Raw genomic sequence first — 72,089 nt, 5'->3', positions numbered from 1 at the left:
TTTTTTTTGGACCGCCACCCAGGCTCAAAGGGATCATAAGATCTTTCATGCTAGAAACTTCCGTGTGCAGCCACAAGCCATTATGGGCTCTGGCATAGTTGACTAAGTTGTGCGAACTCTTACGGGGTGGACTAGCAGATGTAGGGGTTGTAGGTGGTACGGTATACCCCACATGTAAGGTGCTAGCGCTTCTGAAAGACTGTGTCTCGGTCATCCGTCTTCCCAAACACCATGTAGTGTGAGAAAACAAACGGAGGCGATCGAGTCTTGTGGGGAAAAGTGCGCAAACCTCTGCAGAGTGTACAAACTAATCATGATTAGCCGTGTCCCCGGTTATGGACAACTTGAGTATCTAGTACTTGAATATCATTGTGAATCTCAACATGTTACTTCTAATTAATGTTGTTGGGTTTAAATTATTTTTAATTGGGATTGAGAATGCTGTCAACCATTCTCAATGTTTCACAACCACCATGATAGTTAAATAAATTTATTCCTTTGCAGTAGGGAAAAATTGGCTTTACGCAAAACTGTAACCATAGAGCTTTCCACCAGCCATATGTGCATATAGTATAGCTGTTTCATTCCATTATTCTCTATGTGTTACATTGCCAGCATATTCCATGTGCTGACCCGTTTTCGGGCTGCAACGTTAATGTTGCAGACTTTTCAGACGACGATTGAGGTGCGTTTAGGTCGTGGCCCTATACTCAGTGATGCCGCTGGAGTTGATGGACCCATTTATTCTTCCAAGTCTTCCGCTGTTATTTTTATTATATGGCCTTAAGCCATATTCAGTGTAATAAGTTCTTTTTGAGCCATCAATGTAATAAGTGTGTGATTGCAACTCTGCTATAAAACCTCGATGTACTGTGTGGTGTCAGCATTACTGATCCAGGGATGACACCGTAGCACAGTAGACGTGATCCATTTGGGTCAGGTCGCTACATCACCTTCACAGATGATTTAAGCAGATATGGGTATATCTACTTAATGAAACATAAATCTGAAACATTTGAAAAGTTCAAAGAATTTTAGAGTGAAGTTGAAAATCATCGTAACAAGAAAATAAAATTTCTACGATCTGATCGTGGAGGAGAATATTTGAGTTACGAGTTTGGTCTACATTTGAAACAAAGCGGAATAGTTTCGCAACTCACGCCACACGGAACACCACAGCGTAATTGTGTGTCCGAACGTCGTAATCGTACCTTACTAGATATGGTGCGATCTATGATGTCTCTTACTGATTTACCGCTATCGTTTTGGGGTTATGCTTTAGAGACGGCCGCATTCACGTTAAATAGGGCACCATCGAAATCCGTTGAGACGACGCCTTATGAACTGTGGTTTGGCAAGAAACCAAAGTTGCCGTTTCTTAAAGTTTGGGGCTGCGATGCTTATGTGAAAAAGCTTCAACCTGATAAGCTCAAACCCAAATCGGAGAAATGTGTCTTCATAGGATACCCAAAGGAGACTGTTGGGTACACCTTCTATCACAGATCCGAAGGCAAGACATTCGTTGCCAAGAATGGATCCTTTCTAGAGAAGGAGTTTCTCTCGAAAGAAGTGAGTCGGAGGAAAGTAGAACTTGATGAGGTAACTGTACCTGCTCCCTTATTGGAAAGTAGTTCATCACAGAAACCGGTTTCTGTGACACCTGCACCAATTAGTGAGGAAGTTAATGATGATGATCATGGAACTTCAGATCAAGTTATTACTGAACCTCGTAGATCAACGAGAGTAAGATCCGCACCAGAGTGGTACGGTAATCCTGTTCTGGAAGTCATGCTACTAGATCATGATGAACCTATGAACTATGAAGAAGCGATGGTGAGCCCAGATTCCGCAAAATGGCTAAAAGCCATGAAATCTGAGATGGGATCCATGTATGAGAACAAAGTGTGGACTTTGGTTGACTTGCGCATTGATCGGCAAGCAATTGAGAATAAATGGATCTTCAAGAAGAAGACCGACGCTAACGGTAATGTTACTGTCTACAAAGCTCGACTTGTTGCAAAAGGTTTTCGACAAGTTCAAGGGATTGACTACGATGAGACCTTCTCACCCGTAGCGATGCTTAAGTCTGTCCGAATCATGTTAGCGATTGCCGCATTTCATGATTATGAAATTTGGCAGATGGATGTCAAAACTGCATTCCTGAATGGATTTCTGGAAGAAGAGTTGTATATGATGCAACCGGAAGGTTTTGTCGATCCAAAGGGAGCTAACAAAGTGTGCAAGCTCCAGCGATCCATTTATGGACTGGTGTAAGCCTCTCGGAGTTGGAATAAACGCTTTGATAGTGTGATCAAAGCATTTAGTTTTGTACAGACTTTTGGAGAAGCCTGTATTTACAAGAAAGTGAGTGGGAGCTCTGTAGCATTTCTGATATGATATGTGGATTACTAATTGGAAATGATATAGAATTTCTGGATAGCATAAAGGGATACTTGAATAAAAGTTTTTCTATGAAAGACCTCGGTGAAGCTGCTTACATATTGGGCATCAAGATCTATAGAGATAGATCAAGACGCTTAATTGGACTTTCACAAAGCACATACCTTGACAAAGTTTTGAAAAGGTTCAAAATGGATCAAGCAAAGAAAGGGTTCTTGCCTGTGTTACAAGGTGTGAAGTTGAGTAAGACTCAATGCCCGACCACTGTAGAAGATAGAGAGAAGATGAAAGATGTTCCCTATGCTTCAGCCATAGGCTCTATCATGTATGCAATGCTGTGTACCAGACCTGATGTGTGCCTTGCTATAAGTCTAGAAGGGAGGTACCAAAGTAATCCAGGAGTGGATCACTGGACAGCGGTCAAGAACATCCTGAAATACCTGAAAAGGACTAAGGATATGTTTCTCGTTTATGGAGGTGACAAAGAGCTCATCGTAAATGGTTACGTTGATGCAAGCTTTGACACTGATCCAGACGATTCTAAATCGCAAACCGGATACGTGTTTATATTAAACGGTGGAGCTGTCAGTTGGTGCAGTTCTAAACAAAGCGTCGTGGCGGGATCTACGTGTGAAGCGGAGTACATAGCTGCTTCGGAAGCAGCAAATGAAGGAGTCTGGATGAAGGAGTTCATATCCGATCTAGGTGTCATACCTAGTGCATCGGGTCCAATGAAAATCTTTTGTGACAATACTGGTGCAATTGCCTTGGCAAAGGAATCCAGATTTCACAAGAGAACCAAGCACATCAAGAGACGCTTCAATTCCATCCGGGATTTAGTCCAGGTGGTAGACATAGAAATTTGCAAGATACATACGGATCTGAATGTTGCAGACCCGTTGACTAATCCTCTTCCACGAGAAAAACATGATAAGCACCAAGGCTCCATGGGTGTTAGAATCATTACTGTGTAATCTAGATTATTGACTCTAGTGCAAGTGGGAGACTGAAGGAAATATGCCCTAGAAGCAATAATAAAGTTATTATTTATTTCCTTATTTCATGATAAATATTTATTATTCATGCTAGAATTGTATTAACCGGAAACATAATACATGTGTGAATACATAGACAAACAGAGTGTCACTAGTATGCCTCTACTTGACTAGCTCATTGATCAAAGATGGTTAAGTTTCCTAACCATATACATGAGTTGTCATTTGATTAACGGGATCACATCATTAGGAGAATGATGTGATTGACTTGACCCATTCCGTTAGCTTAGCACTTGATCGTTTAGTTTATTGCTATTGCTTTCTTCATGACTTATACATGTTCCTATGACTATGAGATTATGCAACTCCTGTTTACCGGAGGAACACTTTGTGTGCCACCAAACATCACAACGTAACTGGGTGATTATAAAAGTGCTCTATAGGTGTCTCCAAAGGTACTTGTTGGGCTGGCGTATTTCGAGATTAGGATTTGTCACTCCGATTGTCGAAGAGGTATCTCTAGGCCCACTCGGTAATGCACATCACTATAAGCCTTGCAAGCATTGCAACTAATGAGTTAGTTGCGGGATGATGTATTACGGAACGAGTAAAAAGACTTGCCGGTAACGAGATTGAACTAGGTATTGAGATACCGATGATCGAATCTCGGGCAAGCAACATACCGATGACAAAGGGTACAACGTATGTTGTTATGCGGTCTGACCGATAAAGATCTTCGTAGAATATGTAGGAGCCAATATGGGCATCCAGGTCCCGCTATTGGTTATTGACCAGAGAGGTGTCTCGGTCATGTCTACATAGTTCTCGAACTCGTAGGGTCCGCGCGCTTAACGTTCGTTGACGATATAGTACTATATGAGTTATGTATGTTGATGACCGAATGTTGTTCGGAGTCCGGGATGAGATCACGGACATGACGAGGAACTCTGGAATGGTCCGAAGATAAAGTTTGATATATGGGATAGTAGTGTTTGATCTCCGGAAGGGTTCCGGAATTCACCGCAAGGGGTTCCGGATGTTTCCCGAAATGTTTGGGCACGAGAACACTTTATCTGGGCCAAAGGGGAAAGCCCACGAGGCTTTTGGAAAGTGCAAAAGGAAGTTTTGCGGAGACCAGAGGCTAGACGCCAGGAACCCTGGCGTCTAGGGGGTAGACGCCGGGAACCCTAGTGTCTAGCCCTGGAGTCCGAGAAGGACTCTTGTCTTCCGGGTGAAACCGACTTTGAGGAGGCTTTTACTCCAAGTTTCGACCCCAGGGCTCAACATATAAATAGAGGGGTAGGGCTAGCACCAAAGACACATCAAGAAACACCAAGTCGTGTGCCGGCAACCCCGTCCCCTCTAGTTTATCCTCCGTCATAGTTTTCGTAGTGCTTAGGCGAAGCCCTGCGGAGATTGTTCTTCACCAACACCGTCACCACGCCGTCGTGCTGCCGGAACTCATCTACTACTTCGCCCCTCTTGCTGGATCAAGAAGGCGAGGACGTCACCGAGCCAAATGTGTGCAGAACTCGGAGGTGCCGTGCTTGCAGTACTTGGATCGGTCGGACGCGAAGACGTACGACTACATCAACCGCGTTGATATAATGCTTCCACGAACGGTCTACGAGGGTACGTAGACAACACTCTCCCCTCTTGTTGCTATGCATCACCATGATCTTGCGTGTGCGTAGGATTTTTTTTGAAATTACTACGTTCCCCAACAGCCACCTGAGAACGAGAGGAGGATTTGCTGAAGGACCACCCGCACCTATTTTCTAGCCAACCCGAATCTCGAGGGCGAGATTCATCTTAAGGGGGGTAGGTTTGTAACATCCCAAATTTTCAATTTAGAATGTTATACACTAGATCATCATTGCATATCATATTTATTTCATTTTTGGTTGATCCTAGAAATTTCACACAACTCAAGGACCCTCGGAGAGAGTTGGGGATTTCATTATTTTCATATTTGAGTTTTTCTCAAATTTTGGAAATAGGATCATTTGATTTTATTTATTTTATCTTCAATTATTTCTATTACAAAATTATGAGAGAGGGAATAAAATGACTTTCCCAAAATAAAGAAATATTGGGAATTTAATAAAAAAATCAAATAAGATTTAATTTTGGTCTTATTTGCTATTTTATTTGAATTTAGGAAAAATACACGTTTTTCAAAATTGCATTTAGGCCCCAAATAAATGTTCATCCTGTGCGGCTTGATTTTAGAAGCCGGGGAAATTTTATTTCGGGATTTTTGGAACCCGTTTAGTATTCCTTTTGTTTTTTTCCGAGCGTAATTATTAAAAAAAATCCGAACCGACCTTGGGCCGTAACCGGCCAGGACTCCTCCTGGCCGGGCCTTCTTATAAGCGCCCCGAGGCCCCGGCCAAGCCCAAGCCGCACGCTCCACCCGAGACCCTAACCCTAGCCGGCCGCCGCCGCCGCCGCACCGCCCGCGACGCCGCCGCCCGCCGCCGCCGACATCGCCGCCCGCCGGATCCGCCGCCGCCGAAGGTTGTCTCGCCGCCGCCGGTTTTTCTCGAAAAACTGTTCGGTTTTCCGACGGTTTTGTTCGTTTTTTTAGTTTTGGTTTTTTTAAATAGATCGGTTTTTACGATTTATTTAATTAGCGAGCGTTCATCAGTTCGTTCCTTTTAACGAACGTTCGTCGTTTTTCTTCTTCTCGGATTAAATCCGTGATTTTTCTGATTGTGATTCCTAATCCGATTTTCGTTTTAGTCTAACTTTTCGCTCATTTATCGGAATCAGGCGATTCAAGCGCTTGGAGTTTCGTCTTGAAACCCTCTTTCCGTTTAACCAACTCAAACAAGTTTTTGCCACTATAAAAATTTGCCTTAGATCCAGAATAATAAACGAAGCCCTTTTTTTTGCCGTTTGTCTTTCGTTGCTTCGTTCGATTTGATTTTTTTTGCCAACCGGAGTTCTTAAGTTGAACTTTCTGGTTAGTTCTCTTATTTGAGTTTTACCTATGCATTAGTTGAGTACTTATTGTATGCTTGTTTGCTTGCGATAGAGTACCCGGAGTGCGCCGCTTGCTACTTCGATTTGCTAGGTTTCCCGGATCATCAGCAAGGCAAGTAACACTTTGATCATGCTTTTCCCTTTTCCCAGTTTTATTGCATTAGATCAATCCTCACACATTGCATGATTAGGATCTAATTAAATTGTGGGTTTGGGAAGTAGTTGAGGTAGTACCTATTACCTGTTATTATCAAACCTTTGGGAGTTACTTCTACGTTTGCTTATTATGCCATGCTATGCTAGTAGACGTGGATTGGGTGAGTGTATCTATGACAGATGTGAGATTGTTAATTAATGGTTTATTTAAGGTGGCAACTTAAACACACATCTAGGTGGATTGAGGCACCTGGGTATTCCAGCGATTGCCTGTTTTTCTTTGGACCGCCACCCAGGCTCAAAGGGATCATGAGATTATTCATGCTAGAAACTTCCGTGTGTAGCCACAAGCTATTATGGGCTCTAGCATAGTTGATTAAGTTGTGTGAACTCTTACAGTGGTAGACTAGCAGATGTAGGGGAAAGTAGGTGTAACGGTCTACCCGATCGTAAGGTGCTAGCGCTTCTGAAAGACTGTGTCTCGGTCATGTGTCTTCTCAAACACCATGTAGTGCGAGAAACCAAACGGAGGCGATCGAGTCTTGTGGAGAAAAGTGTGCAAACCTCTGCAGAGTGTATAAACTAATCATGATTAGCCGTGTCCCCGGTTATGGACATCTTGAGTATCTAGTACCCGGATTATCATGTGAATCTCAACATGTTACTCTAAAATTTAAATTTTGTTGGGTTTTGTTTAATGATGATGCTTAATTGGGATTGAGAATGCTCTCAACCATTCTCAATGTTTAACAACTATCATGATAGTTAAATAAAATTTATTCCTTTGCGGTAGGGAAAAATTGGCTTTACGCAAAACTATAACCATAGAGCTTTCCACCAGCCAAATATGCATATAGAATAGCCTGTTTCATTCCATTACTCTCTATGTGTTATTTTGCCAGCATATTCCATGTGCTAACCCGTTTCGGGCTGCAACGTTAATGTTGCAGACTTTTCAGACGATGATTAAGGAGTTTTTAGGTCGTGGTTCTATACTCAGTGATGCCGTTGGAGTTGATGGACTCACTTATCTTCCAAGCCTTCCGCTGTTATCGTTATTAGATGGCCTTAAGCCATATTTATTGTAATAAGTTCTCTTTTGAGACACTCGATGTAATAGGTGTGTGATTGCTACTCTATTATAAATCCTTCAAGTACTGTGTGGTGTCAGCATTACTGATCCAGGGATGACACCTAAGCAGAGAGATTGGACCGTTTGAGGTCTGGTCGCTACAGGTTCACCATACGTGCATGCTACGGGAATCACAAACTTCAACACAAGCATTTCTCAAATTCACAATTACTCAACTAGCACAACTCTAATATCACCATCTCCATGTCTCAAAACAATTATCATGCTTCAAGCTTCTCATAGTATTCAACACACTCATAAGAAATTTTTTATTTATTTAATCTTGGATGCCTCAAATAATTAAAGAAAATTACCACGCTATTTTGTAGGACTCTCAAAATAATCTAAGTGAAGCATGAGAGAACAGTGGTTTCTATAAAACAAATCCACCGACTTGGTCTAAAAGATATAAGTGAAGCACTAGAGCAAAAACTATATAACTCAAAAGATATAGGTGAAGCACATAGAGTATTCTAATAATTTCCGAATCATGTGTGTATCTCTCAAAAAGATGTGTGCAGCAAGGATGATTGTGGAAAACTAACAAATAAAGACTCAAATAATACAAGACGCTCCAAACAAAACACATATCATGTGGTAAATAAAAATATAGCTCCAAGTAAAATTACCGATAGAAGTAGACGAAAGAGGGGATGCCTTCCGGGGCATCCCCAAGCTTTGGATTTTAGGTGTCCTTAGATTATCTTGGGGGTGCCATGGGCATCGCCAAGCTTAGGCTCTTGCCACTCCTTGTTCCATAATCCATCAAATCTTTACCCAAAACTTGAAAACTTCACAACACAAAACTTAAAGTAGAAAATCTCGTGAGCTCCGTTAGTGAAATAAAACAAAACACCACTTCAAGGTACTATAATAAACTCATTCTTTATTTATATTGGTGGTAAACCTACTGTATTCCAATTTCTCTATGGTTTATAAACTATTCTACTAGCGATAGATTCATCAAAATAAGCAAACAACACACGAAAAACAGAATCTGTCAAAAACAGAACAGTCCGTAGTAATCTGTAGCTAACGCAAGATCTGGAACCCCAAAAATTCAAAAATAAATTTCTGGACGTGAGGAATTTATCTATTAATCATCTTCAAAATTAATTAACTAAATATCACTTTCCAAATAAAAATGGCAGCAGTTCTCGTGAGCGCTAAAGTTTCTGTTTTTTACAGCAAGATTAACAAGACTTTCCCCAAGTCTTCCCAACGGTTCTACTTGGCACAAACACTAATTAAACACAAAAAACACAACCAAAACAGAGGCTAGATAAATTATTTATTACTAAACAGGATCAAAAAGTAAGGAATAAAAATAAAATTGTGTTGCCTCCCAACAAGCGCTATCGTTTAATGCCCCTAGCTAGGCATAAAAAGCAAGGATAGATCTAGGTGTTACCATCTTTGGTAGGCAATCCATAAGTGGCTCTCATAATATATTCATAAGGTAATTTAATTTTCTTTCTAGGGAATTGTTCCATGTCTTTCCTTAATGGAAATTGGAATATAATATTCCCTTCCTTCATATCAATAATTGCACCAATCGTTCTAAGGAAAGGTCTACCAAGAATAATAGGACATGAAGGATTGCAATCTATGTCAAGAACAATAAAATCTATGGGACATAATTCCTATTTGTAACAATAAGAACATCATTAATTCTTCCCATAGGTTTCTTAATAGTGGAATCCGCAAGGTGCAAGATTAAAGAGCAATCATCAAAATCACGGAAACCTAACAAATCACATAAAGTCTTTGGAATCGTGGAAACACTAGCACCCAAATCACACAAAGCATAGCATTCATGATCTTTAATTTTAATTTTAATAGTAGATTCCCATTCATCGTAAAGTTTTCTAGGGATAGAAACTTCCAACTCAAGTTTTTCTTCATAAGATTGCATCAAAGCATCAATGATATGTTTAGTAAAAGCTTTATTTTGACTATAAGCATGAGGAGAATTTAGCACGAATTGGAACAAGGAAATACAATCTATCAAAGAGCAATTGTCATAATTAAATTCCTTGAAATCCAAAATAGTGGGTTCATCAATATTTAAAGTTTTTACTTCTTCAATCCCACTTTTAACAATTTTAGCATCAAGATCTAAAGACTCCGAATTTTTGGAACGCCGTCTAGGTAAAGGTGGATCATATTCAATCCCATTATTATCAAGATTCATATTGCAAAATAAAGATTTAATAGGGGACACATCAATAACTTTTAGATCTTCATCTTTATCTTCCAGAAAATTTTCCGGCTTAGCGGCCATCTTATTAACTAAGGTGGCTTGCTTATCCGAAAACTTCAGCTATTAACTTCTCAAGATAAGCAATCTGAGATTTCAAACCATCAAATTCTTTAGACATATCATTGAGCTCTTTATTCATATAACTCATAAAACTTTTTTGTTCTTTAAGCTCATTTCTAAAGAAACTATTATGCTCAAATTGTAAAACCATAAAACTCCTGATGTTGCTTTCGATCTCTTCAAACCTTTTAAGGTGAGGATCACCAAATCTAGGTAAAGCCATCGTGACAAGCAAGCAATCCAACACACAAGCAAACAAGAAACGGGCGAAAAGAGGCAAATGGAAAAGGAGAGGGAGGATAGAGAGAGAGGGCGAATAAAACAGCAAGGGTGAAGTGGGGGAGAGGAAAACGAGAGGCAAATGGCAAATAATGTAATGCGGGAGATAAGGGTTGTGATGGGTACTTGGCATGTTGACTTTTTTTCATGAATACGCTGAGCAGCGTATCATTTCATTGATAGGTGGAAGAAGAATACAGAGTGCAGCTCACTCGGGCGTACACAACTTGGCGTCCTAGAGAGTGCAAAGCGAGCAGTGGAGGAGGATGCTCAGCCTCGGTAGAAAGATCAAGTTACAGGGACGATCCTATCTAGACCTCTATCGCCGGCCTTAGCCCAACGGCGAGCCTCATCCTTGATCCGCTGCACAAGCTCGTCAGTGGAAGGACGGGCACTATCAAAGATGTCTACATTCCTGTGTTTCCAAATCTCCCAAGCTGTGAGGGCGGTGATGGAGTTTAGTCCACGTCTGAGGCCACCTGGGGAGGAGGCCGCGGCCTGCAACCACCAGTCAAAGAAGTGGGTCGAGCCAAGCACGGGGGGTGTAACAAGTCGACACCAAGAGAGAATCTCATGCCAAGTGATCCGCGAGAAGATGCACCCCACAAGGAGATGGTCGATAGTTTCTAGCTCCTGTGAACATAGTATGCACACCGGATCATGTGCAAGGCCGTGACGCGCACGACGCTCTGCAGTCCAGCACCAGTCGAGGGATGCGAGCCAAAGGAAGAACTTGTAGGAAAGGGAAGCCCACCCCTTCCAGATCAGACGCCAAGCGGGCGGGGACGTGGAGTCGAGGAAGAGCGCCTTGTAGCAGGATTTGGCAGAGTAGATGCCATTCACTGACCATTTTCCAGCTGATGGTGTCTGGGGTGCTAGAGAGGTGGATTCCATGCAAGCGGCGCCATAGATCGATGTATTGGACCACCTCGACAGGTCCCAGGCTGCCATGGATGTCACGAATCCAAGCCTGTTGGGAAAGGCCTTCGGAGACCAGCGTGCGCCGGCGCCTGCGCCGCGGCACGAGAGCAAGCAGCTCGGGGGCGAACTTGGAGATGGCTTGCCCATCAAGCCAATGGTCGCACCAGAAGCGGCAGGTTTTTCCATCGCCAAGGGTCCAGGAGGTCGATGCACGGAAGAATTGCCTGGTCTCCGCGTCGCACGACACCTCCAGGTGGTGCCAGGGGCGGTCGGGGTCCGTGGCCTGAAGCCAAAGCCATCTAGCGCGAAGGGAGATGCCGGTGAGGTGTAGATCACGCACACCCAGCCCACCGTACTCGAGAGGGCGGCAAATGCGCCTCTAGTTGACGAGGCAGCAGCTGGAATTGGCGTCCTTCCGCCCATGCCATAGGAAGTCGCGAATGATCCCATGGACCCTCTTGAGGATCGACGAGTTGATGGCCATGGCAAGAAGGATATGAACAGGCATAGCCGAGAGGACATGCTGCACGAGTGCGAGCCGCTCAGCGCGCGAGAGGAGCGCGGCTTTCTAGGTAGCCAGCTTCTTGGTGAGCTTGTCCAGTAAGGGGAGGAGGGCTAAGGTGGGTGTCTTGCGGAGTGAGAGAGGGAGCCCAAGGTAGACGATGGGGAAGGCGGTGACCACGCAAGCCAGGGTAGAGCCCACAGCCTCGGCCACGGTGTCATCGCACCGTATGGGAGTGGCGGAGCACTTGAGGAAGTTGGTGCGGAGGCCCGAAGCTTCTCCAAACACATGGAGCAGTTCGCGGATGGCTGTCAACTCCTGGGTTGTAGGATGGCAGAAAATGACCACATCGTCGGCAAACATTGAGATGCTGGATGCCGCATGGCGGGGCGTGAGCCGCTGGAGCAGGCCGGAGTGCACAACGTGCTGCAACAGAGAGTTGAGGGTGTTGATGACGATCACGAAGAGGAGCGGGGAGGCCGGGTCGCCTTGCCGAAGATCGTGCGCATGGTCAACCGAAGGGCCTGGTTTCTAGTTGATGAGAATGCGCGAGGAGGCAGTGGAGACAAGGATGCAGATCCATTCACACCACCTCCTCCCGAACCCAAGATGCCGAAGGACCTAGAGGAGGAAGGGCCATGAGACAGTGTCGAAAGCCTTCGCGATATGTTGACTTTTGTGTAGACCTCCCCGGCAACAACGCCAGAAATCCTTCTTGCTATCTCTTGAGCACTTGCGTTGGTTATCCCTTGAAGAGGAAAGGGTGATGCAGCAGAGTAGCATAAGTATTTCCCTCAGTTTTTGAGAACCAAGGTATCAATCCAGTAGGAGGCCACGCACGAGTCCCTCATACCTACACAAACAAATTAATCCTCGCAACCAACGCGATAAGGGGTTGTCAATCCCTACATGGTCACTTACAAGAGTGAGATTTGATAGATATGATAAGATAATATTTTTGGTATTTTTATGATAAAGATGCAAAGTAAAATAAAAGGCAAAGGAAATAACTAAGTATTGGAAGATTAATATGATGGAAGATAGACCCGGGGGCCATAGGTTTCACTAGTGGCTTCTCTCGAGAGCATAAGTATTCACGGCGGGTAAACAAATTACTGTTGAGCAATTGACAGAATTGAGCATAGTTATGAGAATATCTAGGTATGATCATGTACATAGGCATCACGTCCGAGACAAGTAGACCGACTCCTGCCTGCATCTACTACTATTAGTCCACACATCGACTGCTGTCCAGCATGCATCTAGAGTATTAAGTTCAAGAGAACAGAGTAACGCTTTAAGCAAGATGACATGATGTAGAGGGGTAAACTCATGCAATATGAAATAAACCCCAGTGAATTGTAATACGACTCACTATAGGGCGAATTCGAGCTCGGTACCCGGGGATCCTCTAGAGTCGACCTGCAGGCATGCAAGCTTGAACCCAAAGCTAAGCACTTCTCCCATTGCAAGAAAGATCAATCTAGTAGGCCAAACCAAACTGATAATTCGAAGAGACTTGCAAAGATAACCAATCATACATAAAAGAATTCAGAGAAGATTCAAATATTGTTCATAGATAAACTTGATCATAAACCCACAATTCATCGGTCTCAACAAACACACCGCAAAAGAAGATTACATCGAATAGATCTCCACAAGAGAGGGGGAGAACTTTGTATTGAGATCCAAACAGAGAGAAGAAGCCATCTAGCTAATAACTATGGACCCGTAGGTCTGACGTAAACTACTCACACTTCATCGGAAGGGCTATGGTGTTGATGTAGAAGCCCTCCATGATCGATGCCCCCTCCGGCGGAGCTCCGGAACAGGCCCCAAGATGGGATCTCGTGGATACATAAAGTTACGGCGGTGAAATTAGGGTTTTGGCTCCGTATCTGGTAGTTTGGGGGTACGTAGGTATATATAGGAGGAAGGAGTACGTCGGTGGAGCAACAGGGGCCCCACGAGGGTGGAGGGCGCGCCCAGGGGGTAGTCGCGCCCCCTACCTCGTGGCCTCCTGGTTGATGTCTTGACATAAGGTCCAAGTCCTCTGGATCATGTTCGTTCCGAAAATCACGTTCCCGGAGGTTTCATTCTATTTGGACTCCGTTTGATATTCTTTTTCTGCGAAACCCTAAAATAGGCAAAAAAACAGCAATTCTGGGCCGGGCCTCCGGTTAATAGGTTAGTCCCAAAAATAATATAAAAGTGTATAATAAAGCCCAATAATGTCCAAAACAGAATATAATATAGCATGGAACAATCAAAAATTATAGATACGTTGGAGACGTATCACCAAGCAGGCATGGAGGCTAACTGAGAACCTACAAGCTTATGTGCACAAGTGCTCAAGGCAAAGTACTACCCCAATGGGTTCCTGGTCGACACCGTCTTCACCGGTAATGCATCCTCAACAAGGCAAGCAGTGGAGTATGGGCTGGAGCTATTAAAAAAAGGTATTATTTGGCGTATTGGAATGGCTCCCAGGTCCGCATATGGCGAGATCCTTGGCTCCCTCGCGATCAGTCTCGACGACCGATCACCCCGAAGCATCATTGTCGTCTAAAGTGGGTCTCTCAACTGCTCAACCTTGATGGTACATGGAATATAAATCTTCTCCGACAGCATTTCTATCAGCCAGACATTGATTGCATCCTTCAGATGAAGGCTTCAAGCAGATTAGACTCCAACTTCCTTGCTTGCCCTGGACAAACGCAACTGCTTTTCGGTACGCAGCGCCTACTACCTTGGTCTGCAGGAACATATGGCAAAGCAGGATAACGGCGCCTTGAGCGGCCAGCCGGACGGACGACGTTCAGTGTGGAACCTGATATGGAAAAACGGGGCACCGGCCAAAGTACGTATCTTTGCATGGCAAGCTGCCCAAGAGGCCTTAGTTACACAAGCTACCAAGACATACATACACCTTGAACTCGATTCAACATGCTTGCTGTGTGGCTAGGCAAAGGAGAACGTGCACCATGCTCTTGTCATATGTCCTCATGCAGCGACGCTTTGGGAGGCTATGCAAGAGCATTGGGCACTACTGACCCCAGCCGACCTGCGTGACACTGAGCCAGATTGGTTATTACGTCTGCTTGATAAACTGCCGGATGTACAGAAGCTTGCTTCCTTGATGATCATGTGGAGGATTTGGTATGCAAGAAATGAGATCATGCATCATAAACCCCCAGTCCCGATCAAGGCCTCGCGTCGGTTCCTATCGAGTTATATCAGTTCCCTACTTGCAATACAGCAGCACCCGAGGTGGACTTGACAAAGGGCAAGCAGGTGATCGATTACTCGGGAAGCACGTCAAAGACCACACATGAAATACTAGCCACGCCTCAATGGAAGCCCCCTGATGTGAACTATGCTAAACCGAATGTTCACGGTGCTTTTCTGAAGGAGGATGGTACAACCGGGGCTGGGATGATTTTACGTGATCATGAAGGTACAATCATCTTTGCCGCGAAGCGGGTACTCTTCAATTGCGGGGGGCCTCTAGAAGCGGAGATGGCAGCTATGGACGAGGGGCTTCGGCTTGCTCTCTACTGGTCCAGCTTGCCGTTGGTTGTTGAAACGGATTACGCTGAATTGTTGAAGATGATGCAATCTAAAGATATAGAGCGATCGAGGTATGCGAACCAGATTAATGAGTCTAGATATGGAGCGAACACGATTCAAAAGGACAAAATCCAAAGAAAATGGATGTCCGATTGGTGTCTGGTTGGAGTTGGCAGGTGTGGTGTGGCAAAGAGGTATTCGGACACGGAGGGACGAGGCACTCCTGTTTGTGAAGTGAAGATTCATACCTCCCTTTCTGGTGCAGCGCAAGATTCCTTCCCATGAAAGGAAAAGGTTCCGTCTGGAAAGCACTGTTGTTAGCAGAGAAGCAGAAAATAGCAATTACACGCGAGAAAGAAAACGTGCGGAAACAAACAAGGAAGGAGAAAGCTCGAGGCTTCCTCTGCCCCCGAGCGAATCCCACCCATCCTCTCTTCCTCCCCCCACGTCTTCCTCCGCTCCACCCCTTTCCTCCTCCCAGCTCCCGTCCGTCCACCGAATCCGAGCCGCTTGTTCCCTCCAAACGGTGGGGCGCGGCTCCGATCCGCCCGATCCGGGTCGCTCTCGAGGCTCCGGCGCGCGCGGCGGCGGCCGGTGGCGGCGATGGATTCAGAGGACGACACGCGCGACTCCGCCGACGAGGACTTCTACAGCGGCGGCGAGGCGGGCCTCGCCCTCAGCGACGACGGGGACGCGGACTACGACTTCGCCGACCGCGACTCCGATGACTCGGATGACCTAATCTCCCACAGGCAGCAGGTGATCATCGATTGGCGTCCGGTCGGTCCCAGTATAGAAATTGCTTGTTCGAGATAATCGGAATGGGAGATGCAGCAGCGCCGGAGCGGCCATGTATCGGTGCTTCTGTCTGCCCCTTAACGATATAGGATGGATGATGTGGACAGAAATGCTCTCGCGTATACTACTATATATAAATAGTGGATAGAAATGTGACTGGTTGGATGATCTAGATATTGCTTTCGGTTGCCTGTGTGATTGCCTGACGTGGACGAAGAGCTCGATCAGAGTCCTTCCCATGGATGAAACGTGCTTATATAAACCTGAGGGTGGTTCTATTTATGTCCCACGGTAGGAAAAGACAAGCCGAGCATTCCCGATAATTACTTCTGGCTATCGGATAGGTGCTAGCTGTGACTGGTGTCCTGGCATGCGAAATTCACTTTGTGTTGTAGCTTGTAATTCACAGTGTGCCACATTGCTTTATGATTCCAGTTTTGGTTGCTGGTAATAAGTGGTAATGGAATGTAGCATGATAGGGAGAGCGGTGTTTAGGGTAGGACTGTTGGAAAGCATGCAAAGGAAAACTTCTAAGTATGTATTAGGCATGTACTGACATGCTACCCTGATGCAAGGATATACCAGTCTAATTGGTATGTTTCTGAATCTGATTTTGGGTGGTTTCCTACAGCTTGCTGGTTTCATTGGAGCTGGCAGTTTTTTAATGTATGATTTGATAGCTCTAGCCAAAAGATGGTGATTAATTCGCAGATCATACTAATTAGGTGAATACATGAGTCTTACTTAGTGTTTACTTACTCACAGTCCATGGAAATTTCTATGTGGGATGCAAGTACTCTTCTAGCTTCAAACTGTGAAATAGGGTACCTTGCATGGTCTTGGCACAGGTCATTAAATTTATTTCGTTCTGATTCACTATTTGTAGTGATATTCTGTCTAAATATCAAGAGATGAAACGATTAGGGAAAGAAAAGCTTTTGAAGCTTATGGTACACAACTCTAGCGTGTTGATTCGGGGTTAGATTTTTGTTCCTCCCTTATGTAGAACTTAAATTGATATGATTGAACACATCTTCCATTCGTTAGTGCACACTTCCCATTCATACCGATTTTCAGTTTTAATCAGATGCAAACAGAAAAATGTTCCTTGATACGATGTTGTGATATATTTTTTGGTGTACTTTCTTCGTGAAACAGAATTGACATTTGGTATACCATCATTTTGTCATGATATGTTTTCTAGATATTATTCACACTTTCGTCTGATGTACTTGCATTCTGAAGCGTTGTGATGTGAGTGCATCAAGTGCTGTCCAATCTGCAATAGCCGATCGTGTAAAGTGTTGCAGTGTTGCTTAACATAGAGCACTAAAGGACTGGTATTTTCTTTGCTTACGCAATCAAGTAACCCGACAAGTTACTGTTCTGGTTATGGAATATTGTTTGGAAGTGCATAGTTAACTTACATAGGTGTTCATCTTGCATGATGATGTTAAATTATAGCAAGTCCAAGATCTATTGATTTGGACATGGAGCATTAAATCCTTTATAAAAAATGAACCAATTTAGCTTCTAGAAAATTTCTATGATAAATGAAATGTCCAGCTTTTAATACCCTCGTTTCCATTTTCCTCTACCATCGCCCCCCACCCTCCGATATCCACTCTTCTCCTCTTGTTTTCCTTACAAACTCCAGTTTAACAGCAGATTTTCGCACTTCCCTCTTTGATCTATTATGGATGACCTTGAGCTGCGTTCAGTTCAGATGGTCGGTCAAGAAGAGGGTTATATGCAAATGGTCAATGATGGGAAATATATATAGTTAGCAAAGAAGTGAAAAGTCACGGAGCTAGATTTGAGGCCGTTTGATTTGTAGCCAAATTTGACTACACTTTTGGATGGCCCACCTCACTGAGTGTGCCACTGTGCACACAATGCTTAAATTTGGTATAATCGTTGCTGCAATCCAGGTAGCTTTTGAATGTAGAAGCTTATATTATTGTAGAATTGTAATGATATCGGTATTGTGCCACACAAATAGAGTTATAACAAACCCAATTTTTTTTAACAATATTGCTTTTTTTGTTTTTTTGAGACCTTTGACACATAAAGTCCGGGCCTCCAGGGTATATTTTGATCGACAATGTATTGAGGTTTAGGTTATTAGCATGTAAACGCATGTCATCAGTCGCAAGTCAATCCAAGCTTCTCTCTCTGCACATGCTTCCATGTGTTCCTCGAGGCTGAATAATATACTTGAAATCATAAGGTTGTACTCCCTCTGTTCACTTTTATAAGGCGTTGAAGATATTTCAGACAGTGTGCAAAGCAGGTCAATTTCAGTTGTCTGAAATGACTTATAAAAGTGAACGGAGGGAGTAGCAAATTCTTCCTGGACGTGAAAAATACAACCAACAGAATTCTTATTTCGCTTTTCTTTTGCCTAGCTTTTTTTTCTGGTTATGTACTCCATGAGTTGGTGATTTTTGGTGTATGTACCTGTTAAATAGTCAGATTTTACCACGAAAGGATTTTTTATTTACTAACTACATGCTGTTTTGACCAAGATTAACTTTCTTTCTCTCCATTTAATCTAGCGATGAACTGGCCGTACTAAGCTTATGTGGTTCTTAGGCGTTCATTTCACCTTATATCTATGTTTATCTTACTACTATTTTCTTGTTTATATTCCAGCAAAACTACAGTGTACTGAGTGAAACTGACATAAAGCAACATCAAGCAGATGACATGAATCGGGTTTCAACTGTTCTTTCAATTTCGAAATCAGAAGCTTGCGCCCTTCTTCGCAGTTATAACTGGTAATAGGCATCATTACTTCTGGCATGGTAGTTGCATGCTTAAATAGTTATTTTTGTCCAAGCTTAAGCACAAAATAGGTGCAGGCGAATGAGATACTGCTATATTAGGATCATACTCCCTCCGTCCCAAAATAAGTGTCTCAACTTTGTACTAGCTCCAGTACAAATTTGTACTAAGATCAAGACACTTATTTTGGGACGGAGGGAGTACTTCTTTGGCCCTTCCTTCTCGATGGCAGCGCTGCTTGTACCTTCTTTTTTGTGACAGCTTCTGTAGGCGGTGATATTTAATTTATGTTGCTCGCAATATTTCTTTTCTGTAAAGGCATTATAAAGTTTCTTCTTGCAGGAGCGTTAGTAAGGTGCATGACGAGTGGTTTGTTGATGAAGCACGAGTTCGTACTGCCGTTGGTTTACCGGAGAAGCAAAACGAAATGCCAAATGAAAGAGAAGTAAGGCTCACTATTTTTTTATTTTTGCTCTGTTGCCCAAGCTTATTCCCCCCTTTGGACAATATAGTTTTCTTCTAGTTGACGTTTATATTATTGGATTGCCTGTATATTTTGTAACCCGTGGAGTTAGTATGACCTGCCTGGTAACCTGTATTTTGCTGGAGAAAATGTTGAACAGTAGGCTTGTTATTTTGAATGCTTGTGGCAAAGGGATGGACTTGCACCCTTTTATGTTCTAGACTAGACATGCTAATGAAAACATTCCCGTACATGTAGGTCATGTGCATATAAACTCCACTTCTTACATTACTTATCTATCTTTTAACAGCTTACGTGTGGGATTTGCTTCGAAAGTTGTCCACGTGAGTCAATGGGTGCTGCTTCATGTGGGCATCCTTTCTGTGGTGTATGTTGGAGAGGTTCGTTCTCTTGTTATCCCCTTGCTTTGGATGGTCATACTTTACACTGCCCTTGCCTAGATAATTGTGCCATGAATACGCTTGGTGATGGACCAAGTGTGCCTAACTATCTATTAAGTTACCCTTGATTTTTCTTCTGACTGAACACATAGATGTTTACCGTAGCTGCATGTGAGCATATCTTCCTCAATCAGTGTGTTCCTGAATATGTTTTTCTGAAAGAAGCATTGGTGGAAATTTATAGTCATGCGTGAACACAAACAAATGTATTATGCTTTTTCCTATAGCGTGAACACAAACAAATGTATTATGCTTTTTCCTGATAGGTTGCAAGCCTGCAGTGTTATTGTTGCACAACATTGACCATGCCCCTCCAAATTGATAACATTTTTTTTGTGGTTCTCATTTCTTATATGCAATAATATCACTTGTTGGGCATAAATGCTGTATTTGAATGCTCTAGGATCTAGCCATTTGGAGTTCTATATTGGATAGTATATTATTACCTGTTTGAACCATTTTGAAATTGAGTAGATAAAAAGTCCATAGATTTCCAATTTAACATTCTATATTTTTCTTTGGTCACTTAACTAGAAATCTAGAATAACTCATAACAAAACCAAATGTCATGTCCAAAGACAAATATCAGTTTTCCAGTGTTTCAACATGATGCCATCCTTATTCTCCTCTTGCAATTTGGTTCCTTTTTAGTTTTTTTGCATACTTTGTGAACCATTTAGTCTATATGCCCCTGTGTTTCAATTTTATCATTTCAGAACAATTTGAGTTTTTGTTCCATCGTTTCATGGAATGCTTTCAGTTTATCTTACATCTTCTAATATAACCTTTTTCTTGTAATTAAATGCAATGTTCGAAGATTTTAGCTTTAATGTTCAGTTGGTGCTGATTAAATTTTTGTTTCATTGACAGGCTATATTAGCACAGCTATAAATGATGGTCCAGGATGTTTGATGTTGAGATGTCCTGATCCATCCTGTTCTGCTGCTGTTGGACAAGATATGGTTAATTTATTCGCTAGTGACGAGGATAAGGGGAAGTATGAACGATATCTTTGCAGATCTTACATTGAAGATAATAGAAAAGTAAGTCCATATCTTTCTGAATTTTATCTGAATTCAAAATTTCTTTTCCGAGCACCAAGTGCTGCTCAGTTAGGGAAGGATGGTGACGGCCACATCTGGCCAAAGGATTCAGAATTTGGCATTGCACAATCCTTTGTTCTGGCACCTATTCTTTTCTTTGTATTTGATTTTATATATCAGAATTTCTTGTTGGTAGCTGATAACTGAAAAAAAATTGCTTAAATGTCTTGTGCATTTTACTGCTGTCTACTATCACCTTCTGATTTGCACTAAATTATCACTGTGTCATTTATGTTGAACAGACAAAATGGTGTCCTGCTCCTGGCTGCGAGTATGCTGTGGAATTTGTCGTTGGCAGTGGCAGCTATGATGTTTCTTGTGGCTGTTCTTACGGGTTCTGTTGGAACGTGAGTATTTCTGGCTGTAGCTTATTTGTGATATGTTCGGTCTAGCTTAGAATTAAGAAGCCGTGTGATTTTTTTTCAGTGCACGGAGGAAGCTCATCGCCCTGTAGACTGTTCCACAGTTTCCAAATGGATTCTCAAGAATAGTGCGGAATCCGAGAATATGAACTGGTACGTCTTCTCCCAAATTTCGCATTGTCTGTCCAACAGCATGAGCATGGTCATGTCAATGAAGTATTACTATCTCTGATTTCCAAGTGTGGCAAGCTTTGACATGGGTATGTTTGTGTAACATGTATACCGGCCCATCTGGTCTTTAACCATCTTTTTTGTTATATCTAATTGCTAATGGAATAAGATGCACAGTTGGGACTAGCAAGTTGTCTACTCTACCAACTATTTGCTCATTCTCTCCACTTCCCTATTGCTTACCAGTTACTACCTTGCTTTTCTTTTGAAATTCTACTTGTCATATTTCCTTACTGAACCAAATTAGGTTTCTAAACAAAAATGCTTGTTGTAGATACCCGGCGTACATGATCCGCAAATTGGACTGCGAAGCCTTTTCTTTCTCTCACATATCTCTATTTTTGGCTTCTCTAAATTGTTCCATTTCACCCCAACTAGTGTTCTTTCTAACATGTATCCTTCTAGGGTCTGATGAGCACTCCCTAGACTTTTTTGCTTAGTTTGTGCTATTCTTTTCCCATTTCTTTACTAACATAATGGTGTTGTTATGTTTAAAAAAAACATAATGGTGTTGTTGTTCAGTCAATGGAATGCTGCATCTGTGCAGATATAGTATGTTTTTACTTCGAGTTGTTTTGACTAGCAACTATACCTTTTTTCTTTCTTCACCACCTGTTGGTTCTGTTTTCCAGGATACTAGCTAATTCGAAGCCTTGTCCCAAGTGCAAGCGGCCTATTGAAAAAAACCAGGGCTGCATGCACATTACGTGCACACCGCCATGTAAATTTGAATTCTGCTGGTACACAATCACATTGCTGCTACACTTCTGCTTATAGTTTTTTGTCATTTTAGATAGTTGACACATTATGCTGTTAATGCAGGCTTTGTCTTGGTCCATGGTCAGATCACGGGGAGAGAACAGGTGGTTTTTATGCTTGTAACCGTTATGAGGCAGCAAGGCAAGAAGGAGCGGTAATGGTTCACCTAGTCATGAACATCAAGTTATTGTATCATTAAATTATTTATGCTAATTCCTTCCTTCTACGTTTCTGTTATAGTTTGATGATTCTGAAAGGAGAAGAGAAATGGCAAAGAATTCCCTCGAGAGATATACACATTACTATGAGCGATGGGCAGCCAATCAGTCAGTAAGTGATTTTCAACTCAGTTAGCAGCATTGACACTCCTTTAATGTCAGGTCTTAAGTGGGTAAATAGTGAGCTAAACTCCTAAACATTTCCTATGCACTCAAGATAGCCTAGTGGTGAATCGTGAGTGAACCTTTGGGTGGTAATATACGTTGTCAGCTTTTTCTGCGGCAATGAGCTCACGAATATCATGGGTGCATAATGTACAAATCAGTACTAAGCCAAGTTGGAAGTTGGAAGTGGTGCTTGAATGACTGCTATACTGTTCTTAGTTGTAGTGATGGTTTCTTTGCTCGTCAAACTTGCCAGGAGTTCATTTACGGTCGAAGACAATGCTGTATGTAGGATATTTTGAGTTTTTAAGATCTCAGTGTGATAGGGTCAAAGAATAGAATATTGATGCTTGTTTCTCTCTCGAAACGCAGGAGAGCTGCATATCATTTCAATAAGAAGAAAGAAATAAGTACAAGGATGCGGGTAGAAACTCCGTTGACTCAAACACAACCCAAAGGAACAAATAAGAACTCTCACCACACATAAAACAAAACGGCCAAAATCAGACAAAGGACGAGCCTAAACGTCCAAGGTAAGCATCCCAAAGAAAAGCCCCCGAAGCATCAAAGCTCCAACTGAACACCAGAGGGCGAACTCGTTAGCAACTGTCAGCAACAACACGGAAACATTTGGTCTAGCGCCATTTAAAACGCAATCGTTCCGATGCTTCCATATTTCCCACGCCACCAAGACAATGAGGAGGTAAGCCCTTTCAAGAGTTCTTTGGAAACTTGAATGAGAGCTTGACCTCACCAGCTTGAGAACCGGCCAGTGGTGGGTTGCGGAGCAATAGCAATTATGCCTAATCTTCGGAGAATATGAGACCAGACCTGCCTGGAAAAGACGCATGATACAAGGATGTGCTGAATTGACTCCTCAACTTGATCGCACAAGGGGCATGCAGCCGGGTGCGGCAACCCCCTTTTGTCCAGGCGGTCTACTGTCCAGCACCGATTATTGATGGCAAGCCAAATAAATAGCTTAAGTGCAAAGGAGCTCAGGTCCACCGGATTCTCTTCCAAGGGGCGAATCTGACCGCACCAATAAAGAAAGCCTCGTATGCTGATTTGCATGAGTACAATCCCGATGGCGTAAACCGCCAACGGTGCTGATCAGGAACATCCTGTTGAAGGTGCAGTCCCTCCACTTAATCCCAAAACTGAAGGTATTCAGTTAGCACTTGGACAGTAAGGGCGCCCTTGATGTCTGCGACCCATCTCCGCTCTGTTAGAGCTTGAGCCACAGTGTGCTGCTTGACCGCTCTTTTGGAGATCAGCTTGAAAAGGTGTGGAGATCTCCTGAAGCCATCGATCAGACAAGAACAAAGTGGTCTGCCCATTCCAACAATTGACTCAACAGCGACACAGAACAAAGCCAGAGCATTTCGAGGAACGAGGACGGGCAAACCAGACCATGGGTGATCTGCGCCAGTTTTCTGCAGCCATAACCATCGCATGCGGAGCGCCCACCCCAATGTTGAAGGTTAGGAATACTAAGACCACCCTATTGGGTTGGTCGCTGGACTCGCTCCCGGGAATCAAGGCAGTTGCCCCCATTAGCCTTTTCCTGGCACTTCCAAAGAAACCCCCTACAACACTTATCAATGGCCTTGATAACCCATTTGGAAAGGCCCAACGCAATCATGAGATAAATAGGAATGGTAGAAAGTACAACTCATACCGTCACAACAAACCGACTAGTACGATTCATGGGTGATGCCTTTCGTCCAGGGAGATTGTTAGCAACCTTATCAACAAGAGGGTGGGGGTCTGCCTCGGAAGGCTTCTTGACCATGAGTGGGAGACCCAAATAGGTGCAAGGGAAGTGCTTAATATCACAAGATAAACTGCTGGATACGACCTCCATATCTTCATCCTTACACTGAATTGGGGTAACGAGCTCTTGGACATATTGGTCACAAGACCTGAGGCATGGCCAAAAATGTCCAGAAGTTGCCTGATGTTAGTGAGGTCATTTGCAGCAGGCTGGAGAAACATCACTACATCATCAGCATAGAAATTGGTTGCAGCAAACCCACATGAGCAGCCCAGTTCACAAGAGTTCAAGACATCCATCACAAGGATAAATAACATAGGGGATAGGGGGTCACCTTGATGGAGGCCACGACGATGGAAGATGTGCTCATCCGGCCCACCATTGACTAGGAACTAAGGGAAGATGTGGAGAACAGCAAACATGTGGAATTGCACCAACGTTGACCAAAACCTAAATGCTTTAAAACCTCAATGAGGAAAGGCCAAGATACGGAATCAAAAGGCTTTCTATATATCCAGTTTGAGTAAAATGTGAGGCTCCTTTCGTTGGTGCAAACATTTTGCCATTTGTTGAACAAGGAGAAAATTGTCATGAATTCTCCTTCCCTTGACAAAAGCAGATTGGTTTACAGGCACCAAATCAGGCAGCATGGGTGCAAGGCGATTGGCCATGAGCTTAGCAACCAGTTTGGCAAAACTGTGGATAAGGCTTATGGGCCAGAAGTCTCACCTGGATAGCACTGACCTTCTTCGGCAGAAGGGAGATGAGCAGAGTTGAGAAGTCTGACCTGGATGGCACTGACCTTCTTCGGCAGAAGGGAGATGAGCAGAGTTGAAAGTCTGAGTTTGGACACATGACCATGATGATCAGCTGAGAGAGCTAGCAGCAGGTCCACTCTGATAATTTCCCAACATGACTTATAAAACAACCAGTAATCCCGTCAGGTCCAGGTGCTTTATCAAACGGCAAGTCTTTGATGGTTGCCCACACTTCATCCTCCGAAAAAGGCTCCTCCAAAGAAACCAAATCATGCTGCTGGAAGTGAAAAACTGAGAGGTCCAAGGAAAAATCCCGAACCTGAGACGAACCAATGAGGTTTTCATAGTAATTCAGCACAGCCTCATGTTTATCCCCTTGGTTTGTAACGACCTGATCACCAACCTTCAACTTGGCTATAAAATTCTTCTTCTTACAATATCTGGAATGTTGGTGGAAGAAAGAGGTATTAGCATCGCCATCATGAAGATGAATAACACGGGACCGCAGCCGGGTGATACTGTGATCGTGGGAAGCCAAACCAAGACAATGCAATTTAAAGTTTCTTCCGCAGCCACTCCTCGCCATTGGAAAGAGCCTAACTTTCAGTAGGCCAAGCTAAGGAACATAAAGATCTAAATATTTTTTTTGTTGCTTCGTTTTTTTCATTTTGATTGATTAAATAGTTAATGTACTACTAGCAACTCTTATTTTGCATGTAACATACAATATTTACGCACTATTTTTGTTATGATGTAGTCAAGGCAAAAGGCGCTTGGGGATCTGCAGAGTCTGCAGAATGATAAGGTAGCTGACATTCATACCTGTAACATCATTGATATTACAGGTTGCATCATCTTTTTAATCAGAGCAATGTCATTCAGGGCAGTGTCATTAGAAGGATTCACAATTTAATGCTAAAATTCTCCAACACCTAATGACTGTTATTTTGTTTGGTAAACCTTACAGCTTGAAAAGCTAAGTGACATACAAAGCCAACCTGAGTCACAGCTTAAGTTCATAATTGAAGCATGGTTACAGGTATGAATGACACTCTAGTCAGCAAGTGTCGCCTGTACTTTTGTTCAGTTTTCTGAGCATCTCACTCAGGCTGTATGGTCTCATTTTGCAGATTGTTGAATGTAGGCGGGTATTGAAGTGGACTTACGCATATGGTTATTACCTTCCAGACCATGAACATGCCAAAAGGCAGTTCTTCGAATACGTTCAAGGTTCGTATTTTTCATACTGTAGATTCCATTCGAAGTATCTATCACTAAAGGGTATCCTTTTGCTATTGCTTATTCAGGTGAAGCAGAATCTGGTTTGGAACGCCTTCATCAGTGTGCGGAGAAAGAACTTCAGATCTATCTCGATGCAGACTGCCCATCTAAAGATTTTAATGACTTCCGTACAAAGTTGGCTGGATTGACCAGGTAATGAAAATCTTAGTATATTTGTTCTGGTCAGTGTTGTTTCTGTCGAACTGGTGTCATCATCCTTAATATGGACATTAGAATAGCGTTTCCCACAATCATGTAAAGATACTGGTTTCCACGGTGTAATTATGTGGTGGTCTTTCTCCGTATGTATAACTGCCAAAATTCTTGCAGCTTGTGCTTTTGTTATCCATAATTCAGCACTTTTCATGTCATTGCTATACACTTCTTTTACTCATCTCTGCCCAACAATTCTTTGTCTATTTAACAGCGTAACTCGCAATTATTTCGAAAACCTGGTCCGTGCATTGGAGTCTGGATTGAATGATGTTGGAGCTCATAGCGGCCAAGGTGCATGTAGCAAGGCCGTAAGCTCCAAGAACCTTGGCGGTAAGAGCAAGAGTGGCAAGAACAAGGCACCTGTTGGTGCCTCGAAGTCAGGCAGCTCAACCCGTGGTATGGATGATGGGAACATCTGGGCCTGTGATCAGTGCACGTTTGCAAACCCTAGGTCTGCTAGGAGCTGCCAGGTTTGTGACCATCAGCAGCACCGTTAGATCTTGTCAAGCATTGGACATATGGATTCGTTTGGACTGTAACACCCTGTCCCGTGAATGCCTAGAGGCACATGGCGCATGAAGTTACTGGCCTCTAGGGCAGGAAAAAACGAGAGGGTGGAAATAGAAGACTCTGCTGCATTGGAAGCGCAGCAAAAGCTAAAGAGGTAGAATTTTTGTGTCCTGGTTGTCTGTTAACCGACGATGCCCCAGCAGCCTCACTCAAATATCATGGCTCGTTTGTATATAACTTAGCACCCAGCCCTCTTGTCTTGTTTGAGAGGGGTATTGACGGGTGTTTGCCGATGCATGGACTGACCTGTTGTAGTGTTGTACAACTGTTGTAAAAACTGTAATAATATTGACCTGTATTGAGTACATTTATTTATGTTCGCCGGTCTTGTCAGTTTTTTTTAATTGCTGTCTAATTAGAAAATAGTTGAACACAAAAGATTTCCCTGTGGCAGGAGCAGCAATATAGGTATAGCAAGATCAAATGCACGCTTGTTTGCTCCAGTGATTTTGTTTATGAATCCTTGGTGGATTGCAATGATAAAGCGTTTGTGCGGTGTGGCGTTTGCTTTGCTCCTATGGCGGAGCTAAAGGATCCTGTTTGAAGAACTGCAATTTGTGAACTTACAGACCATGTGGCCCTTTTTTCCGTCAGCAGGTTGCTCGGCAGCGGACAGCATACGCCCTGCCCCCATGGATCAAGATGGGAATGGGCCGGGTCGACCCGCTGGGTCGCTGACCCGGCCCAAATATTCGGGGCCGATGGGTCACATGGGTTGGCCTCAAAAAAAAAAAATTGGGTCAGTAGAGCCGGCACCAAGTGACCTGCTGGGTCAGCGGGATCGGCCCACCTCGTGGTCTCCTATCTCACGACAGCTATGTTCTAATTGTCGCCCTCGCCGATCTCTGCCGTGCCGGTGGTGCTGCCTCACGCTCACCGTCCCAGTCACGCCTAGCTCGTCATCCGGCTCGCCGTCCCAGTCACGCCTAGCTCGTCATCCGGCTCACCGTCCGCTCGTCTCCCATGCGCCGTCCAGCTCCTAGTGCACATTTGAGACTTGTCGGTAGAGCGTCGGGTCTGATGTCAACTAGTAGTACTAGCGGCATCCGATGGCTAGACACACCCACACGGCCACACGGATGTTGCATGTCTGTACAATGTCCAGAAAGAAACACACGAGCTTACTATGGTCTACGAATGTATGAATGTATAATGCACGGATGCAGCAGCTAGACCACTTGGATCTCCGTATTTTTTTCTTTCGTTCCTAGATTACGTACTACTCTATTAGGATTTTAGCTATCAGCACATCACAAGAAAAAGCAACATACGTCACTAATAATTGGGTCGACCCGAAATACCCATCGGGCGGGTCAGCCCGTGGCCTCTTATATTGGCCCTGAGGCCACTAGGGCCGGGTCCAAGGCCAGGGCCGGGTCGGCCCATTCCCATCTTGACCCATGGATATGGTGGCACTAGGCAACACACATCGCGAGGTCTGACGGGGAGACTACCCGGTCCAATCCACGTCTTTCCAAGCAATCTCATCAGCGGTTTTGGTTCATATTCTATGATGGGCAACCTTGGAACCCAGAATATATACGTACTACGCGGCACCAAAACACATATTGGAAATGGTATCTATTCTGCGTACTGTAAAGTAAATGCTTGTTAACATCACTCCTTGGATAATTACAGATAACCATGCATGGCACATACAGTGGAGCAGTGTCAGTGCACAGGCGGCAGATACACCATCTGATTATTCTACATAGAGTGGATAAACAGGAGGACTACATAGAACTATAGCACGGTCCTTCCAGCAAGACTATCAGACCTGATGAATGATCTAGCCTTATTCTTCGAGAATTCCGTCAACTATCTTCGCACCCCTTGATTTGGCCATGTAAAGTCCCATGTGATGCATAAGATCCTGCATCATTATGAAAGGTTAGCTATAAGTCCATGTTTCTTTCTTTTAATGAGCAAGGGAACGCACAAGATATCAAAGCAAATTTGCTACCGTTGTGCCTATGCAGTGACTTTCAGATCAAGAGAAAGCAGCTGAACTCTACGCGTAGATACTTCACAGCCAACAAGACAATGCATTTTCGTGTAAAACTACTGCACTTTCTTTTAGGCAGAACATAATTCTCTCTTTGTTCTATTGCTATAAACTCCGGATCATATGGCCTATGTTTTTAGCACGGTATAAACTCTGGATGCTAGGAACTTCGCAGCCAACACGACAGTGCATTTTCCATGTAAAACTAGTGCACTTTTTTTAGGCAGAACACAATTTTCCTCTTTGTTGATGTTCTATATAGCTATGGAAACTCCGGATCACATGGCATGGGATTTTGGTATGGTATATAAACTCTGGATGCTGGGAACTCCCTCAATGTCCTCTGTTTTACAAAACCTAATACTAGCTAAAATTACATGCTCCAGAATACAAAAGCTATCTACTCTCTTTCTGAAGTCTACACTCTCACTGACCATGCATAGTAGAGTTTAGTGGCTGAGTACCTGTGGATGGGCCAAAGCTCCCTTGATACTCCTGGCTACTTCGACAGGGAGGTCAAATGTCGCACATCCCTCGGAATAGATCACAACATCTTCCAACGGGGGCACTCGGCCAATGTTTCTTGCAGCCAGAGTAGAACTCACAAAGTCCAAAACACAGAAGTCAGTGCATATTCCTACAACCAAAACCTGCATCAAGCAAATTCATGAATCATTTATAAATGGGGATCACACTTTTTTCCACCGAACATTTAAATAGGAAGGATCTCTTACGGTTTTGATCTGGAACTTTGCGACCCACTCGCTGAAAACATTGGACCCGTCCTTCTCAAATGAAGCAAGATAACCATCAATGCAGTCCTTGCGCCTCATTGTCACATTTGGATCATTCTCCAGCCACTCCAGAGCTGCATATGGCAGATTGAACTTCGTCAGAATCCAGATATGGAACGTATTCTGCTGTCATTCTCCCATATCTTATCAGGTTGCCAAAACCATCGATTTAGCATCCCAATTCAACATGAAAGAATCAGTTCATAGAAACTGAACATGCTCTACGAAAGGCTTAAGGTAATAAGTAATAATACAAAAAATGTGGAGCTGGTGTTTAACCTGGAACAAAGTTTTCTTCACCGGAGCCGATGATGCAGTGCGGCGGGAAAGGCGGCTCGGGCTTATCGGGATGGTGGGTATCAAGGAACGCAAAGACCGGCCAGTTCCTCTGGCAGAACACCTTGGCAAGCCTGGTAGACTCCTCCACCATCTTCTCGATCTGCTTATTTGGGGTGACAGGGGCCTGCAAACGCCATCTTTCTTATAAGTAAAACGAGTAATAATACTTCATGCAGATTGATATTAATTCATGGGAGGAAGAAAAGGGAAAGTGGAGATTCAAGATGGGCCGGAAAGAGAAAAAAGAGAGGAAGAGCGAGAAGTGCGTGACAAGAAAAGAACAAAAGAGCCAAGAAGCGAGGTAGGAGAAAGCTGCGAGAGGGTATCTGGCCCATTCACTCGCGTCTCCATCGTAGAGCAAGCAGCAAAACTCCAACTCTTTCGGCATGGTGGCATGCATCCACCCCACCGGACCACCGAGATCCCGCAAGGGTCGATCAACCTCGCGCGAAGGCTCTTCACTTGATAATATACTCAAAAACGGAGCAGAGGAGGGGGAGCAGAACTCACGAGGTTCCCGGCGCCGACGGTGCAGAAGCCGTTAACGAGGTCGACGAGGACGAGCCCCGTGCCGGGCGTCAGGAGAAGGTCGGCGTCCGGCAGGAAGGGCGCCGCCGAGCGGAGCAGGTCAATCGCGGCGGCGCCGCCGCCGGCTTCGGACCCCATGGAGATGCGTGAAGGGAAGGGGCGGTTGGTGGTTTGGGTTTGACTGGTCCCGATCAACTAGTCGTCACGAGCCCTGTTTTGTCTAATCTTTCTCGACTGGCACCATCCAGTTGTAGAGGCGGGACCCGGATTGGGCAAACTTGGTCAAACGAACATCCAAGATGAGAAGGAAATTCATTCGTCCACCTGGGTGAACTGATTTGATAAAAAGAAATGTGGCTGCGCGCGGATATGAGCGAACAGATGGTGAAAACAACTAATACGGCCTACATCAAGGAGTGGTTGGAGTGAGTGAGAAGGCGCCGAGCTGATTTGCGGTGCGATTGACAAGTCAAGTTTAGGTTTAGGGCATCTCCACAGGTTATATGTTAGTTTTATTAGTAAAATGTCCATGCCATCAACAAATAAGCTATCATACAACTACTGCAATGAGTTGTATGTAAGCTATCCAATAGATGATGAAAAAATAAATGTGATTGCTCTTTATTTTATTTTGCAGCTTGTGCAAAGATTGTTGGTTAATCTACATACAACTTTGCTCTCTCTTCACATTTAATATATGCCACATCATCATTATGTCCTAGGTGGCAAATTTACCAACATATATCTTACAACTGTTGGAGATGCCCTTACTTTACTCCCTCCGGTCCTCTTTTTACTTCGTATATAAGATTTGTCTAAAATTAAGCCTCGTAAAATTTGATCAACTTTAGAGAAAATAATACCAACATTCATAATAAGAAATTAATATCAGTAGGCGTGTCATGATTTAAACTTCCATATTGTATAACTTTAGCATGATAGATATTGATATTTTTTCATATAAATATGATCAAAATTTGTGAAGTTTGACTTCAGACAATTCTTACATGCAGAGTAAAAAGGACCGGAGGAGGTATCATGTCGATTGGTAGCACGACGCATCACGCCGTTGTTATCTATCATCGCTGAGCAAAACACATGAACGAGATTTCATACCCATTTGTGTTTGGTTATTTTTGTAGAGAAAAGACGCTAGGGACGCTCGGCTTTGTTGACTTAATAAAGGTAGAAACGACATAGGAGTCAAATACAGAATCAACACAAATAACATCGCACACAATATAGTCCGATGCTAGAAGCAGATTATGTTCATGTAATGAAACGGTAGGGCTACATCAAAATCGCGGGCTCGGGCAGCGACTTGATGGCGGTTGGTGGCGTGGATGGCCCTAAGTTTGGACAACACAACGTCAGCATACTCACAGTCCTTCCTCTTTCCTAGAGGTCTACATTGTTACAAAAATAAAAGCCATTTCAAAATACAGTTAGCAGGATGGGAGGGTAAAATTCCCTCGATGACAAGTTCGTTTTGAACGGTTCAGCCTATACCAATGCACCAAAAATACGCTATGCTAATCTCCATGATTGGCCTCAGGCGTTCTGAAGCAAGCCTAACAGATCTTGCATCAAATTAGGGCGCCAATCAACGCCAAAACATTGGCGCACACAGCTCCAGAGGAACAAAGTTGAAGCACATTGAAAGAGCAAGTGATCTACGTTCTCAGGGGTGCCGCACAGAGCACACATGCCGTTACTGAGGTTGTTGCGTCTATGAAGATTCATTGCAGTAGGGAGGCGATCTTTAGAAGCTTGAGATAGGCACGTTGCTCAAAGATCCTTTAAAAAATCCTAGCCTAGGACCATGAAATAGCTTGGAGTACATGAATATGACTTAGAAGCTCCCCGAAGGTTCCAAGTCCTAAGATATCATGTCTTTTGAACTGGGGAGCTGGGTCTGATTAGTGATATTCTATAAAACTTTCCAGGAGTCAGATTCGAGGATAGAAAGGTTATAGAAGAATGAAATGTTAGTGGTTTCATCCACACAAACGTCTTTAACTAAGATAACAGGGTCAGGAGCAACTGCAAATAGTTTAGGAAACTTGACGAACAAGGGAACATCTGAAATCCATCCACTTGCACGTCGAAAATTTGGTAACGGCCCCATCCCTGCCGTAAAGTTAGCCCACTGTTGAAGATATATTTGTAGGATTGGATCCCATTCTAGAATTGCGACCCTTTGGAAGAGGAAGCAAAAATTGAAGAGTTGGAGAAATATTTAGCTTTAAGAAGCCTAGCCCACAAGCTATGGTCGCGTTGAGAAATTTTCCAAATCCATTTCGAAATTAAAGAAGGACTCATATTTTTGGATTTGGTAATCCCAAGCCCCCCTTGGGTTTTATGTTTACATAGTTCTTCTCAACGAACCATGTGATATTTTCCGCTTGGTGTCACCCGCTTCCCAGAAGAATCTAGAACAAACTCTATCGAACTACCCGTGAACTCCATCGCCCAAGATGAACAAACCATATCAAAGGTTGGGATAGCAGAACGGCACACATTTGTAAGCGTGAGCGTGGCGCCCGTGGACATGAGTCTTCCCGCCACAGATCTACACGCTCGACAACTTTGAGTACCAATGTACCATCATATCCCAATCTGAAGCTTGTAGAGATTAATTGGAGTAGGATAAACCTAGGTACACAATTGACAACTCAGACCTCTGGTAATTGAGAAGGCTAGCGATGTGTTGGCCTTCCATTGCGCATCCATCCCTAGGACGCAATTCGCTCTTGGCGTACTTAATTTTGAGCCCTGACATGGCTTCAAAGCAGATGAGAAGGATCGTGAGAGTTGCAATACTAATAGGATCATGCTCAAACAAGAGCAGGATGTCACCGACATATTGTAAGTGCGCAACTCCGCCCGAGATGAGGTAAGAAATGACACCTTTAAGGTGGCCAGCCTCCTTGGCTTTGGAAATCATGGAAGAAAGGGAATCGGCTATGATGTCAAAGAGCAAGGGGGAGATTGGGTCCCCTTGCCTAAGACCCCGCTTGCTGGAAAAACATGGGCCTGGTTCACCATTAATGCAAATCAAAGTTTGTCCGTTGTGACGTCCCTGATTCAATCGTACACTAATCATACATACAAATGTGTACGATCAAGATCAGGGACTCACGAGAAGATATCACAACACAACTCTAGACACAAATTAAAGTCATACAAGCTTTACATTACAAGCCAGGGGCCTCGAGGGCTCGAATACATAATCTCGAATACAAATGAGTCAGCGGAAGCAACAATATCTAAGTACAGAAATAAGTTAAACAAGTTTGCCTTAAGAAGGCTAGCACAAACATCTACGATGTTCGAAAAGGCAAGGCTTACTGCTTGGGAGCCTCCTATCTACTCCTGGTCATCGGCGGCCTCCACGTAGTAGTAGGCACCCTAGGGGTAGTAGTAGTCTGTAGGGAAACGTTGCATGGAAAATAATATTTTTTTACGCACACGCAAGAACTATCCATAAAGATTCATATCTATGAGAGGGGGAGCGCATCTTCATACCCTTGAAGATTGCTAGGCGGAAGCGTTTATCAACGTGGTTGATGTAGTTGTACACATTCATGATCCGTATGTTGAGCCCTAGGGTCATTTCTTGGGGAGAGGGCCTCCCCAAAGTCGATTTGGAATCCAAAGAAGAGTCCTTCTCGGACTCCAGGGCCAAACGCCATGGTTCCTGGCGTTAATGTAAACGCCACGGACTACAACGTCTGGCCCAGGGCTAGACGCTAGGAACCTTGGTGTCTAGCCCCTGCCCTCCGAGAAAACCCCTTTGTGCACTGTCTTAAGGCCTCGTGGGCCTTACCCATTGGCCCAACCATATCATCCTATCAATCTTTACCTCCAGACCATTCCGGGGCTCCTCATCATGTCGGTGATCTCATCCGGGACTTCGAACACCATTCGGTCACCAACATACATAACTCATATAATATTATATCGTCAACGAACATTAAGCGTGCGGACCCTACGGGTTCAAGAATGATGTAGACATGACCGAGATGCTTCTCCGGTCAATAACCAATAGCGGGACCTGGATGCCCATATTGGTTCCTACATATTCTACGAAGATCTTTATCGGCCGGACCTTTATGACAACATACATAGTTCCCTTTGTTCGTTTGTATATTACTTGCCCGAGATTCGGTCGTCAGTATCTCCATACCTAGTTCAATCTTGTTACCGGCAAGTCTCTTTACTCGTTCTGTAATACATCATCCCGTAACTAACTCCTTAGTCACTTTGCTTGCAAGCTTCTTGTGATGTTGTATTACCAAGAGGGCCGAGAGATACCTCTCCGTCATATGGAGTTACAAATCCCAGTCTCGATCCATGCCAACTCAATAGACACCTTCGGAGATACTCCCTCCATTTCTTTTTAGTCTGCATATAAGATTTGGTCAAAGTCAAGCGTTGTAAAGTATGGCCAACTTTTTAGTAAAAATATCAACATCTACAATACTAAAGTTATATATTATGAAAATTAATTTCATCATGCATATAATAATATTGATTTCATAGTATGAATATTGATATTTTCTCTTACAAATCTAGTCAAACTTTACATAGTTTGACTTTGACCAAATCTTATAAGCGAACTAAAAAGAAAACGGAGGGAGTACCTGTAGAGAACCTTTATGATCACCCAGTTAGGTTGTGACGTTTGATGACACACACGGCATTCCTCCGGAGTCCGGGAGTTGCACGATCTCATGGTCGAAGAAACATGTATTAGACATTAAGAAAGTAGGAGCAATAAACTAAACGATCATATGCTATGATAACGGTTGGGTCTTGTCCATCACATCATTCTCCTAATGATGTGATCCCGTTATCAAATGACAACTCTGATACGTCTCCAACGTATCTATAATTTTTGATTGTTCCATGCTATTATATTATCCATCTTGGATGTTTTATATGCATTTATATGCTATTTTATATGATTTTTGGGACTAACCTATTAACCTAGAGCCCAGTGCCAGTTTCTGTTTTTTTCCTTGTTTTTGAGTTTCGTAGAAAAGGAATATCAAACGGAGTCCAATTGACCTGAAGTTCTACGATTGTTTTTGAACCAAAAGAAGCCCCCGAAGCAAAAGAGTTGGGCCAGAAGAGCCACGAAACCACTTTTCCATCGCCGCAACCTTCTGTACCCATGAGATCCCATCTTGGGGCCTTTTCCGGCATCCTGCTGAAGGGGGATTCGATCACAGAGGGCTTCTACATCAAGACCATTGCCTCTCCGATGAAGCGTGAGTAGTTTACCACAGACCTATTGGTCCATAGCTAGTATCTAGATGACTTCTTTTCTCTCTTTGATTCTCAATACAAAGTTCTCCTCGATGTTCTTGGAGATCTATTCGATGTAATACTCTTTTGCGGTGTGTTTGCCGAGGTCCGATGAATTGTGGATTTATGATCAACTTATCTATGAATATTATTTGAATCTCCTCTGAATTCTTATATGCATGATTTGATATCTTTGCAAGTCTCTTCGAACTATCGATTTGGTTTGGCCAACTAGATTGGTTTTTCTTGCAATGGGAGAAGTGCTTAGCTTTGGGTTCAATCTTGTGGTGCTCGATCCTAGTGACAGAAGGGGAACTGACACGTATTGTATTGTTGCCATCGAGGATAAAAAGATGGGGTTTTCATCATATTGTTTGAGTTAATTCCTATACATCATGTCATCTTACTTAAGGCGTTACTCCGTTCTTTATGAATTTAATACTCTAGGTGCATGCTGGATAGCGGTCGATGTGTGGAGTAATAGTAGTAGATGCATAATCATTTTGGTCTACTTGACATGGACGTGATGCCTATATTCATGATCATTGCCTTAGATATCGTCATAACTTTGCGCTTTTCTATCAATTGCTCAGCAGTAATTTGTTCACCCACCATAATAATTTCTATCTTGAGAGAAGCCTCTAGTGAAACCTATGGCCCCCGGGTCTATTTTCCATCTTATAAGTTTCTGATCTACAATTCTAGTTTTCTATTTACTTTCTTTGCAATCTTTTACTTTCTGTTCCATAAACCAAAAATACCAAAAATATTACTTTACCGTTTATCCATCTCTATCAGATCTCACGTGGAAATAACCGTGAAGAGATTGACAACCCCTTTATCGCGTTGGGTGCAAGTTGATGTTTGTTTGTGCAGGTATTCGGTGGTTTCTGCATTGTCTCCTACTGGATTGATACCTTAGTTCTCAAAACTGAGGGAAATACTTACTCTACTTTGCTGCATCACCCTTTCCTCTTCAAATGAAAAACCAACGCAAGCTCAAGAGGTAGCAAACTCATGTCTATGGTTAGGAAACCTTAACCATCTTTTATCAATGAGCTAGTCTAGTAGAGGCTCACTAGGGACACAATATTTGTTTATGTATCCACACACGTATTTAAGTTTCCGGTCAATACAATTCTAGCATGAATAGTAAAACTTTATCATGATTAAGGAAATATAATAAAAAACATTTTATTACTGCCTCTAGGGCATATTTCCATCAGTCTCCCACTTGCAGTAGAGTCAATAATCTAGTTCACATCGCCATGTGATTGACACCCAAAGAGTTCACTAGAGTCAATAATCTAGTTCACATCGTCATGTGATTAACACCCAGAGAGTTCATTAGAGTCAATAATCTAGTTCACATCACCATGTGATTAACACCCAAAGAGTTCACTAGAGTCAATAATCTAGTTCACATCGCCATGTGATTAACACCCAAACAGTTCTAAGGTGTTATCATGTTTTGCTTGTGAGAGAGGTTTTTAGTCAACAGGTCTGCAACATTCAGATCAGTGTGTACTTTTCTAATATCTATGTCTACAATGCTTTGCATAGAGCTACTCTAGCTAATTGCTCCCACGTTCAATACGTATCCAGATTAAGACTTAGAGTCATCCGGATCAGTGTCAAAGCTTGCATCGATGTAACCCTTTACGACGAACTCTTTATCACCTCCATAACCGAGAAACATTTCCTTAGTCCTCTTTAGGTGCCTAAGGATAATTTTGACCACTGTCCAGTGATCCACTCTTGGATCACTATTGTACCTCTCTGCCAAACTTATGGCAAGGCACACATCATGTCGGGTACACAACATGGCATACATTATAGAACCTATGGCTGAGTGATACATCTCCGTTGTATCTATAATTTTTGATTGTTTCATGCCAATATTATACAACTTTTACATACTTTTAGCAACTTTTAATATGATTTATTGGACTAACCTATTGATCCAGTGCCCTGTGCCAGTTCCTGTTTTCTGCATGTTTTTTGTATCACAGAGTATCCATATCAAACGAAGTCCAAATGAAATAAAATTTCACGGAGAATTATTTTGGAATATATGTGATTTTTGGGAGTTGGAATCACCGCAAACGGAGGCCCGTGGTGGGCACAACCCACTAGGGCGCGTCAGAGGAGCCAGGCGTGCCGTGGTGGATTGTGCTCACCTCGTACGTCGGTTGGACCTCTACCTCGGGCGCTGAGGGAGTCCTGGACTAAGGGGTCCTCGGGCGTCGGACCAATTGGATATGGGTCGGACTGATGGGCCGTGAAGATACGAAGACCAAAGACTATACCCGTGTCTGGATGGGACTCTCCTTGGCGTGGAAGGCAAGCTTGGCGATCAACTATGAAGATTCTTTTCTCTGTAAAACCAACCTTGTGTAACCCTAGATCCCTCCTGTGTCTATATAAACCAGAGGGCTAGGTCTGTAGATACCCCAGAATAATCATTGCCAGGCTAGACTTTTAGGGTTTAGCCATTACGATCTCGTGGTAGATCAACTCTTGTAATACTCATATTCATCAAAATCAATCAAGCAGGGAGTAGGGTATTACCTCCATAGAGAGGGCCCGAACCTGGGTAAACATTGTGTCCCCCGTCTCCTATTACCATCGATCCTAGACGCACAGTTCGGGACCCCCTACACGAGATTCGCCGGTTTTGACACCGACATTGGTGCTTTCATTGAGAGTTCCACTGTGCCGTCGAAAGATAGGATCAATGGCTCGCCTTGTTCTCAAGGATAACGTTACCTCCGGAGGAACACTGGCCCCAGGTCAAACCCTCCGGCTGGGCGGCTTCATTATGACCGCCCGTTCGGCCACTAAGCCGACGATGGCTTCTCGGGTCATCAAAAATCCCCTTCATGTTGACTCTAAGTACTCCAAGCAGATGGATCCGACGGAGCTGTCGTCTTTAAACGAGCGCCTAGATTGCATCGCCGCCTTGGGGGTCGCCACAGACTAGATCGGATTGGGCTTAAACCCAACCAGGGAGAAATTAGAACTTCGGCGATCACCCATCAAGTAGCGGTAGTAGAGGAGCAAGACGACAACTCTTCCTCTATACTAAGGACGAATTACGTTCGGATCTCCGAACTTGAAGAGCCGGATACCTACCCACAGAAAGACATGTCCTGTCCTCCAAACACAGAATTGGATGACAAGCCCAAAAAACCAGCTGACATCCCGGAGCCCGATCTACTAAATCCGGAGATTCTCCAAACTTCGGATCCCATTTGGGTCAGGGTTCGGACTTCAATCCACCCACCCACCCAGACATAAGCGCTCTCAGGGGCATATGGTAGCAGTACAAGGAAACGGCCCACCACTTCTGGGCTAGATTCCTCCTTGTCAAAGATAAGATTGAATGCGACGACGAACACACGATCACAACGTTTCGCAGCAATTGCACAGATGAAGGAATCCTCAACGCCATCAGCGGTCGTCGCATATCATGATTCGCAGACTTGGCAACCATAATATACAAGTACTGCGCAATGGAAAGCGCCTGGAAAACTCAGGCAGCCTGCCGGGAACCGCCGGTTTCCACCTAATCCCTCGTTCAGGTGAAAAGGATGCACCCTAGTGGCACGCCCGGCCCAATGACAAAGAAGTACAAGCCCATTATGAGACGCAGAACGGTTCTGGAGGGATGGCTCGATGGACCATGCAAGCTACACACAACACCGGACACTATATCAACTCACAGCCTTAGAGCATATTGGATACTCTGGCAGATGGCCAAGAGTGGCGAGGATATCATCACCAAAAATAACCCAGAGCAACATCCTCTAGAAGACGACGACCCCAGAGTACTGACGGTCTTCGAGACTTTCGCTTCAAACAATAAGTGTAAAAGGGCACTCCGCGGCCTCGCCAAAGTCTGTCAAATCGCAGCAACAAACCCTTGGAACGACATGGCCATAAATTTCAATGTCGATGACGAACCAAAAGTCAGGACAATCCGGGCACTAGCCGCCTTGGTCCTCAGTCTGATCGTGGACGGCTTTCAGCTCACCAAGGTTCTCATGGACGGTGGCAACGGATTAAACCTCATTTACGAGGACACACTCAGTAAAATGGAAATAGACAGGAGCCGCATAAAGCAAAGTAGCACGACCTTCCAGGGAATTATTCCCAGCCGGGAGGCGAGATGCGCGGGAAAAATCACACTCGACGTGGTATTCGGCACACCAGAGAACTATCAGACCGAAGAACTAACCTTCCAAGTGCCCCCTTTCAACATCGGATATCACGCCTATTGGGGCGAGATGCATTCACATGCTTCTAGGCTATACCTCACTATGGGTATATGAAGCTCAAGATGCCGGGGCCCAACGGCATAATCACTCTTGCTAGTGATCCGGACATAGCACTCCACGCCGAAAACAAAACCGCATCACTGGCCCTTGAGGCATTATCCGAAGCCCTCGCGGCCGAAGAATTAACCGCATTATGCTCCACGGTGGATAAGGACGACGTAATCTTGGACAAATGACCCAAATCCACCTCCTTCAAACCAGCAGAAGAAATAGTCAAATTCCAAGTCCATCCAACGGACCCCAAGAAGACAACATCTATCGGGGCACAATTAGACCCAATGGTCGACACCGCGCTACGAGAATTTCTGCGCAAAAATTGGGATATATTTGCCTGGCATCCTTCTGATATGCCAGGAATCCCATGCAGATTGGACGAACACAGCCTCAACATATTGAAGGGATATAAACCGGTCAAACAAACACTGCGGTGTTTTTCCGAACCCAAACGTCAAGCGATGGGGGAGGAGCTAGCGAAGTTAACAGAGGTCTGATTCATTAGAGAAATAAAACACCCGGACTGGCTAGCAAACTTGGTGATGGTACCGAAAAAGGATAAATCCTGGCGCCTATGCGTTGGTTTCAAAGACCTCAATAAGGCCTGCCTTAAGGATCCCTTCCCCCACCCCCACATCGACCAAATTATCGATGCCACCGCAGGACACGATTTGCTATGCTTCCTCGACGCATATTCCGGATACCATCAAATCAAAATGAAGGAGTTCGATCAAGCCGCAACAACATTCATTACCCCATACGGGCCATTCTGCTTCAACACCATGCCCTTCGGGCTCAAAAACGCTGGGGCCACCTACCAACGCATGATTCAAACATGCTTGGAGAAACATATCGGCAAGACAGTTGAAGCATACGTGGACGACGTCGTCATTAAAACTAGGCACGTCGACTCACTAATAGACGATTTACGTCTCACATTCGACAACCTCCGTACATATGACATCAAGCTCAATCGAGAAAAGTGTGTTTTCGACGTTCCTGCTGGAAAGCTGCTGGGCTTCATCGTTTCCAATAGAGGAATAGAAGCAAATCCAGCCAAAATCTGAGCCTTGTCACAATTGGCCACACCAACGGACCTTAAACAGGTCCAAAAACTCGCTGGGTGCGTGGCAGCTTTAAGCCGCTTTATCTCCAGATTGGGGGAAAAGGCATTGCCATTGTATCGCCTCCTCTGGCGCACCAATCACTTTGAGTGGACGGATGCGACAACAGCCGGACTGGAAGAAATAAAAACCCTTCTCGCGAGCAACCCAATACTGGCCGCACCAAACGTCGGCGAACCCATGTTATTATACATATCGGCAACACACCAGGTGGTGAGTGCCGTGCTCGTCATGGAACGAGACCAGGACGGACACAAATTCCCAATTCAGAAGCCGATATATTACGTATCCACCGTCATCACACCATGCAAATCCTGGTACCCTCATTATCAAAAGATAGCATACGCGGTCTTCGTGGCATCCCGGAAGCTACGACACTACTTCCAAGAATGTTCTATCATGGTGGCTTCCGAAGTACCCCTCAATGATATAATAAACAACCGCGATGCTATGAGTCGGATAACCAAATGGGCCATTGAGCTCCTTCCATTTGACATAACATACAAACCACGCCAAGCCATCAAATCCCAAGTACTAGCGCAAGGAAGCTTATATCCGAAAAAATTTGTGTTAAAATCTAAGAGCAATCGGAGTTACGGATCTCCAGGAATATAAGAAACGGTTTTCGGCCAGATCTGGGGAACGCGAAACAGAAGAGAACAGAGAGGTAGATCCAATCTCGGAGGGGTTCCCACCCCTCCGCCGCCATGGAGACCAAGGACCAGAGGAGGAACTCTCCTCCCATCTAGGGGGAGGCCAAGGAAGAAGAATAAGGAGGGGGGCTCTCTCCCCCCTCGCTTCCGGGGGCGCCGGAGTGCCACCGGGGCAACGATCGGGACGGCGATCTACATCAACAATCTTGCTACCGTCAACACCAACTTTCTCCCCCTCTATGCAGCGGTGTAACACCTCTTCCCCCCGCTGTAATCTCTACTTAAACATGGTGCTCAACTCCATATATTATTTCCCAATGATCTATGGTTATCCTATGATGTTTGAGTAGATCCGTTTTGTCCTGTGGGTTAATCGTGATCTTGGTTGGTATGATTGTATATTTTCTTTATGGTTCTGTCCTACGGTGCCCTCCATTCTCGTGCAAATGTGAGCCCCCCCCCACTGTAGGGTGTTGCAATATGTTCATGGTTCGCTTACGGTGGGTTGCGAGAGTGACAGAAACTTAAACCCAAGTAGGTGGGGTATGATGTATGGGAATAAAGAGGACTTGATACTTAATGCTATGGTTGGGTTTCACGACCTTAATGATCTTTAGTAGTTGCGGATGCTTGCTAGAGTTCCAATCATAAGTACATATGATCCAAGTAGAGAAAGTATGTTAGCTCATGCCTCTCCCTCATATAAAATTGCAAGAATGATTACCGGTACTTGCTATCGATTGCCTAGGAACAAATAACTTTCTTGTTGACACAAACCCTTTTACTAAACACCTAACTTTTATTATCTTACAAAGTAATTCTAGTTTTATTCTTGCAAAGTAGTTCTAGCATCACACCTACAAACTATTTTCATACTTGTTTCTGGTAAAGTAAATGTCAAGTGTGCGCAGAGTTGTATCGATGGTCGATAGAACTTGAGGGAATATTTGTTCTACCTTTAGCTCCTCGTTTGGTTCAACACTCATATTTTTCGAAAAAGGCTACAAACCATCCCCTATACTTGTGGGTTATCAAGACCTTTTTCTGGCGCCGTCGCCCGGGAGCAATAGCGTGGGGCGAATATTCTCGTGTGTGCTTGTTTGCTTTATCACCAAGTAGTTTTTATTTCCTATTCTAAGTTGTTCTCTATCTTTAGTTATGGATATGGAACATGAAACACCAAAAAAATTAGTTGTACCTGCTACTCATGGAGATGGGGAACCTCCTAAAACCCTCGATGGTCGTTATGTAAAAGATATTATGCACTACTTTGATAATCTTGAGAAAACCCCATTCAACTATATAATGGAAGTAACGTTGGATTAACGTGAATACTTTAGGGATTATCGCTTGACTCATAAAGGGAAATTGTTATGGGATCAAATTCATATGTTGCATTGGTATGCTTGGAATTTATGCCAGAGATATGATTATACTTGTTGCTCTAGGATGAATGCTCCACATCTTCACTTTTCATGTGAATTTAATGATAATGAAACCTTGGCTTCTTATGCTAATGGTATATAAGATTACTATGATGTGGAATAGATAGAAGAATTTGTTGCTTTTAAGGGTGCTTATGAAATTGAATCTTTGTTTGAAAAGTTTGAAGATTTTGATGATTCACTTTATAGACCTGAAAATCTTGCTATCCTTAAATATTGATATGATAATTATAAATACAATTATGATATTGATGTATTTATTGAGAATAACTCCGCTGTCCAAGAAAAGATTAATATTTGCAGGAGTCTATGGAAGAAGAAATTGATGAAACTATGAGCTCATTAGATGAAAAAGATGAGGAGGAGAGCGAAGAACAAACGGATGAAGAACGGATTAGCTACCCATGCCCACCTTCTAATGAGAGTAACCCTCCAACTCATACATTATTTAATGTCCCTTCATGCTTACCGAAGGATGAATACTATTATAATTGCTATGATCCCGTTGATTCTTTTCAAATATCCCTTTTTTGATGAATTTGATGCTTGGTATGCTTGTGGCCAAGATGCCAATATGAATGATGCTTATGGAGATGAACTTGCTATTGTTCCTTATGTTAAACATGAAATTGTTGCTATTGCACCCACACATGATAGTCCTATTATCTTTTTGGATTCTCCCAACTACACTATATCAGAGAAGTTTGCTCTTATTAAGGATTACATTGATGGGTTGCCTTTTACCGTTGCACATGATGATTTTGATGAATATAATATGCATGTGCTTGCTGCTCCTACTTGCAATTATTATAAGAGAGGAACTACGTCTCCGCCTTTCTATGTTTCCAACACGATAAAATTGCAAGAAACTACTTATGTTATGTATTGGCCTTTACTTGATGTTCATGAATTGTTCTTGTATGACATGCTGATGCATAGGAAGAGACTTAGACTTCATCATTGCATGATATATGTTGACTTGTGCTCATTACTAAATGCCAAATCATTGTTAATTAAAATTGGCTTTGATATACCTTGGGATCAGGGTGGATTCATTACTTGAGCACTTTATGCCTAGCTTAATGGCTCTAAAGAAAGCGCTGCCATGGAGACAACCCAAAAGTTTTAGATAGTCATTTATTTCTGTTGAGTGCTTCCATAAAGTTTAAAAACAAAAAAGATATAGAGGGGAACTTAAAAACCTTTTCACAAAAGAGAAGCGATTGGAAGTTATGCATTGGAGAAGTGAGGGTCGACCTTGAACACTTGCGTTCATGCTCATGGAAACAATGTAGAATTTTTCATGAAGATTCTCACAAAAATAATTACCCCCTTGTACAATTCCATTGTATTATAAAAATAATGTGCCAAGATTTGCCTTGAGGATGATTAGATTGCTTGTTGGTTTGTGCGGTGCAAAACAGAAACTTCGGCTGTAGTGCTCGATTTTACATGTTTTACTAGAACGTCAAATGGTTCTGAAACTTTTTGCACCATCTTTCTATAAAAAATGTTTATTTTGTCCTAATGTTTCAGAATTTGGTGAGTTACAGAAGTATGGTGGATGTTCAAATCTTTACATATTGTCCTATTTTCACAGATTGCTGTTATAGCTTCATTATTTGCATATGTTTGAATTCTTGTTGAAGCCTCCTTGACTTGGGGCCATAAAATTGTGATAGTATACAGTGGGTAATTTTTTTTTATAATTATACAATAATGTTACAGCTGTACATGATGGGATTTCATTGCCATGTTAACTAACCCCGCCACTAAAAGTTTGGTTAAGTTTTGTTTGGATGAAGTGTTCGAAGATCGAGGAGGTCTCAATGCGAGGAGAAGGAGGAGAGGCAATAGCTCAAGCTTGGGGATGACCAAGACACCCCAAGTAAATATTCAAGGAGACTCAAGCGTCTAAGCTTGGGGATGCCCTGGAAGGCATCCCATCTTTCTTCAACAAGTATCGGTATGTTTTCGGATTCGTTTTGTTCATGTGATATGTTCAAATCTTGGAGCGTCTTTTGCATTTAGTTTTCACTTTTCTTTTATGCACCATGCTGGTATCTCTGGGCCCTCTCGGTAATGCACATCACTATAAGCCTTGCAAGCAATGTGACTAATGAGTTAGTTACGGATGATGCATTACAGAACGAGTAAAGAGACTTGCCGGTAACGAGATTGAACTAGGTATTGAGATACGGACGATCGAATCTCAGGCAAGTAACATACCGATGACAAAGGGAACAACGTATGTTGTTATGCAGTTTGACCGATAAAGATCTTTGTAGAGTATGTAGGAGCCAATATGAGCATCCAGGTTCCGCTATTGGTTATTGATCGGAAGTGAGTCTCGGTCATGTCTACATAGTTCTCGAACCCATAGGGTTCGCACACTTAACGTGCGATGACGATCGGTATTATGAGTCTATGTGTTTTGATGTACCGAAGGTAGTTCAGAGTCCCGGATGTGATCACGGACATGACAAGGAGTCTCGAAGTGGTCGAGACATAAAGATCGATATATTGGAAGGCTATGTTTGGACATCAGAATGGTTCTGGATGAGTTCGGGCATTTCCCGGAGTATCGGGGGGTTACCGGAACCCCCCGGGGAGTCAATGGGCCTTATTGGGCCTTAGTGGGAGAGAGGAGGAGGTGGCCAAGGTGGGTGAGGGAGTCCTGGATTAGGGGGCCTCCGGACAGCCGGACTATATCCTTTGGCCGGACTGTTGGACTATTAAGATACAAGATTGAAGACTTCGTCCCGTGTCCGGATGGGACTCTACTTGGCGTGGAAGGCAAGCTAGGCAATACAGATATGTATATCTCCTCCTTTGTAACTGACCTTGTGTAACCCTAGCCCCCTCCGATGTCTGTATAAACCGGAGGGTTTTAGTCCGTAGGACAACATACAATCATACCATAGGCTAGCTTCTAGGGTTTAGCCTCTCTGATCTCGTGGTAGATCAACTCTTGTAATACTCATATCATCAAGAATAATCAAGCAGGACGTAGGGTTTTACCTCCATCAAGAGGGCCTGAACCTGGGTAAACATCGTGTCCCCTACCTCCTGTTACCATCCGTCTTAGACGCATAGTTCAGGACCCCCTACCCGAGATCCGCCGGTTTTGACACCGACATTGGTGCTTTCATTGAGAGTTCCACTGTGTCGTCACCATAAGGCTTGATGGCTCCTTCGATCATCGCTAGCGATGCGGTCCAGGGTGAGGCTTTCCTCCTCGGACAGATTTTCATACGCGGCGGCTTTGCACCGCGGGCCAATTCGCTTGGCCATCTGGAGCAGATTGAGAGCTACGCCCCTGGCCATCAGGTCAGATTTGGAAACTTGAACTACACGACCGATATCCGCGGAGACTTGATCTTCGACGGATTCGAGCCCATGCCGGACGCGCCGCGCAGTCACGACGAGCAAGACGTAACTCTACCGCTGGACAGTGTTCGGGAGATCGCATCCGCAGCTACTCCGGCCTTTAATACGGAGCAAGTCGCGCCATCCGAGAGCGGAGGGATGGACCCTGCCATGGAGGCTGCACTCTCAGTGTCGATAGAGCCGGATACTGACTTCACCCTATACAAGAGCTGATAACCCACAAGTATAGGGGATCGCAACAGTTTTCAAGGGTAGAGTATTCAACCCAAATTTATTGATTCGACACAAGGGGAGCCAAATAATATTCTCAAGTATTAGCAGCTGAGTTGTCAATTCAACCACACCTGGAAACTTAATATCTGCAGCAAAGTGTTTAGTAGCAAAGTAATATGATAGTGGTGATAACGGTAGCAAAAGGTAATGGTAGTAAAAGTAATGTTTTTGGTATTTTGTAGTGATTATAGCAATAGCAACGGAAAAGTAAATAAGCGAAGAACAATATATGGAAAGCTCGTAGGCAATGGATCGGTGATGGAGAATTATGCCAGATGCGGTTCATGATGTAACAGTCATAACCTAGGGTGACACAGAACTAGCTCCAGTTCATTGATATAATGTAGGCATGTATTCTGAATATAGTCATACGTGCTTATGGAAAATAACTTGCATAACATCTTTTGTCCTACCCTCCCGTGGCAGCGGGGTCCTTACGGAAACTAAGGGATATTAAGGCCTCCTTTTAATAGAGAACCGGAACAAAGCATTAACACATAGTGAATACATGAACTCCTCAAACTACGGTCATCACCGGTAAGTATCCCGATTATTGTCACTTCGGGGTTAACGGATCATAACACATAATAGGTGACTATAGACTTGCAAGATAGGATCAAGAACACTCATATATTTATGAAAACATAATAGGTTCAGATCTGAAATCATGGCACTCGGGCCCTAATGACAAGCATTAAGCATAGCAAAGTCATAGCAACATCAATCTTAGAACATAGTGGACACTAGGGATCAAACCCTAACAAAACTAACTCGATTATATGATAGATCCCATCCAACCCATCACCGTCTAGCAAGCCTACGATTGAATTACTCATGCACGGCGGTGAGCATCATGAAATTGGTGATGGAGGATGGTTGGTGATGACGTTGGCGACGGATTCCCCTCTCCGGAGCCCCGAACGGACTCCAGATCAGCCCTCCCGAGAGGTTTTAGGGCTTGGCGGCGACTCGGTATCGTAAAACGCGATGATTTCTTCTCCCTGATTTTTTTCTCCCCGAAACTCAATATATGGAGGTGGAGTTGGAGTAGGAGAGGCAACAGGGGGCCCACGAGGTAGGGGGGGCAGGCGCGCCCCCACCCTTGTGCAAGGTGGTGGCCCCCCTGGCCTTCATCTTTGGCAGGTATTTTTCTTATTTTTTGAAAAGTGTCTCCGTGAAGTTTCAGGTCATTCCGAGAACATTTGCTCCTGCACATAAATAACACCATGGTAATTCTGCTGAAAACAGCGTCAGTCCGGGTTAGTTCCATTCAAATCATGCAAGTTAGAGTCCAAAACAAGGGCAAAAGTGTTTGGAAAAGTAGATACGTTGGAGACGTATCAACTCCCCCAAGCTTAAACCTTTGCTTGTCCTCAAGCAATTCAGTTGACAAACTGAAAGTGATAAAGAAAAACTTTTACAAACTTTGTTTTCTCTTGTTGTTGTAAATATGTAAAGCCAGCATTCAAGTTTTCAGCAAAGATTATAACTAACCACATTTGCAATAACGCATAGGTCTCAAGTTTACTCATATCAATAGCATAATCAACTAGCGAGCCATAATAATAAAACTCGGATGACAACACTTTCTCAAAACAATCATAATATGATATAACATGATGGTATCTCGCTAGCCCTTTCTGGGACCGCAAAACATAAATGCAGAGCACCTTTAAAGACCAAGGACTGACTAGACATTATAATTCATGGTAAAAGAGATCCAGTCAAGTCATACTCAATATAAACTAACAGTAATGAATGCAAATGACAGCGGTGCTCTCCAACTAGTGCTTTTTAATAAGAGGATGATGACTCAGCATAAAAGTAAATAGATAGGCCCTCCGTAGAGGGAAGCAGGGATTTGTAGAGGTGCCAGAGCTCGGTTTTGAAACAGAGGTGAATAATATTTTGAGCGGTATACTTTCATTGTCAACACAACAACCAAGAGATGGCGATATCTTCCATGCTACACACATTATAGGCGGTTCCCAAACAGAATGGTAAAGTTTATACCCCCCTTCCACCACAAGCATCAATCCATGGCTTGCTCGAAAAAATGAGTGCCTCCAACTAACAAGAGTCCCAGAGGGAGTTTTGTTTGCAATTATTTTGATTTAGTTTGCATAAAGCATGGGACTGGGCATCCCGGTGACCAGCCATTTATCTCGTGAGTGAGGAGCGGAGTCCACTCCTCTTGAGAATAACCCGCCTAACATGGAAGATATAGACAACCCTAGTTGATACATGAGCTATTCGAGCATACAAAACAGGATATTTATTTGAAGGTTTAGAGTTTGGCACATACAAATTTACTTGGAACGGCAGGTAGGTACCGTACATAGGTAGGTATAGTGGACTCATGTGGAATAACTTTGGGGTTTAAGGAGTTTGGATGCACAAGCAGTATTCCCGCTTAGTACAGGTGAAGGCTAGCAAAAGACTGGGAAGCGACCAGCTAGAGAGCGACAACAGTCATGAGCATGCATTAAAATTAATCAACACTGAATGCAAGCATGAGCAGGATATAATCCACCATGAACATAAATATCATGAAGGCTATGTTGATTTTGTTTCAACTACATGCGTGAACATGTGCCAAGTCAAGTCACTTAAATAATTCAGAGGAGGATACCACCCTATCATACCACATCATAACCATTTTAATAGCATATTGGCACGCAAGGTAAACCATTATAACTCATAGCTAATCAAGCATGGCATAAGAAAATATGATCTCTAGTTGTCATTGCAAACATGTCTATTCATAATAGGCTGAATCAGGAATGATGAACTAATCATATTTACAAAAACAAAAGAGGTCGAGTTCATACCAGCTTTTCTCATCTCAGCCAGTCCATCATATATCATCATAATTTCCTTTCACTTGCACGACCGAACGATGTGAATAATAATAATAGTGCACGTGCATTGGACTAAGCTGGAATCTGCAGGCATTCAATAAACAGGAGAAGACAAGGCAATATGGGATCTTTTGTCAGATCAACAATAATGCATATAAGAGCCTCTTCAACAATTTAATTATGGTCTTCTCCTATCGACCCCCAAAGGAAAAAAAAGAAATAAAACTATTTACATGGGAAAGCTCCCAACAAGCAAAAGAAGAACACGAAATCTTTTTGGGTTTTCTTTTTAATTACTACTACAATCATGGAAAGTAAACTAATTAAAAGCTACAACTAATTTTTTTGGTTTTTCTTAAGGTTTATTAAACACACAAGAAGAAAGCATAAAAAAGGAAAATAAACTAGCATGGATGATACAATGAAAAAGTATGAGCACCGACATCTAGTAATGAGTGTGTGAGCATAAATGTAATGTCGGTGAGAAATACGTACTCCCCAAGCTTAGGCTTTTGGCCTAAGTTGGTCTATGGCCACGGCTGGCCTGACGGATATCCATAATAATAGTTGGGGTTGTACTCTGATGCAGCATCTATCGCCTGCTGAGCTGCAGCGTGGCGACGAGCGGCCTCCTCTCTCCTCTCGTACTCATCTGCCTCCTCTCTGGTAATAGTATATCCTCCTCTTGCCTGATAATCAAAGAAAGCAGGAGCAGGGAGAGTAATACGGACAGCACGACGTCTGTCAAAGATTAGTCGATACTGGAGAGGTGATTCGTTCCTCTCGACAAACTGGTGGTGAACCATAGCATTAAAATCTAGATAGGCAGGAGGTAATTCAATATCATCTTCGCATACATCTATACCAAGAAAATTAGCTACGCGGGTTGCATAAATTCTACCAAAGAAATCTCCATTAAATCTATTAAGATGCAACCTACGTGCAACGATGGCTCCCAAATTATAAGATTTGTTTCCTATCACGGCACTCCTAAGAATACTAAGGTCAGGGACACACATGTGACATGCCTCATCTTTACCATTTATGCATCTACCTATGAAGAGAGCAAAATAATGTATAGCTGGAAAGTGAATGCTCCCTATGGTAGCTTGTGTAATATCTCTAGATTCTCCCATAGTTATACTAGCAAGAAAATCTCTAAATTCAGATTTGCGAGGATCCCTTACACTACCCCATTGTGGAAGTTTGCATGCAGTGGTAAAATCCTCTAAGTCCATGGTATAAGATTTATCATAAAGATCAAACAGGACAGTTGGAGAATTACGTGAAGTTGAAAATTCAAACATCCTCACAAAGGAACTAGTGAGATTATGATACTGACTGCACTTCTCTTCCTCGAAGTTCACGAGATCAGCGTTACGCAAATATGCGTTGAATTCTTCTTTTATTCCCGCTCGATCCATAAAATTTTCAGAAGGCCACTCACAAGGACGCACTGGAGCGTCTCTTGGTGGCTCTTCATCAGCATCACGCATTGCAAGCCTGGGTCCTTGATTCCTTGAAGAACCACCTTGGAACATTTCCTAAGCATTTTTCTTCCTCTAAAAAATTCTGAATTTTTTTAGTAACTTCAAAATAAAAGTAAACCAAACTCAATAATATTGATAGCAACTACTCCTACAAGTGCCTAGGGCCTATATCATGCATCACAACTACTTGGAACCATATAAATTTGACATGCAAGCCCAAGAACAGGGTCACCTAAGCAGCAAAACTTTGCAATGAATAAAGCACTAGAACAAAAACTAATTGGACCAATGGAGGAGTCACATACCAAGGAACAATCTCCCCAAGCAGTTTTGTGAGAGGTGCTTTGAGTAAGGAGATCGAAAATGGCAGCAAAACGAGCTTGGACTCGGGTTTGAGCTGGTTATTCGTGTTTGTAGGAGGAAGAAGGAGTGTATGGGTGAAAAGATAAGTGGAGGAGGGCCACCGTGGGCCCACGAGGCAGGGGGCGCGCCCTAGAGGGGTAGGCGCGCCCTCCACCCTCGTGGGCAGGTGGTTGACCCCCCTGGTGTGTTCTCAGTTCCATAAATCCTAAATCATATTTAATTTTCAGGGCATTTGGAGAACTTTTATTTTCGAGGTATTTTTATATTGCACGGATAATCAGATAATAGACAGAAAAATATTTATTTCTATTTTATTTAATACAAATAACAGAAAGTAAAAGTGGGGTACAAAAGGTTGTGCCTTCTAGTTTCACCCATCTCATGATCATCAAAAGGAATCCACTAACAAGGTTGATCAAGTCTTGTTAATGAACTCATTCCGAATAACATGGAACCGGAGAAATTTCGAATAACACTATGTTACCTCAACGGGGATATGCACATCCCCAATAATAAGAATATCATATTTCTTCTTGACAGTAGGAAGAGGAAATTCAAAACCTCCAAATATAATCGATGGAAATTTTCCAATAGAGTTGATACTATGAACTTGAGGTTGTTTCCTCGGAAAGTGTACGGTATGCTCATTACCATTAACATGAAAAGTTACATTGCCTTTAGTGCAATTAATAACAGCCCTTGCAGTATTCAAAAAGGGTCTTCCATGAATAATAGACATACTATCGTCCTCGGGAATATCAAGAATAACAAAGTCCGTTAAAATAGTAACATTTGCAACTACAACAGGCACATCCTCACAAATACCGACAGGTATAGCAGTTGATTTATCAGCCATTTGTAAAGATATTTCAGTAGGTGTCAACTTATTCAAATCAAGTCTACGATATAAAGAGAGAGCCATAACACTAACACCGACTCCAAGATCACATAAAGCAGTTTTAACATAGTTTCTTTTAATGGAGCATGGTATAGTGGGTACTCCTGGATTTCCAAGTTTCTTTGGTATTCCACCCTTAAAAGTATAATTATCAAGCATGGTGGAAATTTCAGCTTCCGGTATCTTTCTTTTATTTTTAATAATATCTTTCATGTACTTAGCATAAGGATTAGTTTTGAGCATATCAGTTAGTCGCATACGCAAAAAGATAGGTCTAATCATTTCAGCGAAGCACTCAAAATCCTCATCATCCTTTTTCTTGGATGGTTTGGGAGGAGAAGGCATGGGTTTCTGAACCCAAGGCTCTCTTTCTTTACCATGTTTCCTAGCAACAAAGTCTTTCTTATTATAACGTTGATTCTTTGATTATGGGTTATCAAGATCAACATCAGGTTCAATTTCTATGTCATTATCATTACTAGGTTGAGCATCATCATGAACATTATCATTAACATTATCACTAGTTTCAGTTTCATTCCCAAGTTGTGTTTCAGCATCAGAAATAGAAATATCATTTGGATTCTCAAGTGTTTCAACAATAGGATCACTAGAAGCATGCAAAGTCCTATCATTTTTCTTTTTCTTCTTTTTAGAAGAACTAGGTGCATCTAAATTATTTCTCTGAGAATCTTGCTCAATTCTCTTAGGATGACCTTTAGGATACAAAGGTTCCTGAGTCATTCTACCACCTCTAGTCATAACTCTAACATCATTATCATTATTTTTATTATTAATTCATTGAGAAAATCATTTTGAGCTTTAAGTACTTGTTCTACTTGAGTGGTAACCATAGAAGCATGTTTACTAATAAGTTTAAGTTCACCTTTGAGATTAGCCATATAATCACCCAAATGTCCAAGCATATTTGAATTGTATTTTAATTGTCTACCAAAATAAGCATTAAAATCTTCTTGCTTAACCATAAATTTATCAAACTCATCTAAGCATGGGCTAGCAATTTTAGTAAATGGGATTACAGCTTTATCATATCTATAGAGAGAATTTACCTTTACTACCTGTCTCGGGTTATCAAGACCATGAGTTTCTTCAATAGGTAAAGGATTTGGATTATATGTTTCTTCAACAGGCGGTAAATTAAGACCATGTATTTCTTCAATAGGAGGTAAATTCTTAACATCTTCAGCTTTAATACCCTTTTCTTTCATAGATTTCTTTGCCTCTTGCATATCTTCAGGACTGAGAAATAGAATACCCCTCTTCTTCGGAGTTGGTTTAGGAATAGGCTCCGGAAGTGTCCAATTATTTTCATTTGTCAACATATTATTCAATAGAATTTCAGCTTCATCCGGTGTTCTTTCCTAGAAAACAGAACCAACACAACTATCCAGGTAATATCTGGAGGCATCGGTTAGTCCATTATAAAAGATATCAAGTATTTCATTTTTCTTAAGAGGATGATCAGGCAAAGCATTAAGTAATTGGAGAAGCCTCCCCCAAGCTTGTGGGAGACTCTCTTCTTCAATTTGCACAAAATTATATATATCCCTTAAAGCAACTTGTTTCTTATGGGCGGGGAAATATTTAGCGGAGAAGTAATAAATCATATCCTGTGGACTACGCAGACAACCAGGATCAAGAGAATTAAACCATATCTTAGCATCACCCTTTAATGAGAATGGAAATATTTTAAGGATGTAAAAGTAGTGAGTTCTCTCATCTTTAGTGAACATGGTAGCTATATCATTCAATTTAGTAAGATGTGCCACAACAGTTTCAGATTCATAACCATGAAAAGGATCAGATTCAACTGAAGTAATTATATCAGGATCAACAGAGAATTCATAATCCTTATCAGTAACAAAGATAGGCGAAGTAGCAAAAGCAGGGTCAGGTTTCATTCTAGCATTTAGATATTGCTTACTCCATTTAGCTAATAATATTTTAAGTTCAATTCTATTTCCTTACCTCCCCTCGTAGTTGAGGGATAGATCTTGGTTTTTGGATCTCTCAAGTTCTTCATAATGATAAGCAGATATATATCCCAAGTGACTCAAAGAATAGAGCTATGCTCCCTGGCAATGGCGCCAAAAAATAGTCTTGATAACCCACAAGTATAGGGGATCGCAACAGTTCTCGAGGGTAGAGTATTCAACCCAAATTTATTGATTCGACACAAGGGGAGCCAAAGCATACTCTCAAGTATTAGCAGCTGAGTTGTCAATTCAACCACACCTGGAAACTTAATATCTGCAGCAAAGTGTTTAGTAGCAAAGTAATATGATAGTGGTGATAACGGTAGCAAAAGGTAACAGTAGTAAAAGTAATGTTTTTGGTATTTTGTAGTGATGATAGCAATAGCAACGGAAAAGTAAATAAGCGAAGAACAATATATGGAAAGCTCGTAGGCAATGGATCGGTGATGGAGAATTATGCCGGATGCGGTTCATCATGTAACAGTCATAACCTAGGGTGACACAAAAGTAGCTCCAGTTCATTGATATAATGTAGGCATGTATTCCGAATATAGTCATACGTGCTTATGGAAAAGAACTTGCATAACATCTTTTGTCCTACCCTCCCGTGGCAGCGGGGTCCTTACGGAAACTAAGGGATATTAAGGCCTCCTTTTAATAGAGAACCGGAACAAAGCATTAACACATAGTGAATACATGAAATCCTCAAACTACGTCATCACCGGTAAGTATCCCGATTATTGTCACTTCGGGGTTAACGGATCATAACACATAATAGGTGACTATAGACTTTCAAGATAGGATCAAGAACACTCATATATTGATGAAAACATAATAGGTTCAGATCTGAAATCATGGCACTCGGGCCCTAGTGACAAGCATTAAGCATAGCAAAGTCATAGCAACATCAATCTTAGAACATAGTGGACACTAGGGATCAAACCCTAACAAAACTAACCCGATTACATGATAGATCCCATCCAACCCATCACCGTCCAACAAGCCTACGATGGAATTACTCACGCACGGCGGTGAACATCATGGAATTGGTGATGGAGGATGGTTGATGATGGCAACGGATTCCCCTCTCCGGAGCCCCGAAAGGTCTCCAGATCAACCCTCCCGAGAGGTTTTAGGGCTTGGTGGCGGCTCTGTATCGTAAAACGCGATGATTTCTTCTCCCTGATTTTTTCTCCTCGAAACTCAATATATGGAGGTGGAGTTGGAGTCGGAGAGGCAACAGGGGGCCCACGAGGTAGGGGGCGCGCCCTAGGGGGGCAGGCGCGCCCCCACCCTCGTGGCAAGGTGGTGGCCCCCCTGGCCTTCATCTTTGGCAGGTATTTTTCTTATTTTCTGAAAAGTGTCTCCGTGAAGTTTCAGGTCATTCCAAGAACGTTTTCTCTTACACATAAATAATACCATGATAATTCTATTGAAAACAGCGTCAGTCCGGGTTAGTTCCATTAAAATCATGCAAGTTAGAGTCTAAAACAAGGGCAAAAGTGTTTGGAAAAGTAGATACGTTGGAGACGTATCAAGAGCCGTGTCGCCAGACCACTGGATTTATCCCCGGCCATAGACTCCGAGCCGCCTACATCTGTGCCTGTCGAAACCGACGGGGCACCGATCACGGAGTTCACCTCCGCGGATATCTTTCAGCACTCACCTTTCGGAGATGTGCTAAATTCATTAAGGTCTCTCTCCCTTTCCGGAGAACCCTGGCCGAACTATGTCCGGCTAGAATGGGATGCGGACGATGAAGAAATTCGCTGCCCACCCACCACCCACTTAGTAGCCACTGTCGACGACTTAACCGACATGCTCGACTTCAACTCCGAAGACATCAACGGTATGGATGACGATGCAGGAGACGAACAGGAACCACCGCCCACAGGGCGCTGGACCGCTACTTCATCACATGACATATACATGGTGGATACCCCCAAAGAAGCCAACGACGATGAGACAGCGGAGGATGACACCTGCAAGAAGCAACCCAAGCGTCGACGTCAGCGGCACCGCTCTAAGTCCCGCCATAGCAAGAACAGCGATAATAATAGTCCACGCGACTCTGGAAGAGACGACAACTGCACCACCCCAGTGGCAGAACACGATCAAGACGCAAACTGCAAACATAGTACGGATCCGACGTCCGAACACGATGACGCCAAAGATAAGCCTCATCAATCCCCGTCTAGGGAAGAAAACAGTCTGGACGAAGAGGCACCCATAATCCCGGAAACACACTTGGAGCAAGAGAACCTCCGCAGAAGGCTTATTGCCACAGCGAGAAGCTTGAAGAAACAGAAGCAAAGGCTCAAGGTCGCACAAAATACGCTCAAGAGCAAGTGGAACAAAGTAACAAAGTATGGTGGAAGTTACCATCCAAATAGCTATCCAAAGCGCAAGCTATTACCGGAATTCGACGATGAGGCCTTAGAGCCCATACAGCCGAAAAGCGATACGGCCAACCGGCCGGACCCACCACCATGTGAACGCGATAGAGCGGCTAACAAAGTCACACATAAGTCAACACACGATCTACGTGAGAACTTGCGTCAAAAATCCGGCGCGACCAGATCTATCTATGGATCTAGAAAGCGCACTACGGTACACAACCCCCACCGAATATTACAACTGTCCGAACACCATGGCGCATCCTAATATAGGGGTGCCGCACACCCCTTATGTTTCACTGATGAGGTGCTGGATCACAAATTCCCAGAGGGATTCAAACCGGTGAACATAGAGGCGTACGACGGAACCACAGACCCGGGAGTCTGGATAGAGGACTTCATCCTCCACATCCATATGGCTTGTGGAGACAATCTCCATGCCATTAAATACTTGCCCCTCAAGCTTAAAGGGCCAGCTAGGCACTGGCTGAAAAGCCTCCCCGAAAACTCAATTGGAAGTTGGGAGGAGCTCGAGGATGCTTTCTGGGCCAATTTTCAAGGGACTTATGTCCGACCTCCGGATGCAGACGATTTAAGTCATATAATCCAACAGTCCGGAGAGTCCGCCCGAAAGCTTTGGAACAGGTTACTCACCAAGAAGAACCAAATTGTCGACTGTCCGGACGCTGAAGCCTTAGCAGCTTTCAAGCACAGCGTCTGAGACGAATGGCTCGCCAGACACCTCGGTCAAGAAAAACCAAGAACAATGGCAGCCCTAACAAGCCTCATGACCCACTTTTGTGCGGGTGAGGGCAGCTGGTTGGCCCGTAACAGCACCAGCGACCCAAGCACACCCGAAGTTAGGGATGGCAATGGTAAACCATGACGCAACAAAAACAAGCGTCGAAATAAAGATGGTAGCCCAGATAACACGGCGGTAAACGCCGGATTCAGGGGCTCTCGACCAGGTCAGCAGAAAAAGCCTTTCAAAGGCAGTAGAGAAGGACAATCTGGCCTAAACAAAATTCTTGACAAACTCTGTCAGATTCAAGGCACCCCAGAGAATGTTGGGTCTTCAAGCAGGCCGGTAAGCTAAACGCCGAACACAAAGGGGAAGAGACACCAAGCGAAGACGAGGATGAACCTCGCCAGCAAAGCGCCAGAGGATAGAAAAAGTTCCCACCAGAGGTTAAAACAGTAAACGTGATCCAGGTGACAAAGAGGAGAAGCAATCACGCACTCCGATGCACATGCGCCATAGAGCCCGTCACCCCTAGGCCCAACCACTGGTCGGCCTGCCCGATCACTTTCGATCGCAGGGATCACGATACACATATCCGGCGCGAAGGACTGACGGCCTTGGTGTTAGACCCAATAATAAATGGGTACCATTTCACAAGGGTCCTCATGGATGGCGGCAATGATCTAAATCTGATATATCAGGACACAGTCCGCAAAATGGGGATAGACCCGACACAAATAAGCCACAGTAATACTACCTTCAAGGGAGTAATACCAGGCCAAGAGGCCCACTGCACGGGCTCTCTACTACTAGAGGTGGTATTCGGTTCTCCCGATAACTTCTGGAGTGAAGCGTTAACTTTTCACATTGCTCCATTCCGGAGTGATTTTCAAGCACTACTCGGAAGGGCGGCTTTCCCTCGTTTTAATGCAATACCGCATTATGCTTTTCTCAAGCTCAAGATGCCCGGTCCACGAGGCGTCATTACAGTTAGTGGAAATACCAACCATTCTTTACGAATGGAAGAGGACGCGGCGGCTCTAACAGCCGCACACTAGACGGCCTCACCAACCAGAAAAATGGCAGGTCGTCAAGACCACGGACACGGTTAGACGAGTCCGGCGTTCCATCATACATGGATGAGATTGGTTTTCGAACCCTCATAAAACGATACCAGGGGCTTCCCGCGTGTAATCAGGGCCAGCCCGGCTCAACTAGGCCTCTCTGGAATTTTGATAATTCACTCTTCTTTTTGGCATGGCAAATTTCACCTAAGTTCTTTCCTTTTGCAGGTGACAATCGTGCTACACCCGTCCAGGACACGGCACAACGGAGACACAGGCGCAGACGTGCAGCAGGGACCCGCCGAAAGGTTTCTTTTTAGATTAAGGCCCTGCGTAAACCTTTTTTTACTGTCTCTTGTTGCTCACATCCTTCGGATACTCCACACAACTGAGAAGGATGCCGGCGTTATTGGCATGTGTCCACGCCAGGATTTTGCACGTACCTGGACACAAGGGGTTTCTTATAAAGGGCATTGTTTATCCCGGTATATGTTATAAAAACCAAACACCTTAGGGAGTGTTCGGCGTCGCGAGTTTGGCCCTATATGCATCAGCTCCGAATCATGTCTTTGGTCAAATGTTGGGTTTGCCTGGCTCCCACGTTTTGGTATCTTACGTTCCGTTATATCGGCTAAGGTAGCACTGGGAGAACTACTGCGATTGTGCCCTGGTTCATCTAGATGAGCACCTCAGTAGAGAAAGCCGAAAACTGACTATCATGATATAGCGAGAGACTAGTCAACCACTCGATGACTAATCGGAATCTTCGGGATTCCTCCGCATTAACGGAGGGCCGTTTCCCGGTCATGTACGTACACGCCCCGTATTTGGACGAGCGCAGAAGTACCAGGGGCTATATAGTAGCCCCATTGTCAAACTCCTATGGCTAAGTGAAAGTGTTAAAGCAATATAGTCCGATTGCCTCGTTTGCTATGCTATCACCTCCTTAACGGACCAAGACGTTGGATCAAGTGTGGATATGCATCTTTTGCGAACACCCCCGCATTATATGCGTGGGGGCGGAAGCCGACGACTGCAAACTTTCAGGTTATATACATATATACATAAATGGCCGCATAGGAGGCATCATAGTACTTTCGGGCAAAAGTACAAATACAACCTTGATTAATTCAGAAAAACATTGTTTGTACAATGGGACTACATGTCACTTGAAAATAATATTCTTCAAGCACCGAGCCTCTATCAAACAAGCGCCTTCAAGGACTTCTTCAAAGTAGTGCTCGGCAGCCACTCGGCCTATGGCCGAACCCTGTGTCGCAACAGTGGTGGCCTCCATCTCCGCCCAGTATGTTTTGACACGGGCAAGGGCCATCCGCGCACCTTCTATGCACGCCAATCTCTTTACAGCATCGATGCGTGGCACATCATCAAGGAATTGTTGCACTAAGCTAAAGTAGCTATTCGGCCTTGGCCCTCCCGGCCACAGGTGATCCACAACAGACCTCATAGCAAGTCCGGACAACCTATGGAGCTTGGCCCAACCGGTCAATCGCTCATTCAGCAGCAACAGACGGACTGGAGCGTGAAACTGTGACCAGAACAACTTTTCCACTTCGGGACCTTTTTGATCCTTGAAGTACTCGGCTGCATCAGCAGCACTTGCAGCCAAATCCATGTACGCATCCGCAGAACTCCACAGTCGGTCCATAGGAGCATACTTCGGATCTCCGAACTTAGTCCGCAACAAGAAGGGCTTCCCAGACACGATATCTGCAGCTTGATTCAGCTCCTCCTTCGACGCTCTAATTTTGGAGCGGGCTTCCTTGGCAGCCACCCGGGCCTTCTCCAGGTCCATCGCCTTCGCCTGGTTTTCTTCTTCAAGAAGCTGGTAATGGTCAGCAACATCATTTAACTCTACAACCATCTTGGCTATTTTTTCCTTGCTCTCGCAATGCGCGGCCTGTTCGGCCCTTAACTCTTCGGCCGCCTTTAAAGCAGCCGCATTGCTACTCCTTGCTTGCTCCTTGGCTCGGGCAAGCTCCGCTCGAAGGGTCTCCACGGTGGCAGCTCCATCTGCAGTCACAACATATTAAAGATACTGGCATCATGCTGCTCTTATTATGTGACGATCACCAGAAAAATCACTCACCCTGTGCCTCGTCAAGCCGCTTGTTGACAAGCACGATGTCGGCATCTGCCGCATCCAGTTGCCGCTTTAGTTCGGCAAACCCATCAGTCCGGCTAGCCACCGGAACTTCAACCACCTGCACATAAAGGCGGTCTGGTTATTACCTGGGACTATGATCCTCTGTTTGCCGCCGTTTTTGACAACAACCAGAGTCTCGGGGGCTACTATCTGCATGGGCATACCTAACGTATGCGGTACTATTAAAAGCATACATTATTTCACGTACCTCGAAGCCTTTCAGCAGACTCATAAAAGCTTCATGCAACCCACTTACAGCGGATGAAATCCTTTCAATTACCGTACCCATTAGCGTACGATGCGCTTTCGAGACGACAGCTTGCCTCAGAAGATCCTTCAGCGCGTCCGACCGCACACTGTACGGACCCTTGCTGTCGCTCTCCTTGGGAGCCGGATACTGGGGATTCCGGGCAGCCAAAGGGTTATCCTCTGGCCCTAGTGGATCCGGAGATACCCTTCGCGACGACACTTCAAGGTCGCCCGCTTCTTGAGCGGGGGAGTCCGGGGAGGCGTTTCGCTCTCCATCATCTCCGGAAGAAGATCCCCCGAAGATGAACTCTGTCGGGAAGGGCTGCAATCCGGACTACAATTTATAAGCATCGGTTATTGTCTTCGGAAGTAAGGTAGGATATCTTCACTATTAAGTACTTTTTGATTACTTACAGCTTAGTAGAGGGCTGATCCCCGCGCGGACATTGTGCGGCAAGAATACCCTCCGAGGCAGGACCCTCTGGCTGAGATTTCTTCTCCTGTTTGGAAACCTTAGTTTCTGGATCTTAAGAGGTAGTCCTCTTCCTTCCCCGGGGAGATAGAATGTTAGATTCTTCCCTTTGGTTATCCTCCCTCGCGGAGGCGCTCATTCCCTCGGTTGGAATAGGTAGCGAAGGAGGCCCGCTTTCGCCCTCTTTATTCCCCCCTTCATCTTCCTTTGAGGGCACTAGACAAGGCGCTGACTCGAGCATCTTTTCTAGCACTGGATTGTCCAAGCCCTGAGGAAGGGGGGCCGAACACCGGATCATCGTCGCCTTTGTTATCCAGTCCTGGTCAAAGATCGATTCTTCAGAATGATGTCATGATAAATAAAAGGACAGTGTGTTCGGCCATGGGATTACTTGGGCAGTGGGGCGGTTGCAGCTCAGGCCCACGTCCTCGGTGGTGTCCGGACACTCTATTTGGGGTCCGAAGAACGACTTGTACATCTCCTCGTGCGTCATGCCGAGGAAATGCTGAATAGTGTGCGGTCCTTCCGGGTTGAATTCCCACATGCGGAGGGGTCGACGTTTGCAAGGCTGGACTCGACGAACCAGCATAACTTGCATTACCATAACCAGACTGAAATCTCCCTCGAAGAGATCTCGGATACGGCTCTGCAGTATTGGCACGTCCTTGGCTGGACCCCATCTCAGCCCCCTACTGATCCATGACATCAGTTGTGGTGGGGGGCCCGAGCGAAAGGTGGGGGCAGCTACCCATTTGGCGCTTCGGGGAGCTGTGACGTAAAACCATTCCCGCTGCCTCAATCCGGACACCTCTGGAAAGGAACCCTTTGGCCATGGAGCGTCAACAATTTTGCTTATTAAAGCACCTCCGCACGCTGCGTACTGCCCTTTGACCGTCTTCGGCTTCACATCGAAGGTCTTGAGCCACAGGCCGAAGTGAGGGGTAATGCGGAGGAAGGCCTCACATATGACAATAAATGACGAGATGTGAAGAAGGGAATCCGAGGCTAGATCGTGAAAATCCAGCCCGTAATAGAACATAAGACCCCTAACGAAGGGATCCAGAGCGAGGCCTAGTCCTCGGAGGAAGTGGGAGACGAACACAACACTCTCGTTGGGTTCGGGAGTAGGGACGACCTGCCCTCGGGCGGGCAGCCTATGCAAAATTTCGGCGGTTAGGTATCTGGCCTCCCTCAACTTCTTGATGTCCTCCTCCATGACGGAGGAAGTCATCCATCGGCCTTGAAGGCTGGATCCGGACATGATTGAAGGTCCGAAGCACATGACCCGAGCTTTGGGTGTTAGAGCTCGAGGCGGGGGAAGGATTCGATTGAGCGCGGGAGGGAAAAAAGAAAAAGCCTTGTCCCCTTTATAAAGAGGGTGAATATCGGGCGTCCTCCTCATGGCCGTTTGAGACTTACCTAAGATCTAGGAGTCATACCAACAGGCGCGGTTGGGTTACCCACGTTTGTATTGATGAGAATCCCGTGATAAGGGGAACACGATCTCTGCTTTGACAAGATGTGTCCAGGAAACCGCCTCGCGTTATGTGCAGGGCTGGTTAAAGAAAAACGGTTCAAATAATTACCGGGCCGTGGCGTGATGTCATGCTGCCAAAACGTGTCAGCAAATTAGTTTTGTGGAAATATTATTCTCTCTATGGTGGTATGTGGAACTTATTTTGCTGGGTCGGACACTATCCTTGTATTCAAACTCTTCCATGGTGTATTTGGAGGAGGAACCCGCCTTGCAATGCTGAAGACAACACTGCGCGCCGGACTCATCGTCATTGAAGCCTGGTTTAGGGGCTACTGAGGGAGTCCTGGATTAGGGGGTCGCCGGACAGCCGGACTGAAGGAAATATGCCCTAGAGGCAATAATAAAGTTATTATTTATTTCCTTATATCATGATAAATGTTTATTATTCATGCTAGAATTGTATTAACCGGAAACATAATACATGTGTGAATACATAGACAAACAGAGTGTCACTAGTATGCCTCTACTAGACTAGCTCGTTAATCGAAGATGGTTATGTTTCGTAACCATGAACAAAAGAGTTGTTATTTGATTAACGGGATCACATCATTAGAAGAATGATGTGATTAACTTGACCCATTCCGTTAGCTTAGCACTCGATCGTTTAGTATGTTGCTATTGCTTTCTTCATGACTTATACATGTTCCTATGACTATGAGATTATGCAACTCCCATTTATCTGAGGAACACTTTGTGTGCTACCAAACTTCACAACGTAACTGGGTGATTATAAAGGAGCTCTACAGGTGTCTCCAAAGGTGAATGTTGGGTTGGCGTATTTCGAGATTAGGATTTGTCACTCCGATTGTCGGAGAGGTATCTCTGGGCCCTCTCGGTAATGCACATCACATAAGCCTTGCAAGCATTACAACTAATAAGTTAGTTGCAAGATGATGTATTATGAAACGAGTAAAGAGACTTGCCGATAACGAGATTGAACTAGGTATTAAGATACCGACGATCGAATCTCGGGCAAGTAACATACCGATGACAAAGGGAACAACGTATGTTGTTATGCGGTCTGACCGATAAAGATCTTCGTAGAATATGTGGGAGCCAATATGAGCATCCAGGTTACGCTATTGGTTATTGACTGGAGACATGTCTCGGTCATGTCTACATTGTTCTCGAACCCGTAGGGTCCGCACGCTTAAGGTTTCGATGACAGTTATATTATGAGTTTATGAGTTTTGATGTACCGAAGGAGTTCGGAGTCCCGGATGAGATCGGGGACATGATGAGGAGTCTCGAAATGGTCGAGACGTAAAAATCGATATATTGGACGACTATATTCGGACATCGGAAAGGTTCCGAGTGATTCGGGTATTTTCGGAGGTACCTGGGAGTTACGGGAATACGAGGAAGAAGCAATGGGCCTTAATGGGCCTTAGTGGAAAGGACCAGGAGGTGGCGCGCGCCCCTCCCAAGCCCAGTCCAAATTGGACAAGGGGTTTGGGGCGCGGCCCTCTCTCCCTTCCTTCCCCTTTCCCCCCTTTCCCCCCTTCTCCTAGTTGGACTAGGAAAGGAGGAAACCTACTCCAACTAGGAGTAGGAATCCTACTCCCTGGCGCGCCCTCCTAGGGCCGGCCTCATCCCCTTGATCCTTTATATACGGGGGCAGGGGGCACCCCTAGACACACAAGTTGATCCACGTGATCATACTCTTAGCCGTGTGCGGTGCCCCCTTCCACCATAATCCTCGATAATATTGTAGCGGTGCTTAGGCGAAGCCCTGCGACGGTAGAACATCAAGATCGTCACCATGCCGTCATGCTGACGGAACTCTTCCCCGACACTTTGCTGGATTGGAGTCCGGGAATCGTCATTGAGCTGAACGTGTGCTAAAACTCGGAGGTGCCGTAGTTTCGGTGCTTGATCGGTCGGGCCGTGAAGACGTACGACTACATCAACCGCGTTGTGCTAACGCTTCCGCTGTCGGTCTACAAGGGTACGTAGATCACACTCTCCCCTCTCGTTGCTATGCATCACCATGATCTTGCGTGTGCGTAGGAATTTTTTTGAAATTACTACGTTCCCCAACACGGACTATATCCTTTGGCCGGACTGTTGGACTATTAAGATACAAGATTGAAGACTTCGTCCCGTGTCCGAATGGGACTCTACTTGGCATGGAAGGCAAGCTAGGCAATACGGATATGTATATCTCCTCCTTTGTAACCGACCTTGTGTAACCCTAGCCCCCTCCGGTGTCTATATAAACCGGAGGGTTTTAGTCCGTAGGACAACATACAATCATACCATAGGCTAGCTTCTAGGGTTTAGCCTCTCTGATCTCGTGGTAGATCAACTCTTCTAATACTCATATCATCAAGAATAATCAAGCAGGACGTAGGATTTTACCTCCATCAAGAGGGCCCGAACCTGGGTAAACATCATGTCCCCTGCCTCCTGTTACCATCCGCCTTAGACGCACAGTTCCAGACCCCCTACCCGAGATCCGCCGGTTTTGACACCAACAGTGGGGGCGCCCCCCCAAGCCCAATCCGAATTGGGAGGGGGCCCGGCCCCCCTTTCCTTCTCTCCCTCTCCCTCTTCCTTCTTCTCCTACTCCAACTAGGGAAGGGGGAAACCTACTCCTACTGGGAGTAGGACTCACCCCCTTGGGCGCGCCATGAGAGGGCCGGCCCTCCCCTCCTCCACTCCTTTATATACGGGGGAGGGGGGCACCCCATAGACGCACAAGTTGATTGTTTAGCCGTGTGCGGTGCCCCCCTCCATAGAATTCCACCTTGGTCATATCGTTGTAGTGCTTAGGCGAAGCCCTGCGTCAGTAACTTCATCGTCACCGTCATCATGCCATCGTGCTGACGAAACTCCCCCTCGGCCTCAACTGGATCAAGAGTACGAGGGACGTCACTGAGCTGAACATGTGCAGATCGGGGAGGTTTTGTGCGTTCGGTACTTGATCGGTTGGATCGTGAAGATGTTCGACTACATCAACCGCGTTTCATAATGCTTCCGCTTCCGGTCTACGAGGGTACATAGACATACTCTTCCCCTCTCGTTGATATGCATCTCCTAGATAGATCTTGTGTGATCGTAGGGAATTTTTTGAAATACTGCGTTCCCCAACAAGGCATTCCTCCAGAGTCCGGGAGTTGCACGATCTCATGGTCGAAGAAACATGTATTAGACATTAAGGAAGTAGGAGCAATAAAGTGAACGATCATATGCTATGCTAATAGTGGGGTCTTGTCCATCACATCATTCTCCTAATGATGTGATCCTGTTATGAAATGATAGCTCATGTCTATGGTTAGGAAACCTTAACCATCTTTGATCAATGAGCTAGTCTAGTAGAGGCTCACTAGGGACACGATGTTTGTTTATGTATCCACACATGTATTTAAGTTCCCGGTCAATATAGTTCTACCATGAATAATAAACCTTTCTCATGATCAAGGAAATATAATAAAAACCATTTTATTACTGCCTCTAGGGCATCTAGCTCATGGGATCCGTCATCTGATCGCAACAATCGGGTATGGGAAAAGGGGGGGGACTGCAGAATGCCAGATGAGAAGGGGAAAACCTGGCCTACCGAAGACTAGCATCTTCAAGCATCTTGCAACATCATAAGAGATAAGAGTATATCATATTATAATAGTAGTAAGTATGTTGTAAGAATGCCCAGAGATCACTTTCTCGACTCCCTGCAAGAAAGCAATCCCAGAGCCATCATATCCATTTATCACGCCTCACCATCCAGTTCTAGTTGTATTGATCGGGACACAACTCTGAGCATCTATTATCGCGAACACGACTATTCGAATAGATATACTTCCCTGCAGGTGTGCACCAACTTACCCAACATGCTTGATCAACTCTGGCCGGACACACCATCAGGTCATGACCGGCCTCGGCCGATCAACACGCCCTAGTCCTACCTAGGCTCAAGAGAGAGGACATCACGTCGGTCTACATCCTAAATGCGAAGGGGTCATGGGTCAATCGTCCTTCGCAATCCTACGTGTTGCGAGGACGGCCAGGATCAGTCCTGGCTACCTCCTTCTCTAGAAAGAAGCCATTCTTAGCAACAAAGATCTTACCTTCAGATTTGTGGTAGACGGTATACCCAATAGTTTCTTTAGGGTACCCTATGAAGACACACTTCTCTGCTTTGGGTTCGAGCTTATCAGGCTAAAGCCTTTTGACATAAGTGTCACATCCCCAAACTTGAAGAAATGACAGCTTAGGTTTCTAGCCAAACCATAGTTCATACAGTGTCGTCTCAACAGATTTAGATGGTGCCCTATTTAAGGTGAATGCAGCTGTCTCTAATGCATAACCCCAAAAGGGCACATCAGTAAGAGACATCATAGAACACACCATATCTAATAAGGTACAGTTATGACGTTCAGCCACACCATTATGCTATGGTGTTCCAGGTGGCGTGAGTTGTAAAACAATTCCACATTGTTTTAAATGAAGGCCAAACTCGTAATTCAAATATTCGTCTCCGTGATCAGATCGTAGAAACTTTATTTTCTTGTTACGATGATTCTCCACTTCACTCTCAAATTCTCTGAACTTTTCAAATGCTTCAGACTTATATTTCATCAAGTAGATATACCCATACCTACTCAAATCATCTGTGAAGGTTAGAAAATAACAATACCAGCCACGTGCCTCAACACTCATTGGACTGCATACATCAGTATGTATTATTTCCAATAAGTCATTAGTTCGCTCCATTGTTCTGGAGAACGGAGTTTTAGTCATCTTACCCATGAGGCATGGTTCACAAGTATCAACTGATTCATAATCAAGTGATTCCAAAAGTCCATACGCATGGAGTTTCTTCATGCGCTTTACACCAATATGACCTAAACGGCAGTGCCACAAGTATGTTGCACTATCATTATCAACTTTGCATCTTTTGGCATCAATATTATGAATATGTGTATTACTACGATAGATATTCAATAAGAATAGACCATTCATCAAAGGTGCATGACCATAAAACATATTACTCATATAAATAGAACAACCATTATTCTCTGACTTAAATGAATAACTGTCTCTCAATAAACAAAATCTAGATATAATGTTCATGCTCAACGCTGGCAAATTATTGAGATCTAAAACTAATCCCGAAGGTAGATGTAGATGTAGCATGCCGATGGCGATCACATCAACCTTGGAACCATTCCCGACGCGCATCAACACCTCATCATTAGCCAATCTTCGTTTATTCCGCAGCTCCTGTTTCGAGTTACAGATATGAGTAACTGAACTAGTATCAAATACCCACGTGCTACTACGAGCATTAGTAAGGAACACATTAATAACATTTATATCAAATATACCTTTGTTCACTTTGCCATCCTTCTTATCTCCCAAGTATTTGGGGCAGTTTCGCTTCCAATGACTATTTCCTTTGTAGTAGAAGCACTCAGTTTCAGGCTTGGGTCCAGCTCTGGGCTTCTTCACGGGAGCGGCAACTTGCTTGACATTCTTCTTAAAGTTCCCTTTCTTTCCCTTGCCCTTTTTTCTTGAAACTAGTGGTCTCGTTAACCATCAACACTTGACGCTCCTTCTTGATTTCTATCTCCGCTGATTTCAGCATCATGAAGAGCTCAGGAATCGTTTTCGTCATCCCTTGCACATTATAGTTCATCACGAAGCCTTTGTAGCTTGGTGGAAGTGACTGAAGAACTCTGTCAATAACACTCTCAACCGGAAGATAATTCCTAGCTGAGTCAAGTGGTTATGATACCTAGACATTTTGAGTATGTGTTCACTGACAAAACTGTTCTCCTCCATCTTACAGCTATAGAACTTGTTGGAGATTTCATATCTCTCAACCCGGGCATTAGCTTGAAGTATCAACTTCATCTCCTGGAACATCTCATATGCTCCGTGGCATTCAAAACGCTTTTGAAGTCCCAGTTCTAAGCCGTAAAAGCTAGCATGGCACATTGAACTATCGAGTAGTCATCAGATCGAGCTTGCCAAACATTCATAACAGCTGCTTCAGCTCCTGCAGTAGGTCTGTCACCTAGTGGTGCATCAAGGACATAATTCTTCTGTGCAACAATGATGATAATCCTCAAGTTACGAACCCAGTGCATTTAGTTGCTACCATCACCTTCCAACTTAGCTTTCTCTAGGAACACATTAGAATTCAAGGGAACGGTAGCACGGGCCATTGATCTACAACATAGATTTGCAAATACTATCAGCACTAAGTTCATGATAAACTAAGTTCAATTAATCAAATTACCAATGAACTCCCACATAAATTAACATCCCTCAAGTTATCTAAGTGATACATGATCCAAATCAACTAACCCATCTCCGATCATCACGTGAGATGGGGTAATCATTGATAACCCACAAGTATAGGGGATCATTTGTAGCCTCTTTCGATAAGTAAGAGTGTCGAACCCAATGAGGAGCTAAAGGTAGTGAAAGTGCGTTATATCGACTAGAGGGGGGGTGAATAGGCGATTTTTATGAAAGTCTTCAAAACGTGAGAGTTGTGAAGACAAACAGTGAAGATCATGCCTATTACTATGCAGCAGAAGTTAGATTACACTAGGCCAGCCATGGTCATGTATTCAATAGAGTGAAAGCGCAATGACAAACAGCTTCAGTGTAATAAGGATCAGGTAGGAAGAAGTTATGAAGCCGAACAGATCATACATTCATGTTGTGAAGACAAAAGATAAAGCAAGCATGCAATGGCTTCACAATGAATAACTGTAAGTGAAAAGGAAGTGAAGATGAAACCAGTGACACGTTGAAGACAATGATTTGTTGGACCAGTTCCAGTTGCTGTGACAACTGTACGTCTGGTTGGAGCGGCTAGGTATTTAAACCAAAGGACACACAGTCCCGGACACCCAGTCAAGGACACTTAGTCCAAGACACCCAGTCCTCACCGTTTTCTCCTTGAGCTAAGGTCACACAGACCTCGCCCAATCACTCAGGTAAGTCTTCAAGGTAGACTCCCAAACCTTCACAGACTTCGTTCACTGAATCCACAATTTCTCTTGGATGCTCAGAACGCGACGCCTAACCGTCTGGAGGATGCACAGTCCTCAAGTGTAATAAGTCTTCAAATCACACAGACACGAAGACTTAAGTGATGCCCAATTTACTCTGGCTCTGGGTGGTTAGGGCTTTTCTCCTCACTGGGAATTTTTCTTTCAAAGGCTTCGAGGTGGGTTGCTCTCAAACGACAAAAGCCGTGCACTGAAATCTGAGCAGCCAACCGTTTATGGTTGTGGGGGGTGGACTATTTATAGCCACTTGGCAACCCGACCTGATCTGTCCAAAATGACCCTGGGTCACTAAGGAACTGACACGTGTACCAACGGTCGAATTTTGAACTCACACGGCAACTTTACTTGGGCTACAAGTAAAGCTGACTTGTCTGGCTCTGGACAAGATTTTCTCTCAAAGTCTTTGCTCGAAGACATAGGATGTGAATTAGGCATCACTACAGTCATTCTGACTGGTTCTTTTGGACCCCACTTAACAGTACGGTGATTCCTATGACACTACATAAATGAAATAAAACTACGAAGGATCTAAGTCTTCGAGTTCCATAAGCTTCATAGGGAGTCTTCTCATGTCATTGTCTTCAATATGAATATCTTCATAAACCACCATTGTCTTCAATGTCTTCGTACATTATTAGGGGTCATCTCTGGTAATAAAACCGAATCAATGAGGGACTTCTACCTGTGTTTTCCTGCAATTCTCACAAACACGTTAGTCCCTCAACTAGGTTTGTCGTCAATACTCCAAAACCAACTAGGGGTGGCACTAGATGCACTTACAATCTCCCCCTTTTTGGTGATTGATGACAAACTAGTTGAAGTTTTCAACGGGGAACATAATTTGTGAAATAGTAAAGGAATTTGTCTTCATAAGTTGCAAGGGCTCCCCCTGAAGATGTGCATATAAGTAATTTGCCTTTTGAATGCAAATGCACATGGCAGGTTGTACTGGTGGAGATCCACTTCAACTTATGATGACAATCCACTATGCATGTGAAAGTATATGAAGATAATGACATGCATAATGGAAAATGGACGTCTGCAGTAAGAGATGAGTGCGGAATTTATCGTCGCACATGCGGAATTTATCTTCGCATAACTGAGTGACAAGCAGGTAGCAGACGGCCATCAAGGCTAAGTGTTACAACTCAAAGAAGCAAATGTAGCAAAAACGGGAGTTGTAAGCACGAAGCAAAATGTAGCAAAATATAGTGGCACCCGCCCAAAGTGACCCGCACATGATGAAGACTATAAACATCATGCTTCTCCCCCTTTTTGTCAGTGATGACCAAAAAGGTTTGAAGACATAGAGTTTTCTACGCGTTCCCAGGCGCAGCAGGGTCGGTGGAGTTGTTTGGTGGCGGTGCAGATGATCTTGGTGCAGATTCGACGTGTGTTGAAGCAGGTGGAGA

The 72,089-nt window shown here is 44.0% G+C and overlaps 2 protein-coding genes across 2 annotated transcripts; one reads left to right on the top strand and one right to left on the bottom strand.

Annotated features, from left to right (window-relative positions):
• Nucleotides 1-15,603: 15,603 nt before the first annotated feature.
• Nucleotides 15,604-27,535, top strand: LOC125513202 (probable E3 ubiquitin-protein ligase ARI8). Its single transcript, XM_048678234.1, has 15 exons — nucleotides 15,604-16,025; nucleotides 18,720-18,844; nucleotides 19,194-19,296; nucleotides 19,625-19,715; nucleotides 20,646-20,818; nucleotides 21,121-21,225; nucleotides 21,305-21,393; nucleotides 22,104-22,211; nucleotides 22,294-22,384; nucleotides 22,471-22,560; nucleotides 25,906-25,953; nucleotides 26,116-26,187; nucleotides 26,279-26,378; nucleotides 26,456-26,582; nucleotides 26,857-27,535. Exons 1-15 carry the CDS (start codon nucleotides 15,870-15,872, stop codon nucleotides 27,140-27,142), a joined length of 1,764 nt encoding a protein of 587 aa, XP_048534191.1. The 5' UTR covers nucleotides 15,604-15,869; the 3' UTR covers nucleotides 27,143-27,535.
• A 1,246-nt stretch (nucleotides 27,536-28,781) lies between these two features.
• LOC125513201 (nicotinamidase 1) lies at nucleotides 28,782-31,132 on the bottom strand. The gene is made up of 5 exons (XM_048678232.1): nucleotides 30,864-31,132; nucleotides 30,294-30,477; nucleotides 29,955-30,088; nucleotides 29,685-29,870; nucleotides 28,782-29,088 (listed from the first exon to the last, which is right to left on the bottom strand). Exons 1-5 carry the CDS (start codon nucleotides 31,017-31,019, stop codon nucleotides 29,011-29,013), a joined length of 738 nt encoding a protein of 245 aa, XP_048534189.1. The 5' UTR covers nucleotides 31,020-31,132; the 3' UTR covers nucleotides 28,782-29,010.
• Between the last annotated feature and the right edge of the window lie 40,957 nt (nucleotides 31,133-72,089).

This window comes from Triticum urartu, chromosome 6 (genome assembly GCF_003073215.2).
Source record: "Triticum urartu cultivar G1812 chromosome 6, Tu2.1, whole genome shotgun sequence".
In the NCBI taxonomy this organism is placed as follows: domain Eukaryota; kingdom Viridiplantae; phylum Streptophyta; class Magnoliopsida; order Poales; family Poaceae; genus Triticum; species Triticum urartu.
The sequence above is the reverse complement of the archived record's forward strand: the minus strand, read 5'-3'. Positions and strand labels throughout refer to the sequence as shown.

Coding starts and splice junctions, on each gene's coding strand:
- LOC125513202 (XM_048678234.1), top strand. CDS start 15,870: ATGGATTCAGAGGACGACACGCGCGACTCCGCCGACGAGGACTTCTAC. Junction 18,845..19,193: donor CTTCTTCGCAGTTATAACTG/GTAATAGGCATC, acceptor TTCTTCTTGCAG/GAGCGTTAGTAAGGTGCATG. Junction 25,954..26,115: donor AGAGTCTGCAGAATGATAAG/GTAGCTGACATT, acceptor TAAACCTTACAG/CTTGAAAAGCTAAGTGACAT.
- LOC125513201 (XM_048678232.1), bottom strand. CDS start 31,019: ATGGGGTCCGAAGCCGGCGGCGGCGCCGCCGCGATTGACCTGCTCCGC. Junction 30,089..30,293: donor TGAAGAAAACTTTGTTCCAG/GTTAAACACCAG, acceptor TGCCATATGCAG/CTCTGGAGTGGCTGGAGAAT. Junction 29,089..29,684: donor GAGCTTTGGCCCATCCACAG/GTACTCAGCCAC, acceptor ATAATGATGCAG/GATCTTATGCATCACATGGG.